At 43.6% G+C, this 72089-nt stretch overlaps 3 protein-coding genes and 2 non-coding genes across 5 annotated transcripts; 2 read left to right on the forward strand and 3 right to left on the reverse strand.

Annotated features, from left to right (window-relative positions):
* Positions 1-8695: 8695 nt before the first annotated feature.
* TRNAN-GUU (transfer RNA asparagine (anticodon GUU)) lies at positions 8696-8769 on the reverse strand. The gene has a single exon. It is a non-coding gene; the product is annotated as a tRNA-Asn (tRNA).
* Positions 8770-19589: 10820 nt separating this feature from the next.
* Positions 19590-21824, forward strand: LOC123050567 (lecithin-cholesterol acyltransferase-like 1). Its single transcript, XM_044473343.1, has 4 exons — positions 19590-19702; positions 19908-20765; positions 20949-20994; positions 21768-21824. The coding sequence occupies exons 1-4, from the start codon at positions 19590-19592 to the stop codon at positions 21822-21824; spliced, it is 1074 nt and encodes a 357-aa protein (XP_044329278.1).
* A 966-nt stretch (positions 21825-22790) lies between these two features.
* Positions 22791-24400, forward strand: LOC123055134 (lecithin-cholesterol acyltransferase-like 1). Its single transcript, XM_044479073.1, has 2 exons — positions 22791-23212; positions 23359-24400. Exons 1-2 carry the CDS (start codon positions 22824-22826, stop codon positions 24239-24241), a joined length of 1272 nt encoding a protein of 423 aa, XP_044335008.1. The 5' UTR covers positions 22791-22823; the 3' UTR covers positions 24242-24400.
* A 5-nt stretch (positions 24401-24405) lies between these two features.
* On the reverse strand, positions 24406-27895 carry LOC123055135 (CRS2-like protein, chloroplastic). The gene is made up of 9 exons (XM_044479074.1): positions 27596-27895; positions 26838-27044; positions 26667-26751; positions 26475-26542; positions 26265-26315; positions 26115-26188; positions 25486-25544; positions 25335-25411; positions 24406-24682 (listed from the first exon to the last, which is right to left on the reverse strand). Exons 2-9 carry the CDS (start codon positions 26988-26990, stop codon positions 24548-24550), a joined length of 702 nt encoding a protein of 233 aa, XP_044335009.1. The 5' UTR covers positions 26991-27044; positions 27596-27895; the 3' UTR covers positions 24406-24547.
* An 11727-nt stretch (positions 27896-39622) lies between these two features.
* TRNAN-GUU (transfer RNA asparagine (anticodon GUU)) lies at positions 39623-39696 on the reverse strand. The gene has a single exon. It is a non-coding gene; the product is annotated as a tRNA-Asn (tRNA).
* Positions 39697-72089: the final 32393 nt, after the last annotated feature.

Raw genomic sequence — 72089 nt, forward strand, 5'->3', positions numbered from 1 at the left:
TGTCGCTCGGTAAAAGGACGTCCCGGAGTTGTACCTTGACCTTATGACAGCTAGAACCGGATACATAATAAAACACACCCAGACAAGTTCCAGAGACAACCCGTTGATCGCTTTTCCACAGGGCGACGAGGGGAGGATCGCCGGGTAGGATTATGCTATGCGATGCTACTTGGAGGACTTCAATCTACTCTCTTCTACATGCTGCAAGATGGAGGCGGCCAGAAGCGTAGTCTTCGATAGGACTAGCTATCCCCCTCCTATTCTGGCATTCTGCAGTTCAGTCCACCGATATTGCCTCTTTACACATATACCCATACATATGTAGTGTAGATCCTTGCTTGCGAGTACTTTGGATGAGTACTCACGGTTGCTTTGCTCCCTCTTTTCCCCCTTTTTCCCTCTTCTTCTCGGATGCCACAACCAGACGTTGGAGCCCAGGAGCCAGACGCCACCGTCGACGACGACTCCTACTACACTGGAGGTGCCTACTACTACGTGCAGGCCGCTGACTACGACCAGGAGTAGTTTAGGAGGATCCCAGGCAGGAGCCCTGCGCCTCTTTCGATCTATATCCCAGTTTGTGCTAGCCATCTTATGGCACCTTGTTTAACTTATGTCTGTACTCAGATTTTGTTGCTTCCGCTGACTCGTTTATGTTCGAGCACTTGTATTCGTGCCCTTGAGGCCCCCTGGCTTGTAATATGATGCTTGTATGACTTCTTTTACTTTTAGAGTTGTGTTGTGATATCTTCCCTTGAATACCTGATCTTGATCGTACACATTTGCGTGCATGATTAGTGTACGGTTGAATCGGGGGCGTCACAGTGAGTGTTAGCAATCATAGAAGACTGAATGATGGTTGAGTATGTGGACTTGCCTAAAGGCTCCGATACGTGACCCTTCCTGAAAAGATGATGAATTGTAGTTGCAAAGTTGACTGAGAACATAGTTTGTTGGTTTCCAATAAAGTTTATGCTTTATACTTCGATGATGTGATGAATTGTCACTTGTTCATGAGAAGTCTATGATAAAAGTATTATGTTAAATTTTTGTTGCTGTTATAATAAGTCACATGATGCTGCTATGTCCGTACTTTTGTTTTTATCGACACCTCTCTCTCTCTAAGCATGTCGACATGTTTTTCGATTTCGGTTTTTACTTGAGGACAAGCGAGGTCTAAGCTTGGAGGAGTTGATACGTCCATTCTGCATCATGTTTTCCTACTGTTATTTATGTTGTTTTATTGTATAATAATGCTTTTTGGAGTAATTCTAATGCCTTTTCTCTCATAATATGCAAGGTATGCACAAAGGGGGAGAATTCTGGCAGCTGGAAATCTGGACCTGAAAAAGCTACGTCAAGCTACCTATTCTGCACAACTCCAAATGAGCTGACACTTCCCAAGGATTTTTTATGGAATACTTAAGAATTATTGGAGCAAATAAGTACCAGAGGAGGGCCACCAGGTGGGCACAACCCACCTGGGCGCGCCAGGAGGCCCAAGCGAGCCCTGGTGGGTGCTGCCATCCTTGGCCCACCTCCGGTGCCCCTCTTCTGGTATATAAGTCATTTTTGACCTAGAAAAAATGAGGGGAGGACTTTCGGGACAAAGCGCCGCAGCCTCGAGGTAGAACTTGGGCATGAGCACTTTTTCCTCCGGCGGAGCGATTCCGCCCGGGGAACTTCCCTCACGGGGGGGGTCATCATCGTCATCATCACCAACAACTCTCCCATCTTGGGGAGGGCTATCTTCACCAACATCTTCAACAGCACCAACTCCTCTCAAACCCTAGTTCATCTCTTGTGTTCAATCTTTGTACCGGAACTATAGATTGATGGTTGTGGGTGACTTGTACTGTTGATTACATCTTGTAGTTGATTACTATATGCTTTATTTGGTGGAAGATTATATGTTCAGATCTATTATGCTATTTAATACCCCTCTGATCTTGAGCATGATTATCATTTATGAGTAGTTACTTTCGTTCTTGAGGTCACGAGAGAAATCATGTTGCAAGTAATCATGTGAACTTGATATGTGTTCGATATTTTGATGATTTGTATGTTGTCATTCTCTTAGTGGTGTCATGTGAACGTCGACTACATGACACTTTACCATATTTTGGCCTAAGGGAATGGATTGTGGAGTAGTTATTAGATGGTGGGTTGCGAGAGTGACAGAAGCTTAAACCCCAGTTTATGCGCTATTCCGTAAGGGACCGATTGGATCCAAAAGTTTAATGCTATGGTTAGAATTTATTCTTAATACTTTTCTCGTAGTTGTGGATGCTTGCGAGAGGGTTAATCATAAGTAGGAGGTTTGTTCAAGTAAGAACAACACCTAAGCACCGGTCCACCCACATATCAAATCATGAAAGTAGTGAACACGAATTAAGCCAACATGATGAAAGTGACTAGATGAAATTCCCGTGTACCCTCAAGAACACTTTGCTTATCATAAGAGACCGTTTTGGCCTGTCCTTTGCCTCAAAAGGATTGGGCTACCTTGCTGCACTTTTTTTACTACTATCGTTACTTGCTCGTTACAAATTATCTTGCTATCAAACTACTCCGCTACTTACAATTTTAGCACTTGCTGACATTACCTTGCTGAAAACCACTTGTCATTTCCTTCTGCTCCTCGTTGGGTTTGACACTCTTAATTATCGAAAAGGCTACAATTGACCCCATATACTTGTGGGTCATGAGTGCTCCGACGTGCTGGAGGAGGAGCCGTAGTGCCCTCACACGCCGGAGGAGGTTGAGTGCTCATCGGAGGAGGCGAAGAAGGAGCCGGAGTGCCGTCACGCACCAGAGGAAGTGGGTGAGGAGGTGGAGTGCCCTGATCACTCGCCAGAGGAGGAGGCAGAGGAGGAGGCGGAGTGCCCTGACTCGCCGGAGGAGGAGGAGGAGGCGGAGGCGTCCAGTTTGGAAGCTTGATGTACTCCTTCCGCGATAGACATGGAGTCTTAAGAGCAAGACCCAGCTGAATCTCCCCTTCACCTGTAGAGTGGTCAAGCTCGAGCTCCTCAAATCCCTCCATTACTTCATCCGCCATCACAACAGCATAGCCATGTGGAATCGGACGGCAGTGAAAAGTTCCGTCAGGTTGAGGAGGTGCAATAGAGCCGACAGCCGCCTTCAAGGTGAGGTTTTGGCATTTCATCATAAGCTGGCAATGTTGAGCCTCCTTGATAGCATCCACGGGGTAGCTAGGAGCCGTAAAGTCAGGCTACTGAATGAGCTCCGTGGAAGCCATGCTGCTTCTCCGCTGAGATGGCGGGGTAGCTTCTCGGGTAGTTTCGTGCCGCTGAGATGGTTGGTCGGCAGCTCGCTGGCTCTCAACTTGTTCATCTAGCTTTAATACTCTTGCATTGAGCTTCTGCATACCGCTCAGCTCCTGTTTCCTCTTCCTCTCCCGGTTTTGTAACCGCCTGCACCGGGAAACCCAACCTTCCACGCGACGAAGCCTGGCGTGCCTCGTGTTCGTCCAGGGTGCTCAGGATTCCCGAGGGCCTTAGTCAGCTCGTCATTCTCTCTGTCGGGAATGAATGTCCCGTCCTGCGCTGCAGCGATATACTTCTGAAGCTTCTTGATGGGTATTGCAAGTTGCTCGTCCATCCAGCCGGCACTTCCCTATTTCAGGGTCCAAAGTTCCCCCAACCCCGAAGAACCAAGTCCTTGAACGGTCTGGCCAGTTCAATGTCTCTGGTTCGACACCTTTAGCAATCAGGTCATTCTCATCTTTATCCCACAACGGCCGGGCTTTGAGGTAGTCGCCTGGCCCCATGCAACGGTGAAACAGCTTCTTTGCAGCATTTACCTTGTTTATCTCTGATATTTTCTTACTCTTGTCCAATGTCTTGTAGGCCACAAATGCAGGCCAGTGATCTCTTATCTTCTCAAATCGGCCGGTGAATTCTGGAGTCTTCCCTTTGTCGACAAACGTTGATTTCAACCCGTTCTTCCACCTCTTGAATAGATCTGCCATCTTCTTAAGAGCACACGCCTTGACCAGTGGCTCTATAATTGGCTTATTCGGATCCTCCTCTGGCGGTAGGGTGAAATTTGCCTTCAGCGAGGTCCAAAGATCAGCTTTCTGTCTATCTGTGGCAAAAGAAACTTGAGGGTCTTCGTTCTTAGGCTTATTCCATAGCTGGATGCTGATCGGGATGTTGTCCCTAACAATAGCTCCGCACTGAGCAGAAAATGCTTCCTTGGTCCGCCTGGGTTCAATCGGTTGGCCATCGCCCGCGATTGCTGTGATCGTGAACCTTTCATCCTGGCGCAACCTTTTCTTTGGGCCTCGTCTCGTTACCGAAGTTTGGCTCGATACGGAGGGCTATAAAAGAAGAAAGAAGAGTTAATATATGTACATACCAAAACAATTAATGCATCAATTAGCTAGTCAGCACAAGCTTAATTTATATATAAACCTCGCCGGACTTTGCAACAGCTGATCCCGACTTCGTTTGGTCACCGGAGCCGTCATCACGGTCTCCTTCTTCCACCGGCATTCGGTCGCCGGAGCCATCATGATCATGACTTTCCTCCTCCATTGTTCGAACACCGGAGCCTACTTCATCCTCTCCTTCCAGACCATCGGTGTCGTTGAGAAACGACAAGACATCACCTCCGCCGAAGATTATATCCCCCAACAATTGTTCTTTTTCCAAGTCTCTTTGTTGATCCATAGTTTCTGCAAATATTACAACATGGCAATAAATATACGTAAATGAGAGATGGATATATTAGTGGAAAACATAGACCTAGCGATGGGGGCATTCTTGACAATTCTCGACCCTCGACCCTCGACCCCTCCGCGATCCTCGAACCTCGACCCTCGACTCCACGGCGATCCTCGACCCTCGACCCCTCGGCGATCCTCAAACCTCGACCCCTCGGCGACCCTCGACCCTCTACCCTAGTTCCCGACCCTCGACCGCTCGGCGATCCTCGACACCCTCGTTCCCGATAAAAATAAGAAGAGTAAGAAGAAGAAGAAGAAGAAGAAAAGAGGAGAAGAAGAAGGAATAGAGGAGAAGAAGAAAAAAATAGAAGAAAAAAAAGAGGAGAAGGAGAAGGAATAGAGGAGAAGAAGAAAAAATAGAATAATATTATTCTATTTTATCCTCTTCTCCTCTATTCCATCTTATTCTCCTCTATTCTATTCTCTTCTTCTTCTCCTAATCGCACTCTGGCTGGTTGGGTTTCTAATCGTATTCAGGCCATGGTGGCCCAGTAAGCGGCATTTTGCTATTTTTTTCTAGATTTTTTTTTGCATTATTTATTTTCTTTTGTTTTTTGCTTTATTTTTTAATTATTTTTGCTGTTAGGTCACAAAAATTATAAACTTTCTGTTAGTGCAATTAGTTATCAAATTTGAATAGTTTAAATTTGAATTCTTTGAAATTTTTGTGAATCACTTGTTAGTGAATAACTTTATTATTAAAATAGATTTTTGAGTGACTCTTTTTCCTGCTATTTAATATTACTATCTTTTATCATTATATTCAAAAACAGATTTTGTTATTTTAGTTTCTAACAAAAAATTCTTTATGACAATTCTTTTTGCTATTAAAGTTTCAAACAAAAAAATTCTTTATGATAATTCTTTTTCCTATTAATGTTTTGAACAAAAGGTACTTTGATAATAGTACTTGCATAATTTTTTTATAATTTTAGTTTCAAAAATACTAGAAGTTTATAAAATGTTTTTAGTTGAATCCTTTTGCTATTAGTTCATTCTTTAAGCTAAATGACCCTGAAATTGAAAAGCACTTCAAATGAACTGTGAAAAGGTTGAAAGTTGGCATATTATCAGCATTTCACCCACATAGCGTGTGCTAAAAAGTTGAGAGGGTTATGGCAAAAACTGGATGCACTTCGTACAAAATGGACAATCTCTTTCGAAGTATCAGAGTTCCGGACGAAAACGCATCTTTTACAAAGGAATTTCATTTTTTGAACTTATTTGAACTCCAGACTTTTTGTGTGTTCAAAATGCACCATTCAAAGCCACATCATCAATTTTCAACTCTTTCTGGCTTCATTTGGTATTTTTCATGCATTTACTGATTTTTTTAGCTAAACGGCCCTGAAATTGAAAAGCACTTCAAATGAATTGTGAAAAGGTTGAAAGTTGGCATGGTATCATCATTTCATCCACATAGCATGCACTAAAAAGTTGAGAGGGTTACGGCAAAAACTAAATGCACTTCGTGTACAAAACGGACAATCTCTTTAGAAGTATCAGGGTTTCGGACAGAAACTCATCTGTTACAAAAGGCATTTCATTTCTTCACATGTAACTGCAATGATATTCTAGATCAACGGCATCATCATAATAGTTGTGGAGAGAAAGTCATCACTTTTTCTTCGCTTGTGTCCTTTGCTTATTGCGCCGTAACCATGGATAATCTTCATCGTTTAACAGGGTGCTTGGGTCAGCCTTGACTTTGAAGGGAGGAATTTCATGAAACTTTTCATAATCTTCAGACATGTCTGTCTTGCCCTCCAATCCCACGATGTCTCTTTTTTCTGAAAGAACTATGTGGCGCTTTGGCTCATCGTATGATGTATTTGCTTTCTTATCTTTTCTTTTTCTCGGTTTGGTAGACATATCATTCACATAGAAAACCTGTGCAACATCATTGGCTAGGACAACTTGTTCGTCTGTGTACCCAAGATTGTTCAGATCCACTGTTGTCATTCCGTACTGTGGGTCTACCTGTACCCCGCCTCCCGACAGATTGACCCATTTGCACTTAAACAAAGGGACCTTAAAATCATGTCCATAGTCAAGTTCCCATATGTCCACAAAATAGGGCATGGACAACACATAAAACCATTCTGCTTGTTTGCCTCAACCACTGCGACAAAATTATGCACGCCCTTAATGTACTCGGGGGTGCGTCTGTTACCGTACATCCATTGTTGGTTCATCTACGTGCATTATATATAATTAAGTGTGTCGAAAACCTTTACAGAACATCATGAATAGATAAGTGACCAAATTAACAGAAGTTCATCATCACATTAAAACCAAAGTACATACATAGTTCTCATTGAACAACATATAGCTCTCCAGAGCATCTAATTAAACCATACATTGAAACTATGTAAAACATTTCAATGCAACAACAAATGCGATCATAATCACAACTAAGGTAACAATTGATCCAACGGCATAATGATACCAAGCCTCAGTATGAATGGCATATTTTCTAATCTTTCTAATCTTCAAGCGCATTGCATCCATCTTGATCTTGTGATCATCGATGACATCCGCAACATGCAACTCCAATATCATCTTCTCCTCCTCATTTTTTTCATTTTTTCCTTCAAGTAATTGTTTTCTTCTTCAACTAAATTTAACCTCTCGACAATAGGGTCAGTTGGAATTTCCGGTTCACATACCTCCTAGATAAAAAAATCTATGTAACGTTGGTCGGCATAATTGTCATAAACACTAAATGAACCAAATAGTTATAAAAGATAATATATACCACATCCGAATCATAGACAGGACGAGGGCCGATGGAGGCGGATACCAAAACCATCGCACTATATAATAATAAACAATAATAAAAGTAAGAAAATTACACAAGTATCTATCTAAATCATACAAGTAAGAACTTTTTCTTTTAGAAAGAAGATAAGATCAAGAGGCTCACCACGGTGGTGCCGGTGACGAGATCAGCGCGGGCGATCGACAGCGGTGAGGACGGAGACGGGACAGGATGGACCGCCAAACCTAAACAAATATTGAGGAAAATGGACCTTGGACAAGGAGCTTCGAGAGAAGGCTTAAGTGTGGCTCGGGCATTTGATCGAACACCTCATGTGCATAGGAGGTGAGCTAGAGCACCACAAAGCTCTCCCACGGCCGGCCAAAAACACAGAGCACTCCACTGCTCTGCTCGCAGGCAAGGGGTATATATAGGGATCTCATTGGTCCCAGTTCGTGGCTGGAACCGGGACTAAAGGACCACATTTGGTCCCGGTTCCAGCCACGAACCGGGACTAAAGGTTGTGGGCCAGGAGCGAGCCGCATTGGTCTCGGTTCTTGTCTGGAACCGGGACCAGAGGGGCCAGACGAACCGGGACCAATGCCCCACGAGGCCCGGCCAGCCCCCTGGCCTCACGAACCGGGATCTATGCCCCCATGGTCCCGGTTCGTGACTGAACCAGGATTAATGGGCTTATCTGACCTGGACCACAGCCCTATTTTCTACTAGTGATTACTTACATAGGCATCCAAATAGCCACAACTGCGAAACCCGATGGCAAAATCTGTAGAGGAACCCAATATCTTCTTTAAGTGGCCACTGGTAATGCTGCTAAAAAAACAAGAGGCCAAAACATACACTATCTTATTATATATCACTAAATGACTTTCAACTATTGATGTAAAAGCATATGGAAATGAGCAGTTGATGGAGTCTGAATATGGTGCATGCTCTATCACTAAAGTGATACACATTGGGTACAGTAGAACCTTGCTATCTCACCAAGCGAGTAAATGCAAGTATCCGCTGCAGTAAGCACGTCTGCTATCATCGCATCTAGCTTAAGCATTTCATCAAACAGTTGTAAGTCACATGACTGCAACACTCACATGCACTGGGCTCTATCGTGAACTCTAGATCATCGATTCGATCAGACAATCGACTCTGATTAATCCTTCCAGATGCGCTAGAAGGAGGGCTTGAACCTCCGACCTTGTGGTTAACAGCCACACGCTCTAGCCAACTGAGCTATTACAGCTGATTGGTTGTAAAAAGTCACACAGTCTATAAAAGTAGAAGGTTATCTCACACATAGTACATGCAACGAACGCCGAAGCTGTTTGTTATTGCTTGCACCTTCACACGAACCCACGTGACGGTTGGTAAGTTTAGCTTTGGTAATCATGGGAAGTTTATAGTCACATCCAGGTGCATGTGCAGTGCACGCGTGCACGCAAGAGCTGAGACGATCGAGAAGCGCCATCACAGCGAACCAACGGTGGTGTCCGGGTGATCTATTCATTTCCCCTTTGCGAGTCCTCGGCGGATCATAGTGGTTTGTAACTGGAGATGCATGAGATGAGAGGTGACAGCCAAGGTGCAACCGAAAAACCGATCAATCCTTCGTTGAGTGAGGTTTTTCTTGTTTTTCAAGTAGGATTTTAGTTCTAATCCATCCAATGGTCAGCACATTTTGACCGGGCCGAAATAGACCGCTCTTTCCTTCATGTAGCAAAGTAAATAATTTTTGCCTAAATTAACCCTTTACAGTTCAGGCCATAGACCTTATATGATGCGCTTCTGCAATAGAGAATATCCAACTAATCTTTGTCAATTTCAAATAAGTGGTGTTTAGTTAGGTTATACAAATAAAAAAATCACAATGTAACCGTTGGACAAAGTCTTTGGAAAACACATAATTGTTTTCTCATTTTTATAGCATTTAGTTTAATTAACATTAATTAAAAAATAAAAAGATATGTTGTATTGTGATGTAACCATCAAATGATATTAATGTAGAATAACCTACTTGATTTTGCAATATAATTCCACTAATGAGTAAACAATTGATATTAACCCAAAAAACTACATTTGTACGATTGAATAAACAAATGTAAAAACTTAATGGACTAAATTTTCAGTCTATAATAGTATAAATTTAAAATTATAATTATATAGAAGAATAATATACTTTCGCTGTTTCAGAATAACTGTCGTTCTAGCTTTGTGTTAAGTCAATATTCTCTAAGGAACCAAGTTTTATAAAAAAAGTATAATATCTAAGAGATTATATAAATACATTGTGAAGATATGTATTATGATGGAGAGGGTGAGTATCTTGGTTTTGTAGATGTTGGTAATAAAAAAATTGACTTGGACCAAGTTTAACATAGTACAAAGTTAGAATGACAACGAATTGAAAAACAGAGGGCGCGCGTTCGAATTGCAATTCAAAATTATTTGCATTTTTTTAAAGAGCCCTTCCTCATCTTTTTTGACAAACATTATGCATATGTAGACGCCCATAATATGCACACACAGTCATCCCTACACACACACACACACACACACACACACACACACAAACACCATATGTGAGAGAATGGGCCAGTAGGTCTTGAGATTGACGAAGTCACCACATGCACCTTGTAATCGACGGACGCGTCATACCACTGAAAAAAGATGCCCTGCTCTTGGATTTCTATCAATAGAAACCATTATGTTACAAACACTAACTAGAAGTAAAGATAAGCAAAGGAAAACATCGATCTATCATATTCACAGATTCAAAGAGACCACGGAAATGAACGTAGCTAAAGTATCACAAAGAAGATCAACAAAAAACCAATGCAATGGACATAGCAATATTTGCTCGCATTAATTATTTCTCCCTCTTGCTCATTTTTTAATTGTGTTCCTTCTTTACATTGTTCTTTAATATGTCAGCATTAATTTACTTCCTCATGTGGATGAAGCGATAAGTCCTAACTTTGAAGCACTACCTTTTATAGTATTACCTAACCACAGGTAATCCTAGGCACGTATTAAAAATATATTAAAAACTTCCCATGCATTAACGATCCTTACTAGTCTATATAAGGCCGAGCGTCCAACAGATAATGACACTCACCTCTGTAGCGCATCATCACATCGTTTGATGGCGATTGTCTCGCCATCTACTGATCTTCTAGCACTCCTCACCTTTCTCATCTGCCTCCTCCGTTGTTGCGACGCGGGATATGATGTCGGGGTCTACAGCCCAATAATTTTGATCCCATGTATCAGTTGCCCCAACCTGGAGGCGCGGCTGACCAATGTCTACGTGTCATCACTACCTCGCTGCAGTGCGCTCAAGGGGAAGGGGTGGTTCTCGTTCTGGAACAACACATCTGACCTGTGTTGGAAATATGCCCTAGAGGAAATAATAAATTGGTTATTATTATATTTCCTTGTTCGTGATAATCGTTTATTATCCATGCTAGAATTGTATTGATAGGAAACTCAGATACATGTGTGGATACATAGACAACACCATGTCCCTAGTAAGCCTCTAGTTGACTAGCTCGTTGATCAATGGATGGTTACGGTTTCCTGACCATGGACATTGGATGTCGTTGATAACGGGATCACATCATTAGGAGAATGATGTGATGGACAAGACCCAATCCTAAGCCTAACACAAGATCGTGTAGTTCGTTTGCTCAGAGCTTTTCTAATGTCAAGTATCATTTCCTTAGACCATGAGATTGTGCAACTCCCGGATACCGTAGGAATGCTTTGGGTGTACCAAACGTCACAACGTAACTGGGTGGCTATAAAGGTGCACTACAGGTATCTCCGAAAGTGTCTGTTGGGTTGGCACGAATCGAGACTGGGATTTGTCACTCCGTGTAAACGGAGAGGTATCTCTGGGCCCACTCGGTAGGACATCATCATAATGTGCACAATGTGACCAAGGAGTTGATCGCAGGATGATGTGAGTTACGGAACGAGTAAAGAGACTTGCCGGTAACGAGATTGAACAAGGTATAGGGATACCGACGATCGAATCTCGGGCAAGTAACATATCGATAGACAAAGAGAATTGCATACGGGATTGATTGAATCCCCGACGTCGTGGTTCATCCGATGAGATCATCGTGGAACATGTGGGAGCCAACATGGGTATCCAGATCCCGCTGTTGGTTATTGGCCGGAGAACGTCTCGGTCATGTCTGCATGGTTCCCAAACCCGTAGGGTCTACACACTTAAGGTTCGATGACGCTAGGGTTATAGGGAAAGTATGTACGTGGTTACCGAATGTTGTTCGGAGTCCCGGATGAGATCCCGAACGTCACGAGGAGTTCTGGAATGGTCCGGAGGTAAAGATTTATATATGGGAAGTCCTGTTTTGGTCACCGGAAAAGTTTCGGGTGTTATCGGTAATGTACCGGGACCACCGGGAGGGTCCCGGGGGTCCACCAAGTGGAGCCACCAGCCCCAGAAGGCTGCGTGGGCCAAGTGTGGGAGGGGACCAGCCCCAGGCGGGCTGGTGCGCCCCCCCACCAAGGCCCAAGGCGCATGGGAGAGTGGGAGGGGGCAAACCCTAGGACCAGATGGGCCTTAAGGCCCACCCTTGTGGCGCCCCCCCCCCCTCTCCTCCCCTTGGCCGCCCCACTAGATGGGATCTAGGGATGGCCGCCAGCCCTTGGGGTGGAAACCCTAGAGGGGGCGCAGCCCCCTCCCCCCCCCTATATATAGTTGAGGTTTGGGGCTGCCCAAGACATGAGAACGTCTCTCTTTCGGCGTAGCCCTACCCCTCTCTTCCTCCTCTCCCGTGGTGCTTAGCGAAGCCCTGCGGGATTGCCACGCTCCTCCACCACCACCACGCCGTCGTGCTGCTGCTGGGCAGAGTCTTCCTCAGCCTCTCCCTCTCTCCTTGCTGGATCAAGGTGTGGGAGACGTCACCGGGTTGCACGTGTGTTGAACGCGGAGGCACCGTTCTTCGGTGCTTAGATCGGAATCAACCGCGATCTGAATCGCTACGAGTACGACTCCTTCATCCGCGTTCTTGCAACGCTTCCGCATCGCGATCTACAATGGTATGTAGATGCACTCCCCTTCCCCTCGTTGCTAGATTACTCCATAGATTGATCTTGGTGATGCATAGAAAATTTTGAATTTCTGCTACGTTCCCCAACAGTGGTATCAGAGCTAGGTTTATGCGTAGTTTCTATGCACGAGTAGAACACAAAGTAGTTGTGGGCGTCGATGTTGCCAATTCTTCTTGCCGCTAGTAGTCTTATCTTGTTTCGGCGGCATTGTGGGATGAAGCGGCCCGGACCGACCTTACACGTACGCTTACGTGAGACAGGTTCCACCGACTGACATGCACTAGTTGCATAAGGTGGCTAGCGGGTGTCTGTCTCTCCCACTTTAGTCAGAACGGATTCGATGAAAAGGGTCCTTATGAAGGGTAAATAGAAATTGGCATATCACGTTGTGGTTTTACGTAGGTAAGAAACGTTCTTGCTAGAAACCTATACAAGCCACGTAAAAACTTGCAACAACAATTAGAGGACGTCTAACTTGTTTTTGCAGCATGTGCTATGTGATGTGATATGGCCAGAAGATGTGATGAATGATATATGTGATGTATGAGATTGATCATATTCTTGTAATAGGAATCACGACTTGCATGTCGATGAGTATGAAAACCGGCAGGAGCCATAGGAGTTGTCTTTATTTTTTGTATGACCTGCGTGTCATTGAATAACGCCATGTAAATTACTTTACTTTATTTCTAAGCGAATTAGCCATAGAAGTAGAAGTAATCGTTGGCGTGACAACTTCATGAAGACACAATGATGGAGATCATGATGATGGAGATCATGGTGTCATGCCGGTGACAAAGATGATCATGGTGCCCCGAAGATAGAGATCAAAGGAGCAAAATGATATTGGCCATATCATGTCACTATTTGATTGCATGTGATGTTTATCATGTTATGCATCTTATTTTCTTAGAACGACGGTAGCATAAATAAGATGATCCCTCACTAAAATTTCAAGAGACGTGTTCCCCCTAACTGTGCACCGTTGCGAAGGTTCGTTGTTTCGAAGCACCACATGATGATCGGGTGTGATAGATTCTAACGTTCGAATACAACGGGTGTTGACGAGCCTAGCATGTACAGACATGGCCTCGGAACACATTCAAAACACTTAGGTTGACTTGACGAGCCTAGCATGTACAGACATGGCCTCGGAACACAAGAGACCGAAAGGTCGAGCATGAGTCGTATAGAAGATACGATCAACATGGAGATGTTCACCGATGATGACTAGTCCGTCTCACGTGATGATCGGACACGGCCTAGTTTGACTCGGATCATGTATCACTTAGATGACTAGAGGGATGTCTATCTGAGTGGGAGTTCAATAATCAGATGAACTTCATTATCATGAACATAGTCAAAAGGTCTTTGCAAATTATGTCATAGCTTGCGCTTTAGTTCTACTGTTTAAGATATGTTCCTAGAGAAAATTTAGTTGAAAGTTAATAGTAGCCATTATGCGGACTGGGTCCGTAAACTGAGGAGTGTCCTCATTGCTGCACAGAAGGCTTATGTCCTAAATGCACCGCTCGGTGTGCTGAACCTCAGCGTCGTCTGTAGATGTTACGAAACATCTGACATACACGTTTTGATGACTACGTGATAGTTCAGTGCGTATTGCTAACGGTTTAGAATTGTGGCACCAAAGACGGTTTTGAAACGTCGCAGAACATATGAGATGTTCCGAAGACTGAAATTGGGATTTCAGACTAGTGCCCACGTCAAGAGGTATGAGACCTCTGACAAATTTCTTAAGCCTGCAAACTAAGGGAGAAAAGCTCAATCGTTGAGCATGTGCTCAGATTGTCTGAGTACTACAATCACTTGAATCGAGTGGGAGTTAATCTTCCAGATGAGATAGTGATGGTTCTCCATAATCACTGCCACCAAGCTATTAGAGCTTCGTGATGAACTATAAATATCAAGGATAGACGATGATCCTTGAGCAACTCACGATGTTTGACACCGCGAAAGTAGAAATCAAGAAGGAGCATCAATTGTTGATGGTTAGTAAAACCACTAGTTTCTAGAAGGGCAAGGGCAAAAGGGATACTTCATGAAACAGCAAATCATTTGCTGCTCTAGTGAAGAATCCCAAGGTTGAACTCAAACCCGAGACTAAGTGCTTCTGTAATGAGGGGAACGGTCACTGAAGCAGTACTACCCTAGATATTTGGTAGATGAGAAGGCAGGCAAGGTCGACAGAAGTATATTGGATATACGTTATATGAATGTGTACTTTACTAGTACTCCTAGCAGCACCAGGGTATTAGATACCGGTTCGGTTGTTAAGTGTTAGTAACACGAAATAAAAGCTGCGGAATAAACGGAGACTAGCTAAAGGTGAGATGACGATATGTGTTGGAAGTGTTTCCAAGGTTGATGTGATCAAGCATCGCATGCTCCCTCTACCATCGAGATTTGGTGTTTGCGTTGAGCACGATTGGATTATGTTTATCGCAATACGGTTATTCATTTAAGGAGAATAATGGTTACTCTGTTTATTTGAATAATACCTTCAATGGTCTTGCACCTAAAATGAATCTCGATCGTAGTGATACACATGTTCATGCCAAAAGATATAAAATAGTAATGATAGTTCCACATACTTGTGGCACTGCCATTTGAGTCATATTGGTATAGAACGCATGAAGAAGCTCCATGTAGATGGATCTTTGGACTCAGTCATTTTTGAAAAGATTGAGACATGCGAACCATGTCTATTGGTATATATGCATGAAGAAACTCCATGCAGATGGATCGTTTGGACTCACTTGATTTTGAATCACTTGAGACATGCAAATCATACCACATGGGCAAGATGACTGAAAGGCCTCGTTTTCAGTAAGATGGAACAAGAGAGCAACTTATTGGAAGTAATACATTTTGATGTATGCAGTCCAATGAGTGCTGAGGCATGCAGTGGATATCGTTATGTTCTTACTTCACAGATGATTTGAGTAGATGCTGAGTGTATTTACTTGATGAAACACAAGTCTGAATTATTGAAAGGTTCAAGTAATTTTAGAGTGAAGTTGAAGATCGTCGTGACAAGAGGATAAAATGTCTGTGATATGATCATAGAGATGAGTATCTGAGTTACGAGTTTGGCACACAATTAAGACATTGTGGAAAGTGTTTCACAATTAATACCGCCTGGAACACCATAGTGTGATGGTGTGTCCGAACATCATAACTACACCCTATTGGATATGGTGCATGCCATGATGTCTCTTATCGAATTACCACTATCGTTTATGGGATAGGCATTAGAGACAACCGCATTCACTTTAAATAGGGCACCACGCAATTCCGTTGAGACGACACCGTTTAGAGAAACCTAAGTTGTCGTTTCTTAAAAGTTTGGGGCTGCGATGCTTATGTGGAAAAGTTTCAGGCTGATAAGCTCGAACCCAAAGCGGATATATGCATCTTCATAGAATACCCAAATCAGTTGGGTGTACCTCCTATTTCAGATCTGGAAGCAAAAGTAATTGCTTCTAGAAACGAGTCCTTTCTCGAGGAAAAGTTTCTCTCGAAAGTATTGAGTGGGAGGATGGTGGAGACTTGATAAGGTTATTGAACCGTCACTTCAACTAGTGTGTAGCAGGGCACAGGAAGTTGTTCCTGTGGCACCTACACCAATTGAAGTGGAAGCTTATGATAGTGATCATGAAACTTCGGATCAAGTCACTACCAAACCTCGTAGGACGACGAGGATGCGTGCTACTTCAGAGTGGTACGTGATCCTGTCTGAGATATCATGTTGTTGGACAATACTGAACCTACGAGCTATGGAGAAGCGATGGTGGGCCCATATTCCGACAAATGGTTAGAAGCCATGAAATCCGAGATAAATGGATCTTTGAGAAGAAGACGGGCATGGACGGTAATGTTACCGTCTATGAAGCTCGACTTGTGTCAAAGAGTATTTCCACAAGTTCAAGGAGTTGACTACGATGAGATTTTCTCATCCGTAGCGATGCTTAAGTCCGTCGGAATCATGTTAGCATTAGCTGCATTTATGAAATCTGCCAGATGGATGTCAAAACAAGTTTCCTTACCAGTTTTAGTAAGGAAAGGTTGTATGTGATACAATCAGAAAGGTTTTGTCGATCCTAAGGATGCTAAAAGGTATGCTAGCTCCAGCGATCCTTCCATGGACTAGAGCAAGCATCTCGGAGTCAGAATATACGCTTTGATGGAGTGATCAAAGTTTTTCGGTTTATACAAAGTTTGTTAGAAACTTGTATTTACAATAAAGTGAGTGGGAGCGCTACAACATTTCTGATAAGTATATGTGAATGACATATTGTTGATCCGAAATGATGTAATATTTCTGGAAAGCATAAAGGGTTGTTTGAAAGGAGTTTTTCAAAGGAAGACCTGGATAAAAGCTGCTTACATATTGGGCATCAAGATCTATAGAGATAGATCAAGACGCCCGATGATACTTTCAAAGAACGCACACCTTGACATGATTTTGAAAGAGTTTAAAATAGATCAGCAAAGAAGGAGTTCTTGGCTGTGTTACAAGGTGTGAGTATTGAGTAAGACTCAAGACCTGACCACAGCAGAAGAGAGAGAAAGGACGAAGGTCGTCCCCTATGCTTTAGACGTAGGCTCTACAGTATGCTATGCTGTGTACCGCACATGAAGTGTGCCTTGCCATGAGTTGGTCAAGGGGTACAATAATGATCCGGGAATGGATCACATGACAGCGGTCGAACTTATCCTTAGTATCTAGTGGACTAAGGAATTTTCTCGATTATGGAGGTGAAAAGGAGTTCATCGTAAAGGGTTACATCGATGCGAACTTTGACACTAATCCGGATGACTCTGAGAAGTAAACCGGATTCGTATAGTAGAGCAATTATTTGAAATGGCTCCAAATAGCGCGTGGTAGCATCCACAAGATGACATAGATATTCGTAAAGCACACACGGATCTGAAAGGTTCAGACTCGTTGACTAATAACCTCTCTCACAAGCATAACATGATCAAACCAGAACACATTGAGTGTTAATCACATAGTGATGTGAACTAGATTGTTGACTCTAGTGAACTCTTTGGATGTTGGTCACATGGTGATGTGACCTATGAGTGTTAATCACATGGCGATGTGAACTAGATTATTGACTCTAGTGCAAGTGGGAGACTGTTGGAAATATGCCCTAGAGGAAATAATAAATTGGTTATTATTATATTTCCTTGTTCGTGATAATCGTTTATTATCCATGCTAGAATTGTATTGATAGGAAACTCAGATACATGTGTGGATACATAGACAACACCATGTCCCTAGTAAGCCTCTAGTTGACTAGCTCGTTGATCAATGGATGGTTACGGTTTCCTGACCATGGACATTGGATGTCGTTGATAACGGGATCACATCATTAGGAGAATGATGTGATGGACAAGACCCAATCCTAAGCCTAGCACAAGATCGTGTAGTTCGTTTGCTCAGAGCTTTTCTAATGTCAAGTATCATTTCCTTAGACCATGAGATTGTGCAACTTCCGGATACCGTAGGAATGCTTTGGGTGTACCAAACGTCACAACGTAACTGGGTGGCTATAAAGGTGCACTACAGGTATCTCCAAAAGTGTCTGTTGGGTTGGCACGAATCGAGACTGGGATTTGTCACTCCGTGTAAACGGAGAGGTATCTCTGGGCCCACTCGGTAGGACATCATCATAATGTGCACAATGTGACCAAGGAGTTGATCGCAGGATGATGTGAGTTACGGAACGAGTAAAGAGACTTGCCGGTCATGAGATTGAACAAGGTATAGGGATACCGACGATCGAATCTCGGGCAAGTAACATATCGATAGACAAAGGGAATTGCATACGGGATTGATTGAATCCCCGACATCGTGGTTCATCCGATGAGATCATCGTGGAACATGTGGGAGCCAACATGGGTATCCAGATCCCGCTGTTGGTTATTGGCCGGAGAACGTCTCAGTCATGTCTGCATGGTTCCCGAACCCGTAGGGTCTACACACTTAAGGTTCGATGACGCTAGGGTTATAGGGAAAGTATGTACGTGGTTACCGAATGTTGTTCGGAGTCCCGGATGAGATCCCGGACGTCACAAGGAGTTCCGGAATGGTCCAGTGGTAAAGATTTATATATGGGAAGTCCTGTTTTGGTCACCGGAAAAGTTTTGGGTGTTATCGGTAATGTACCGGGACCACCGGGAGGGTCCCGGGGGTCCACCAGGTGGGGCCACCAGCCCCAGAAGGCTGCCTGGGCCAAGTGTGGGAGGGGACCAGCCCCAGGTGGGCTGGTGCGCCCCCCCACCAAGGCCCAAGGCGCATGGGAGAGTGGGAGGGGGCAAACTCTAGGTCCAGATGGGCCTTAAGGCCCACCCTAGTGGCGCCCCCCCCCCCTCTCCTCCCCTTGGCCGCCCCCTAGATGGGATCTAGGGCTGGCCGCCAGCCCTTGGGGTGGAAACCCTAGAGGGGGCGCAGCCCCCTCCCCCCTATATATAGTTGAGGTTTGGGGCTGCCCAAGACATGAGAACGTCTCTCTTTCGGCGCAGCCCTACCCCTCTCTTCCTCCTCTCCCGCGGTGCTTGGCGAAGCCCTGCGGGATTGCCACGCTCCTCCACCACCACCACGCCGTCGTGCTGCTGCTGGACGGAGTCTTCCTCAACCTCTCCCTCTCTCCTTGCTGGATCAAGGTGTGGGAGACGTCACCGGGCTGCACGTGTGTTGAACGCGGAAGCACCGTTCTTCGGTGCTTAGATCGGAATCAACCGCGATCTGAATCGCTACGAGTACGACTCCTTCATCCGCGTTCTTGCAACGCTTCCGCATCGCGATCTACAATGGTATGTAGATGCACTCCCCTTCCCCTCGTTGCTAGATTACTTCATAGATTGATCTTGGTGATGCGTAGAAAATTTTGAATTTCTGCTACGTTCCCCAACAACCTGGTCCGCCACAACTACGTGTCATGCTTCGAGGAGCATATGCGCCTCGTCTATGACTCCGCCCTCAAAGACTACCGGAACCTATCTGGTGTCGAGACGCATGTGCCAGACTTCGGCTCCGCCCATGGATTCACCTCAAAGAACCTCGATTCGTAAGTACACACTATGTAACAAGTAATCCACCTGTTGGCTTCCTACTACCTGCTGATGTGTCTACTGATCTACGTTGCAAATTTGCACGCGGTGTATATATTTTGACCTTTTGGAAAAATCTCTAGTATGACGAATGCTTTTGTCCCCAACGTATGGAGTTGTGGATTTGGGAACTGATGTTTACATTGCATTTATGGTGTTTAGGAGCCATAAGGGATTTTGCATGACAAGGGTCCTCGAAGAGCTTGAGTTGCTTGGGTATCGTGATGGAGATACCCTTTTCGGAGCTCCCTATGACCCACAGCATGCTCCGCCACTGCCAGGCCAGCCATGTCCAGTGTTCTCGGACTACTTTGCCCGTTTCAAGGTTCTGGTGGAGCACGCAAGCGAGAAGAACCAGGACAAACTGGTCATCCTCATCGCACACAGCTTTGGTGGCATGGCCACCCTCAAGTTCATTAACTGGACTCCCATAACATGGAGGAAGAAACTCATCAAGCACCTGGTCCTCATATTGCCCGCACTTCCAGGAGGCTTTATGGAGGCGCTCACGAACCTCGCCTCAGGACCGAAACCCCTTGTTGTCCCGACAATTCCGCGCTTGAGTTTGCGGCCAATGTGGAGAACCTTCGCGAGTGCCCTTTTATTCCTCCCATCTTCCCCGGTTTTTGGTCACAGGCCGCTCGTGATCACCAAAAACAAGAACTACTCGGCGTATGACTACAAGGACTTCCTTACGGCAATCGGTTTGAACACCGAGGTCATGCAACGAGTGCTTTCGACGAAGCTGAGAGTTGATGCACCGATGGTGCTAATAACATACCTCAACGGCGTCGGCGTGCAAACGCCGGAGCAGGCAGTATACTGGGATGGTAACTTCGATGTGGCTTCCAAGAATGTATATGGCGATGGAGACGGGGTTATGAATTTGGTTAGTGTTCTTGCTCTCGTGAATGATTTGCATAGACAACAACATGCTAACATACACTGTAAGTTCATCAAGATTGTTAATGCTACACACTCTGACATTGTTGTTCAGGAGCATTCGCTCAAGAAGATCATGTATGAAATTCTAGAAGCAAATCACTGAGTCATCATATGTTATTTCTGTTTCTCTTCATATTAAAGACTTCCACCTCACTACGTAATTGTGAATTATTTTTTGATTCAAAATGCGGACCATACCGGTCTCTGCACCGATTGATGTAATTTGATACTATTGTAGAATATTATTCTTTGGGAAAGATGTCAATGTGGAATATTATCAACATATTGTAAAGATTTCCTAAAGGTAAGTGAAATTGGGCACAGCTGCCCGTTGTAAATTGCATACTGAGCGGAAACAATATCAGGAATTAAGGTGATTATATTATTCAGCAATCTTAGCTGGACTCGCGTCGTTGTATCAATGGATTGAAGTAGCTGTTCACAGCCGTGCACATGCACACCGGTACATGCCTTCTTTTTCCCGGTAATATTCAGCGAAAGTTCTCTGGGGTGCAATGAATGTTTTTGGCGGCAAAATTTGCTGGGAATGGCAATTCTTTCATGCGATGCGAACACAGCAAATTTTGCGGAAAAATCCTCTGGTCAGAAGTTTCCATGTGTATGCGAAGAATTGTCATAGAAAACGTTCACAATTGTCATGCACCACCGCAAACGTTCGGCGGCTATTGACGTCCTTTTTGTTGGCAGAAACCCAGCCAGAATATATGTCACCAAGCGTCTGCTGTTCCGTGGCAAATGTCTTTATAAGAAAATAAAACTCACACGCTCCCCAACGTGCCCATGCATGCTACTTGCAGGTAGTGTGGTATTTAAAAAAATATGCTCAAATATATACGCATGTACACTTACCTCATATGAACATATGCACGCATATTATATTCCTATAAGCACCACTCCTGCGTGTACTTTGTGTGTAGTTGAATGAATAATCAGGCATGGAGCAGGAGATCATAACCCACTTCAGGGGAGTCCATATTCCCAAGGGATTAAATTATCTCTCCAAATACTAATCGTCTAAACTGAGTGAATCCTCTACATAACTTTTCCTTTTTGCAGGAAGACTTTTCGGCTGTTATCGACAAGGTTGGGCCATCTCCGGTATGGGAGGGATGACAGTGGCCCGTCGACTGCTTGTTCTGGTAGCGGCAATGGTCGTTCGATGGTCCATAGACCTCGATGTAATTTTATGATGATTGAGGTGCTTTGTATTTTCGGTGAATCTTTATAATAGATCTACTCTTTTCGCAAAAAATAGATTTTTTGCAATTACAATAATTAGTAAACAATTGATATTAATTGAAATAAAAAGGCACATTGTATGGTCGAACTCACAAAGGTAAGATCTGAATTGATTAATTTTCTCAAATGATAAGTGCCACACGCGTGGCATGAAGCAATCTGGACCTGATGTTTTTTACAACTAAAATTGCCATAAAAAAAAACTTGCTATCCAGATAGAAAGTTGCCATGCTTGACAACTAAAGTTTCCATCCTCGCGTCACTAAACTTGCCATAAAAAACGTTGAGAGTTGCCATGTGTTCGTGCCACACGTGTAACACTTATCAGGGTCCTTAATTTTTCATCTATAATATTATACAGCTAACATAAAATGGAAATACATCATACTTATGGGAATCAATATCTACAAGACTAGATAAATACAATGTCAACATATATTTCATGATGGATCTTATGTGAGTAATTCGGTTTCATAGACGTTGGTGTATATTATTCTTATAAACTTGGACAAACTTATACAAAATTGACTTGGAACAAGTTTTACTTAGTACGTAAAAAATTGAAATAACAATTAATTCGAAATAGAGAGAGTGTGTTGTAACTGCAATTTACATTTGTTGGCATTAATTATTTTCCTTCTTTGTTGTTCTTTAGTACTCTTTAATTTACTTCCTCATTTGGATGAAGAGGCTAGTCTTAACGTTGAAGTACTGCCTTCTATAGTTTTACCTACCCAAAGGTAATTTTAGGCAAATATTAAAAACTTTCCAAACATTAAAGACGATTAATTACTACTAGTTGTCTATATAAAGCCGAGCATCCAATAGATCGATGTTGGCACTCGCTTGTGTAGCGCACCACCGTATTGTCTGATGGCGATTGTCTCGCCGTCTGCTGATCTTGTAGCGCTACTCACCTTCCTCATCTGCCTCATCCATCGTTGCGGCGCAGGAGGCTATGACGCCGAGCTCTACCACCCGGTAATCTTGGTCCCTGGTTTCACTTGCCCCAACCTGGAGGCGCGGCTGACCAACGCCTACGCGCCGTCGCTGCCCCGCTGCGGCGAGCTCAAGGGGAAGGGGTGGTTCCCGCTGTGGAAAAACACCACAGACCTGGTCCGGCAGGACTACGTGCCGTGCTTCGAGGAGCAGATGCGCCTCGTCTATGATCCCGTCCTCAACGACTACAGGAACTTTCCCGGCGTTGAGACGTGCGTGCCGGACTTCGGCTCCGCCCACGGGTTCACCTCCAAGAACGATTCGTAAGTACACACTATGTCCAAGCACTCCGTTTATTGGATTTGTTACAGGTAGTGCATACATATGCACGGATGACGTTTTCTTCCTCCACTGTTAGAGGTCTGGATCTGGAAACTGATGATCTTTGCGTTGAATTCGTGGTAATCAGGAGCCGTATCCCAACTTGTCTGGTAAGGGTCCGCGAAGAGCTTGAGTTGCTTGGGTATCGTGATGGTGATACCCTTTTCGGAGCTCCCTACGACCCACGGCACGCTCCGCCGCTGCCGGGCCAGCCATCTCAGGTGTACTCCGACTACTTTGCTCGTGTCAAGGACCTGGTGGAGCGTGCGAGCGAGAAGAATCAAAACAAGCCGGTCATCCTCGTTGCGCACAGCTTTGGTGGCAAGGTCATCCTCGGGTTTGTCAACTGGACTCCCATGGCATGGAGGAAGAAATTCATCAAGCACCTGGTCCTCGTATCGCCCACACCTCCGGAAGGTTTCCTGGGGGTACTCACGAGCCTCACCTCGGGACCGTCCTTCCTCGTCCCATCGGTTCCACCGCTGCTTCTGCGTCAAATGTGGAGAACCTTTGCGAGCACCCTTTTATCCCTCCCATCTCCCATGGCATTTGGTCACAGGCCAACCGTTATCACCAACCACAAGAACTACTCGGCATATGACTACAAGGACCTCCTCCCGGCACTCGGTTTGAACACCGAGGTCGTGAAACGAGTGCTTTCGATGCAGCTGAGAATTGACCCACCGATGGTGCCGACTACATACCTCAACGGCGTCGGCGTCAAAACGCCGGAGCAGGTGGTGTACCGGGAGGGTAACTTCGACGTGGCTCCCGAGAAGGTATACGGCGATGGAGACGGGACCATGAATTTCTTTAGCGTGCTTGCGTTTGTGAAGGAGCTGAGTAGGCAACAACAAGCTAACATACCCTTCAAGTTCGTGGCGATTGCTAATGCTACACACTCCGATATTGTTGTTCAGGAGCATTCGCTCAAGAAGGTCATGGATGTAATTCTAGAAGCAAATCACTGAAGAGTCGTCGTATGTTATTGTGTGTTTTCCTTCATATTTTAAGGACGTTGAAATCTGATCATGTAATTGGGCATTGCTTTTAAAAGGGGGGTCATTCCAGCCTGCACATCAATTGATGTAATTGGACATTGTTGTGGAATATGATTTTCTTTTTGGGAAGATACTGATGTGGAAAATTAATACTCCTGAAGTTGCTGTTCACAGCGGTGCCATACACATCAGGTCAATTCCGCATTCCGTCTAGATAATACTGGAAGAGCACATTATGCATGACCATTTCTCTAGAGGAGCAGTTCGTAGTCACCTTTACAACAGCTGCTGGTCATGTGATACCAGATGCTTGTACTTCTGATCCACGTTCGCCACTCTTGCTGCCTCTGTCAAACCCTTGCTGACCACCATCTTCAGGATGTCAGCACCCTCTTTTATGGCTGAATCAATCTAGGTTCAGAGCAAAAGATGCAAAAAAAGAAAAACATAAGTGCCCGGCTGTCGTCCGTGAGTTAAGACAGATTTTTAATTATTGCCCTTCTACCATGTGGAAGGAACACTTAAGTGGTCCTTCGGTTATCTTCAGGTTGTGGAATACAGCTCCAGTCAGTAAGACTGTTTTCAGTTTGACACACAATATCTTGATGTATATATAGTTTATCCACAACAAAATCATATAATGAAGTTGTTTTGTCGCAGAAAATACTCCCTCGTCATACTATCTATAGTAGAAATGCAGTCATAATGCAGCCTAGATTAATTTTGGTTTGCAGGGAGCATGCAGAAATATGCTAAAAATTAACTGAAATTATGAAATATATTGAAGTCATTAGAACACAGAGCTTGCTTATATATGGGTGTTGGAGTCCTTAAAAATTAACTGAAGTAGATTAAAGTCATTAAAACAGAGTTTCGTTGTATAGCCAAGGGTGTTGTTGTCCTTACTGTTTGGTCACACTTGTCCTAGTGAATGAACACAATCATACAACAATAGAACAAAAGAAGGTGTTTCGAAATTAATTTATTAAAAACTACACCAGAATTAAAATTGGGTAATAAGAATAAGCATAACATTAAACTAGAACGCAAAGGGTAATTATACCCGTTCACGACCAGTCTTGTTGAACTTCTGAAGCACAAAAGCTTTGGGATCCATCTGACCAGGCGGGCGTCCAATCCCTATATAAGACGAACTTTAAATTTTGGTACAGAAAAGGAAAAGGAAATCTGAATCCTGCAGTTGTCAAACCTACCAATCCTTAATCGGCCAAATTCTCGGTTCTTGCGAAAATGGTATATCACACTCTTCAACCTGATAAACTAACAAGGTAATTGTTTCCTGTCAAGATCAAATGAACACCTTGTCTACAGAAATCAGATAGATTTGAGAGACTAATGGTCTGCTCACACACATAAAATAATTTAAAGATGGAACATTCTATTCTATCATACTGATTAAAGAGTGTGCTCATGTTCAGAAGATTTTGTTTTTCAGTAATTGACTAGACATCACAGGCTATGTGAAACGGCAAGTAAAACAAGTAAGGATCATGTTGAGATGTAAAAAAAAAAATAGGTGCATGCAGGAATACAACAACATACAAGAAATGTAGTTGCTGGAGTAATTAGCTACAGAACGGAAGAAAAGCTGACATCTATGCTTTATCGAAGGTAAGCCAGGTACCCCCTAAGGGCACACTGGCAGGATAGATTCAAGTACGAATATCGCAATCTTGAAAACTTAACCTGATAAATTTCAGAGCTACCACTTTTCTATTTATGTATTTAAACACAACACAGAAATACAAGGTTTTCCCTTTGTAAACTTTTGACACGCAAATAGAACTCTTTCACAAAGCACATAAATGTAATTTTTACTGACCCATTGTGACGTCCATATCCCCCTTTAGGTTGTAAACGAAGAACTCCACATGGCAGGTCTGTGTCATCATATGCCTGAAACTCATACAGCAAAGAACTCAGTTAGCCAGTCTAAGGTGTCACCAAGGAAGATTGGATCATAAACACTTACCACTACGACACGGTGGAGTGGAAGCTTATAATAGGCAGCAAGTGCACCAGCCTGTAATAAGAAAGAAAGGTAGGAGTGTCAGGATCACAAGCATTTAACAAGTCATCACAGTTCACTGTCAGGCCAGTTATAATGAATTGTGTGCATGGGAAGGAAAATGTATAGCAAGGTAGAAATCATAAAGAAAAATCTTTCAAAAGTGTTCCTTACAGATTCACCGCTGAGATTTATATATGTTTGAGGCTTGGCAAGCAAAACAGGGACGCCATCAACCATCCCTGCATCAATAGAAATGAAAGCACCTTCAGTTCAGTTCAACTCTTTGTACTTGAAAACAGAGCATCAATTGCCCGAAAAGTAAAGAGGAACGTTATTTCTGGGAGCATGTGGATGGAGTGAAACCTTCACCAAATAGTGCTTTGAAGTGATTTTTGGTTAGGGATATGTTCTGAGAGTCTGCAAATGCATCTATCATATCAAACCCAACCTGCAAGGTGAAACAACACAAATGAATTATGTACAATAAATCTGAACCACCTGAATTTCAAACAGAAGATGAGAAGCATAACTTACGTTGTGTCTGGTGGATTGGTACTTCTCACCAGGGTTACCTAGGCCAACAAAGAGCCATGGTTGGATTGCCGAGCATGATGGTGATGATGAGGAAGAGACATAACGCTTAGAAAGAAAGGGAGCAAGTCTGACCCAAAGCTTTCCCCGCATCATTTACAGGATCATAGGAATGTAAACAGCCACAAGTGCAAAGCCTGATGGCAAAATCTGCAAAGGAAACCAATTTGTTCTTTGAGTGCTCACTGGACATGCTGCAACAAACAAGAGGCCGAAACATACTTATATGCGACACAAGCCCTGCACATCACATACTATCTTATTATACATCACTAAATGACTTCCACTATGATGTAACAGCATATCGAAATAAGCAGCTAATAGTAACTGAATATGGCTCATACTTTGGCACTGAAGCGATGCACACTGGCCACAGTAGAACCGAGGCACTGAAGTGTTTCACTAAGCCAGTAAATGCAAGTATCCGAGGCAGAAACAGCTCGAACAGTCAAAATTTGTAACCATCGCGTCTAGCTTAAGCATTTCATCAAACAGCTGTAGGTCACATGACTGCAACAGCAACACGCACTGGCCACACCCTAACGCCTGCGTTGCAAAACTATCCTGAAATCTAGATCATGGATTTGATCAGACCGTCGGCTTTGATAGCCACCACGAAATGCTAATCCCCCAAATGCAAGCCGCCGTTACACTCGACGATTCAAGTGCAAAGCGAGGAGGGGAAACCAGAGAATGCTTACAGGTCGGCTGCAGAGGGCGCGACCCCGAAGCCCCGCGGCGGCGACGGCACGGCCAATCAGCGAACTTCTCCCCCACCGCGCAGCAAGGCCCAGCGGCGGCGGACGCCGGGTTCGGAACCGGAGCTGCCTCGCGAGGACGGCAACGACGCCGAAAATAAGCCCTGCGCTGAAGCCCACTGATGCACCCAATCCTGGGCGTCGTGGGTTGGGAGCGGCCGCCGGCTCCAGCGCCGTCGCGTGGCCTTTCTTCTCCGGGAGGGTTTGGCGTCGCTAGACAGTGTGAGGGTAACTCATGGGCTCATGGCCCATTCTGTGTGGGCTTTTGGTTCATAGGAAAAGCAGCACAACATTTTTACTTTATAAAAATAGAAATATTTACTTTAGTATCACTATATTCATCCGTTTGCTTCAAAGGAATGAAGCAAAACAAAAGTGAAAAGATAAATCTTTAAACTCACTTTCAAAGGGAAAACTATCTAATTATACCGCTTCATGTGGTTGGAATTCAACTTACTATGTGTAGTAAAAAAAATTGGTCCCCAATTCTTGTGAACCAAAAACATCAATTTCAAAAATTGATGTGTTTTTATGCCCTCTGTTTTCACTTACATGCCTATCATATTGCCGCATTTTTCCTACTTTAAGGTGTCAAAATGCTACAAACCAAATAGACCCTAACACTTAGTGGATGTCACTTGGTATTTGAACTATATATTTGTTTTACAGCAAAAAGTCGTGATTGCTATTAAAAAATGTTTGCTAAAAAAGGTATGTACATTTTTTCGGACATATATACACTAAGGAAATATACATCGAATTTCTACAGTCAATTCTGGTAAGGTTCAAGAAATTTAGTGTATGCATCCTCTTTATTCAAGTTGTTCAACACCAAGACAGGCATATCAGGATAACGTGAAAAGTATACCCCATTTGGAATGTGAAAATTCAAAAAGTTGCTAATATAAAAGCAACAGCAATTGAATTTCACGTATCTTAAAAATCAATCAATATCTTAATGAAGAAAAACCATATGAAACCTTCAAAAATGGTGTTTGGATGTCATATAGGAAAAATACACGAAATTGTATACACATATATTAGAGAATTTAATTTCCTCCATCCGTATGAAATTCAATGGATTCTAGGATAGCTATTCCTTTTTGCTAATCAGCACAAGAAAGCATTTTTATTGGAAATCCTATCCTTCGAAGCTAATCATTTATTACAAAATGGGGTCCTAAAATAGTACATGAAACCGAATCAATGTTCATCGTTCGAAGATGTCTGTGTGCTTTGATGAAAACCGGTGAATAAAATAGATAGTGTGTGTCGTGTGGTTGTTGAAAACTAACGAATAAACATATATATACATTAAAAGTAAAATAAGAAAGTTGAGAAAAAATACAAAAATCAGGTGACAGATATATTAGGATAACGTGAAAAGTAGACCTCAATTGGAATGTGAAAACTCAAAAGAGTGCAAATAGGAAAAGAAAGACAATTGAATTTCACGTATCTTAAAAATCAATCAACATCTTTAGGAAGAAAAACCATATGAAACCTTTTTTCTTTGCAAATGTATTTGGATGTCACATAGGGAAAATACACGAAACTGTACACACATATATGAGAGATTTTAATTTCCTCCATCCGTATGAAATTCAGTGGATTCTAGGATAGCTATTTCTTTTTGCTATTAGCACAAGAAAGTATTTTTTATTGGAAATCCTATCCTTCGAAGTTTAAAGCTAATGATTTATACCAAAATGGAGTCCTAAAATAGTACATGAAACCCAACCAAATATTCATCCGTTCGAAGATGTGGCGTGGTTTGATGAACAAATAGGTACTGTGTGTCATGTGTTTGTTGAAAACTGATGAGTAAAAAATATATATATTAAAAATAAAATAATAAAGTTGAGAAAAAAATACAAAAATCAGGTGACAGATATATTAGGATAACGTGAAAAGTAGACCTCAATTGGAATGTGAAAACTCAAAAGAGTGCAAATAGAAAAAGAAAGACAATTGAATTTCACATATCTTAAAAATCAATCAATATCTTTAGGAAGAAAAACCATATGAAACCTTTTTTTTTCTTTGAAAATGTGTTTGGATGTCACATAGGGAAAATACACGAAACTGTACACACATATATGAGAGATTTTAATTTCCTCCATCCGTATGGAATTCAGTGGAATCTAGGATGGCTATTTCTTTTTGCTATCAACACAAGAAAGCATTTTTTAATTGGAAATCCTATCCTTCGAAGTTCAAAGCTAATGATTTATACCAAAATGGAGTCCTAAAATAGTACATCAGATATTCATCCGCTCGAAGATGTCGCATGGTTTGATGAACAAATAGATAGTGTGTGTCATGTGTTTGTTGAAAACTAATGAGTAAAAAATATATACATTAAAAATAAAATCAGAAAGTCAAGGAAAAAATATATAGAAATCACTAGGAGAGCTTGAACCTCATAGCTTGTGGTTAAGAGCCATATGGTCTACCCAGCCGCCGCCTCCAACGTAGCCAGCCGCCGCCTCCCCAAAACTAGGGTTCTTTGCCTCCCATCGGCGCGGGCGCCGGCGCCGGTCCGTCTCGTCTCCGGTGGCCTTAGGGCCATGGAGGCGGAGTGGATCTCGGCCTTTGCCAGTGGGAGGGCTCCGCTTTCATATCTTTTTTCGAGCTTTGTTAGGGTTTGTGTCCTGCTCAGGAAGGCGAGACGGCGGCGGCTCCCTGAAGATGGAATAAAGGTCTCCCCGTCTAGTCCCCGTTCCGGTGATGTGTGTAGCATCATCGGTGGGCGTGTGGAGGTGTGTCTCCGACGGATCTGTCTTTGGTGGATTTGCTCGGATCTGTTCGTCGTTCGTCTTCGTTCGTGTGTCTTCAGGTTGGATCCTTTTGATCTACGCTCTTCATCTGCGGCGGTTGCTGTTCTGGTGTGTTGGTTCCATGGGGCCTTAGCACGACGACTTCCTGACTGTCTACTACAACAATGTTTGCCCGGCTCTGGCGAGGGAGGGGCGATGACAGCTGTGCGCCTTCGGCTCACTTCAGTGCTTGTAGTCGTCGCTAGGTGGTCTACGGTTCTGGATGTAATTTTTATCATTTCTAGTGTCCGTTGTACTACCATGATTGAAGATGAATAGATTGAAAGTTTTTCCGCAAAAAAAAAGAGCCACATGGTCTGGCCAACTAAGTTATTCTAGCTCTTTTGCCAAAAATATTTTCAAATCATTATGATATCTTCAAGATCAAATGTCTTTTGATGAGAAAAAATAACATACACAAGTAACGTGACTGCAAAGAGTACCATGGTTGATGCTTTTTTTTTAAGGATTTTAGTACTAATACACAAAATGGTAAACTGATATGTTCTTTTTTTAGGACCAGGAATTGCAACCATACATGAGCACAAATTCTAGGGTTGGTGCTACTTGTATCTTATATGTTCTTAAAAACAAGGAAACTTGCATCTGCGTATGATATAATACATCCTAATACAGAAATAAGACTGCCACTTTGTAAGAGGTTTCAACACTTCATGATATATGATACTTCCCATGTCATAAACTCATAAAGTCATAAATACACGATGGATATTTTAAAGAGCAATTGAAAGACTAAATAAACCTCTTCTCAGAGCTCTTCTCTTTTTGCGAAGGATAAGATCTACTGTAAAAATTCATTGAAAGTACAAAGCAACTCACATATACTAAAATTTACATCGAGACTTCGACACCATCGAACGACCACTACAACCTCAACAACATATTCGATACAGCCAGGAGGTAGCGAAAAGCAGAAAAATCTTAGTCCATGTTCGAATGGCAAGGAATCCGCAACATGGATACCAAAGATGGTGCCCTTAACCGGTTGCTAAAGTTGCTGATGTGATATCTCTGTTTTGCAGAGGTGATTCTCAACTAGACTAAACGCAGATTATGTCCATACTCACAATCAAGGGAGAAAAACTAACTGATCGATGGCATGTAATAATCAAGCTTCTTTCCATGCTTTACTCTTAGTTGGATCTCAATCTTAATGGGTTCCTCAGACACAATTGCACATTGTCCGGTCAAGTGCAAAAAAGGATCTTGCAACTGTCATCATTATAGTTGCCACTAACAAATCGGTAGTGTTGTCATCGAAGCAATTTTTTTTTCGTAAAGGAACAACCACGTCAATGATTTGGCAGAAAGGGCCACCTTGGAAATCATTGACAAAACTACTACTCCCGTGGCACCAGCGCTAGGTGACTCATGGCACTTGCCACCATAGGGGATGGTGATAGGTATTATTCATGCATTGCTGATACGTCTCCGTCGTATCTATAATTTTTTATTGTTTCATGCCAATATTCTACAACTTTCATATACTTTTGGTAACTTTTTATACTATTTTTGGGACTAACATATTGATCCAGTGCCCAGTGCCAGTTCCTGTTTGTTGCATGTTTTTGTTTTGCAGAAAATCCATATCAAACGGAGTCCAAATGGAATAAAAACGGACGTAGAATTTTTTTGGAATATATGTGATTTTTGGGAAGAAGAATCAACGCGAGATGATGCCCGAGGGGGCCACGAGGCAGGGGCGCGCCCTGGGCCCTCGTGGCCACCCCGTAAGGCAGTTGGTGCCCTTCTTTAACCGCAAGAAAGATAATATCCGGATAGAGATCGTGTCCAAAATTCATCCCAATCGGAGTTACGGATCTCCGGAAATTTAATAAACGGTGAAAGGGCAGAATCAGGAGCGCAGAAACAGAGAGAGACAGAGAGACAGATCCAATATCGGAGGGGCTCTCGCCCCTCCCACGCCATGGAGACCATGGACCAGAGGGGAAACCCTTCTCCCATCTAGGGAGAAGGTCAAGGAAGAAGAAGGAGGGGGGGGGCTCTCTCCCCCTTGCTTCCGGTGGCGCCGGAACGCCGCCGGGGCCATCATCGTCACCGCAATCTACACCAACAACTTCACCGCCGTCATCACCAACTCTCCCCCCCCCCTCTATGCAGCGGTGTAACCTCTCTTTTACCCGCTGTAATCTCTACTTAAACATGGTGCTCAACGCTATATATTATTTCCCAATGATGTATGGCTATCCTATGATGTTTGAGTAGATCCGTTTTGTCCTATGGGTTAATTGATGATCGTGATTGGTTTGAGTTGCATGTTTTATTATTGGTGATGTCCTATGGTGCTCTCCGTGTCGCGCAAGCATGAGGGATCCCCGCTGTAGGGTTTGCAATATGTTCATGATTTGCTTATGGTGGGTGGCGTGAGTGACAGAAGCACAGACCCGAGTAAGTAGGTTGTTTGCGTATGGGAGTAAAGAGGACTTGATGCCTTATAATGCTATGGTTGGGTTTTACCTTAATGATTTTTAGTAGTTGCGGATTCTTGCTAGAGTTCCAATCAGAAGTGCATATGATCCAAGAAGAGAAAGTATGTTATCTTATGCCTCTCCCTCAAATAAAGTTGCAATAATGATTACCGGTCTAGTTATCGATTGCCTAGGGACAAATAACTTTCTTGTTGACAAAAGCTCTCTACTAAAACAAATTTAGTTGTGTCTTTACCTAAACAGCCCCTACTTTTTATTTACGCACTCTTTATTATCTTGAAAACCTATCCAAAAACACCTACAAAGTACTTCTAGTTTCATACTTGTTTCCGGTAAAGCGAACGTTAAGCGTGCGTAGAGTTGTATCGATGGTCGATAGAACTTGAGGGAATATTTGTTCTACCTTTAGCTCCTCGTTGGGTTCGACACTCTTACTTATCGAAAGAGGCTACAATTGATCCCCTATACTTGTGGGTTATCAAGACCTTTTTCTGGTGCCGTTGCCGGGGAGCAATAGCGTGGGGTGAATATTCTCGTGTGTGCTTGTTTGCTTTATCACTAAGTAGTTTTTATTCTTTGTTCTAAGTTGTTCTCTATCTTTAGTTATGGATATGGAACACGAAATACCAAAAATTTAGGTGTACTTGCTACTCAAGGAGATGGGGAACCTCCTAAAACCCTCGATGCTGGTTATGTGAAAAATATTATGCACTACTTTAATAATCCTAAGAAAACCCCATTCAATTATGTAATGGGAGACACGTTGGATCAACGTGAATACTTTAGGGATTATCGCTTGACTCAAAAAGGGAAACTATTATGGGATCAAATTCATATGTTGCATTGGTATGCTCGGGAACTATGCTTGAGATATGATTATACTTGTTGCTTTAGGATGAAGGCTCCACACCTTCCCTTTTCATGCAAATTTAATGATAATGAAACCTTGGCTTCTTATGCTAAAGGTATATATGATTACTATGATGTGGAACAAATGGAGGAATTCATTGCTTTTATGGGTGCTTATGAAATCGAATCTTTGTTTAAAGAGTGTGAAAATCTTTATGATGCTGTTTACAGAGCTGAAAATTTTGCTATACTTAAATATTGCTATGAGAATTATAAATTCAATTCCGATATTGATGATTTTATTGAGAGAGTCTCCGCTGTCCAAGAAGAGACTAATATTTTGCAGGAGTCTATGGAAGAAGAAATTGATGAAACTGTGAGCTCATTGGATGAAAAAGATGATGAGGAGAGCGAAGAACAAAAGGAGGAAGAGCGGATTAGCTACCCGTGCCCACCTTCTAATGAGAGTAACTCTTCAACTCATACATTGTTTAATTTCCCTTCGTGCTTACTGAAGGATGATTGCTATGATGACTGTTATGATCCCGTTGATTCTTTTGAAATATCCCTTTTTGGTGATGCTTGCTATGCTTGTGGCCAAGATGCCAATATGAATTATGCTTATGGATATGAACTTGCTATAGTTCCTTATGTTAAACATGAAATTGTTGCTATTGCACCCACGCATGATAGTCCTATTATCTTTTCGAATTCTCCCGACTACACTATATCGGAGAAGTTTGCCCTTATTAAGGATTATATTGATGGGTTGTGTTTTACTACTACACATGATGATTTTGATAGATATAATGTGCATGTGCTTGCTGCTCCTACTTGCAATTATTATGAGAGAGGAACTACATCTCCACCTCTCTATGTTTCCAACACGATAAAATTGCAAGAAACTGTTTATACTATGCATTGGCCTTTACTTTGTGTGCATGAATTGTTCTTTTATGACATGCCGATGCATAGGAAGAGAGTTAGACTTCGTTGTTGCATGATATATGTTACTTTGTGCTCACTACTAAATAACAAATCATTATTAATTAAAATTGGCTTTGATATACCTTGGGATCCGGGTGGATCCATTACTTGAGCACTGTATGCCTAGCTTAATGGCTTTAAAGAAAGCGCTGCCAGGGAGATAACCCGGAAGTTTTAGAGAGTCATTTATTTCTGTTGTGTGCTTTTATAAAGTTTAAAAATAAATAAATAATAAAGAGGGGAACCTAAAACTTTTTCAAAAAGAAAAGCGAAAGTGAGAAAGACGAGCATTGTTAAAATGGGAGCTAGCCTTGAACTTTGTTCATGCCCATGGAAACTTTGTGACCCTTGATTACAGAAAATTTTCAACAAAAATAATTATCCCCTTGTACAATTCCATTGTATTATAAAAATAATGTGCCAAGATTTGCCTTTAGGATGTTTACATTGCTTGTTGGTTTGTGCGGTGCAGAACAGAAACTTTGGCTGTAGTGCGCGATTTTAATTTTTTTACTAGAACGTCAAACGGTTCTGAAACTTTTTGCACTGTCTTTCTATACAATTTTTTTTCCTAATTTTGGAAGAATTTTTGGAGTACCAGAGGTATGGTGAATGTTCAGATTACTACAGACTCTCCTCCTTAAAACAGATTCTGTTTTTGATGCATTGTTTGCTTGTTTTGATGAAATTATCGATTTCTATCAGTGGATTAAGCCATGGAAACATTATATTACAGTAGCTACAGTGCAAAAACAAAATATGAATTGGTTTGCAACAGTATTAGAGTAGTGATTTGCTTTATTATACTAACGGATCTTACCGAGCTTTCTGTTGAGTTTTGTGTGGATGAAGTGTTCGAAGATCGAGGAGGTCTCGGTATGAGGAGAAGGAGGAGAGGCAAGAGCTCAAGCTTGGGGATGCCCAAGGCACCCCAAGTAAATATTCAAGGAGACTCAAGCGTCTAAGCTTGGGGATGCCCCGGAAGGCATCCCATCTTTCTTCAACAGGTATCAGTATGTTTTCGGATTCGTTTCATTGATGCGATATGTGCAAATCTTGGAGCATCTTTTGCATTCAGTTTTTTCATTTTCTTTTATGCACCATGCTGGTATGAGATAGTCCTTGGTTGATTTATAGAATGCTTCATGTGCTTCACTTATATCATTTGAAGTTTGGATTGCCTGTTTCTCTTCACATAGAAAACCGCCATTTATAGAATGCTCTTTTGCTTCACTTATATTTGTTAGAGCGTGGGCATATCTTTTGTAGAAAGAATTAAACTCTCTTGCTTCACTTATATCTATTTAGAGAGATGATAGGAATTGGTCATTCACATGGTTAGTCATAAAATCCTACATAAAACTTGTAGATCACTGAATATGATATGTTTGATTCCTTGCAATAGTTTTGCGATATAAAGGTGGTGATATTAGAGTCGTGCTAGTTGAGTAATTGTGAAATTGAGAAATACTTGTGTTGAGGTTTGCAAGTCCCATAGCATGCACGTATGGTAAACGTTGTGTGACAAATTTGAAGCATGGGGTGTTCTTTGATTGCTTTCCTTATGAGTTGTGGTCGGGGATGAGCGATGGTCTTTTCCTACCAATCTATCCCCCTAGGGGCATGCGTAGTAGTACTTTGCTTCGAGGGCTAATAAACTTTTGCAATAAGTATATGAGTTCTTTATGACTAATGTGAGTCCATGGATTATACGCACTCTCACCCTTCCATCATTGCTAGCCTCTTCGGTACCGTGCATTGCCCTTTCTCACCTCGAGAGTTGGTGCAAACTTCGCCGGTGCATCCAAACCCCATGATACGATACACTCTATCACACATAAACCTCCTTATATCTTCCTCAAAACAGCCACCATACCTATCATGGCATTTCCATAGCCATTCCGAGATATATTGCCATGCAACTTCCACCATCATCATATACATGACTTGAGCACTTATTGTCATATTGCTTTGCATGATCGTAAGATAGCTAGCATGATGTTTTCATGGCTTGTCCGTTTTTCGATGTCATTGCTACGCTAGATCATTGCACATCCCGGTACACCGCCGGAGGCATTCATATAGAGTCATATCTTTGTTCTAGTATCGAGTTGTAATATTGAGTTGTAAGTAAATAAAAGTGTGATGATCATCATTATTAGAGCATTGCCCCATGGGAAAAAGAGGCCAAAGAAGCCTAAATAAGAAAAGGGGGCCAAAGAAGCCCGCCAAAAAAAGAGAAAAAGAAGAAGAAAAAAGGGGCAATGTTACTATCCTTTTATCACACTTGTGCTTCAAAGTAGCACCATGTTCTTCATATAGAGAGTCTCTTGAGTTATCACTCTTATACTCTAGTGGGAATTTTCATTATAGAACTTGGCTTGTATATTCCGATGATGGGCTTCCTCAAATGCCCGAGGTCTTCATGAGCAAGCAAGTTGGATGCACACCCACTTAGTTTCCAATTTGAGCTTTCATACACTTATAGCTCTTAGTGCATCCGTTGCATGGCAATCCCTACTCCTCACATTGACATCAATTGATGGGCATATCCATAGCCCGTTGATTAGCCGCGTCGATGTGAGACTTTATCCTTTTTTGTCTTCTCACACAACCTCCATCATCTATTCTATTTCACCCATAGTGCTATATCCATGTCTTGCGCTCCTGTATTGCGTGAGGGTTGAAAAGGCTGAAGCGCGTTAAAAAGTATGAACCAATTGCTCGGCTTGTCATCGAGGTTGTGCATGATGGGAGCATTTTGTGTGACGAAAATGAAGCATGGCCAAACTATATGATTTTGTAGGGATGAGCTTTCTTTGGCTATGTTATTTTGAGAGGACATAATTGCTTGGTTAGTATGCTTGAAGTATTATTGTCTTAATGTCAATAGACTATTGCTTTGAATCACTCGTGTCTTAATATTCATGCCATGATTAGATTACATGATCAAGATTATGTTAGGTAGCATTCTACATCAAAAATTATCTTTTTTATCATTTACCTACTCGAGGGCGAGTAGGAATTAAGCTTGGGGATTCTGATACGTCTCCGTCGTATCTATAATTTTTGATTCTTTCATGCCAATATTCTACAACTTTCATATACTTTTGGCAACTTTTTATACTATTTTTGGGACTAACATATTGATCCAGTGCCCAGTGCCAGTTCCTGTTTGTTGCATGTTTTTTGTTTCGCAGAAAATCCATATCAAACAGAGTCCAAACGGGATAAAACTGACAGAGATTTTTTTTGGAATATATGTGATTTTTGGGAAGAAGAATCAACGCGAGACGATGCCCGAGGGGGCCACGAGGCAGGGGGGCGCCCCCAGGGGGTCAGGCGCACCCTGGGCCCTCGTGGCCACCCCATAAGGCGGTTGGTGCCCTTCTTTCGCCGCAAGAAAGCTAATATCCAGATAGAGATCGTGTCCAAAATTCAGCCCAATCGGAGTTACGGTTCTCCGGGAATTTAAGAAACGGTGAAAGAGCAGAATCAGGAGCGCTGAAACAGAGAGAGACAGAGAGACAGATCCAATACCAGAGGGGCTCTCGCCCCTCCCACGCCATGGAGACCATGGACCAGAGGGGAAACCCTTCTCCCATCTAGGGAGAAGGTCAAGGAAGAAGAAGAAGAAGGAGGGGGAGGGGGCTCTCTCGTTGGATTCGAGACTCTTACTTATTGAAAGAGGCTACAATTGATTTCCTATACTTGTGGGTTATCAACTGCTTATCCATGCGACGATTTTCACGAGCCGAAATGAAAACGGGGATGGTAAACAATACATGCTGCTGCCCCCTACGGCGGCATGTAATGTTCATGTGGTTGAATAGTAATTAAAAAGAAGTTGGTAGAAAAATTCAAAAAAACTGAATGTTTTGGCAACAAAGATGATCGAGGGTTAATTGTGTGTCCAACCAGGACATGCACTTTCAGTGGCGGCAGCTCCATGTGATGACCTCGCAGATCTCTTCCATAATGAATTCCATCTCAAGTGATTGCAAATGGACGTCGTGAAGGTATCGATTTTTTAAACGTTGATGTCTGCCCACGAGATTGGAGATGTGGTAAAAAAAACCAAAAGCTTTCATCATTCCAACCCTATGCTTCGTCGATGCATACAACCGAACAATTTATTACTAAATTTATACAAACTAAGAAACACAGTGATACCATAAAAGTGTGACGGGTGGCACAAAAAATACTAAGAACTAAAGAAGCCTAGTAGTAGCACACAATCCAATATGGAACATCAATTCACTGGTAATCCACTCTTGGGGCCAAGCTCCATATGATCATTTTTGTCTATGAACGGAGACATGAATTATCCTAAACTCAAACAGACTTGGCGTAACTACAGAAAATACTTAGTAGTTTTGGGGGGACTGGTTGGGATAGAGAAGGGTACTTGCATTAGGTCTGGGAGAGTTGTTGGCCTCCTGAAGAGAAACATGCTCTGTTAATGCAAGGGTCTTGTAAAAAATACAAATCTAGTTACCTCGGGATGAAAGGAAATATCTTTTAAAACCCTAGTCTTGCCAAGAGGTAGTTTCTGTAAACATACAAGATCTGCAATGGTTTTTTTGTGTGAGGCAAAGTTTGATGCATATATGATGTTGGTCACCAGAAGTTAAAAAAAAACACAAAAAAGTATAGGTCCTTTCTGTGACCATACATGATACTGCAATGTTTTTTTGGGGGGCATAATTTCATGCATATATGATGTTGGTCACCAAGAGCTTAAAATAACAAAAAAGGTATATATTATTGTTTTTCTTTTTTGGGGCAAAATTTGATGCATATATGATGTTGGTTGACAGAAATTAAAAAAAAAAATCAAAAATCGCTAGAAGGAGGGCTCGAACCTCCGACCTTGTGGTTAACAGCCACACGCTCTAACCAACTGAGCTACTCCAGCTATTTTGCTATCAAAATTATTTAAACTTATATAAACACCGGTGCAAGGTGTAACAGGACAATACCTAGGTTGATTGTTACTGGTTGCAGGTTCACACGTGACATATTCTGGTAAGTTAAGCATTGTTGGGGGCAAGTTTATTCCCGGACCAGCGCGTAGGTGCGGTGCACGCATGTACCGGACCCGTCACTCTAAAGTCTGAACCAACAACCACGTCGTCGTCGTGTATGAGGGCGGCCTCCTCAGTTTCAGTTCGTGGAGGTGCATTTTTTCGGTGATGACTTGTTCATCTCTACTTTTCGGCTTGAAGGGGCAGGGGCTTTTGAAATGATGCAACGCTAATCCTATTCTAGGTGATGCCATGCTATTATGCTGAACCGCCTGCAAATGATGCTTGTAGATCATGGTCACACAACTAGAGCATGAAGATCATCCTCATCCTTACGCCAACAAACATGACACGTTAGGAAGAAGCATCCTTTTTTTTTGCGGGGAAAGAAACATCCATATTACTTGCGCCAGCCTCATCCTGCTATGTTTTTCTTTGTTCTTTTTATAAAAAAAGGTTGAAACCTCGGATGCATCAAAAGATGCACAGAGTCATCTTTATTAAATTATCCAATAAAAGTCTATCAAAAATATACATGAAACATCTTGAAGCCACCACTTCACACCTACAAACTCGACAATGAGGATGTCATCACTACGCCCCATCATCTAAAACTGTGGTCATCACCGAGCCACCTGCATGGCGTACCGGAGCACAATTCCGTTCCAGTAGACCATAAGCGCGCACAACATGCACACACTTCAGAAGCTGCCACCATCATCGAACAGTCGACTCATCTTCAAGCTAGAGATTCGCATTATCCTTGCCAAGCCAGCCGTCGACACCGCTATGGCGCCAAATGGCGCCTCCACTGTGTTCATCCATCAAGATGCATCCGTAGCCGAGACTCCACTGCGCCATGTCGCCGAGACCCGTCGTTGAAGGCGGTGTATAGGACACCGCTCCACTTCCTGACCCCTCTAGCGGCTGCTCCAAAACGATGCTCCCATGAGGGAAAACTATGCTAAGCGTCGCCATCGTTCGATCCGGGAGACCCGGGTCTAGGGTTTCCTCCAGAGTAGCCCGAGCGAGGAGACGAAACCTGCAATGATGATACCTTCATCAAGGTAATAGCGTGTAGACGCCGCCGTCGCTCGCCATGACCGAAGTCGGCTTAGTTTTCATTGGTAGTCACGCCTACCCTTCCTCGTCGTCGGCAGTACCTGGCGTGCTAGTTCTTCCCCTAACTAACTACTGGTTATCGTGCTGCCATGCAGCAGCAGCCGCCGGTAGACACTAGACATCACCTCCCAGCCTCAAGCCACAGCAGATCCCACTCAATCGGCATGTCGACCCGAAGAATGAGGGCACTGAAGGAAATATGCCCTAGAGGCAATAATAAAGTTATTATTTATTTCCTTATATCATGATAAATATTTATTATTCATGCTAGAATTGTATTAACCGGAAACATGATACATGTGTGAATACATAGACAAACAGAGTGTCACTAGTATGCCTCTACTTGACTAGCTCGTTGATCAAAGATGGTTATGTTTCCTAGCCATAGACATGAGTTGTCATTTGATTAACGAGATCACATCATTAGGAGAATGATGTGATTGACTTGACCCATTCCGTTAGCTTAGCACTCGATCGTTTAGTATGTTGCTATTGCTTTCTTCATGACTTATACATGTTCCTATGACTATGAGATTATGCAACTCCCGTTTACCGGAGGAACACTTTGTGTGCTACCAAACGTCACAACGTAACTGGGATACCGATGATCGAATCTCGGGCAAGTAACATACCGATGACAAAGGGAACAACGTATGTTGTTATGCGGTTTGACCGATAAAGATCTTCGTAGAATATGTGGGAGTCAATATGGGCATCCAGGTCCCGCTATTGGTTATTGACCAGAGACGTGTCTCGGTCATGTCTACATAGTTCTCGAACCCGTAGGGTTCGCACGCTTAACGTTACGACGACAGTTTTATTATGAGTTTATGAGTTTTGATGTACCGAAGGAGTTCGGAGTCCCGGATGAGATCGGGGACATGACGAGGAGTCTCGAAATGGTCGAGACGTAAAGATCGATATATTGGACGACTATATTCGGACATCGGAAAGGTTCCGAGTGATTCGGGTATTTTTCGGAGTACCGGAGAGTTACGGGAATTCGTATTGGGCCTTAATGGGCCATACGGGAAAGGAGAGAAAGGCCCCAAAGGGTGGCCGCACCCCTCCCCATGGACTAGTCCGAATTGGACTAGGGGGGGGGGGGGCGCCCCCTTCCTTCCTTCTCCTTCTCCCTTCCCTTCTCCTACTCCAACAAGGAAAGGAGGAGTCCTACTCCCGGTGGGAGTAGGACTCCCCCCTTGGCGCGCCCTCCTCCTAGGCCGGCCGCCTCCCCCTTGCTCCTTTATATACGGGGGCAGGGGGGCACCCCATAGACACAACAATTGATCTATTGATCTCTTAGCCGTGTGCGGTGCCACCCTCCACCATATTACACCTCGATAATATCGTAGCGGTGCTTAGGCGAAGCCCTGCGTCGGTAGAACATCATCATCGTCACCACGCCGTCGTGCTGACGAAACTCTCCCTCAACACTCGGCTGGTTCGGAGTTCGAGGGACATCATCGAGCTGAACGTGTGCTGAACTCGGAGGTGCCGTGCGTTCGGTACTTGATCGGTCGGATCGTGAAGACGTACGACTACATCAACCGCGTTGTGTTAATGCTTCCGCTTTCGGTCTACGAGGGTACGTGTACAACACTCTCCCCTCTTGTTGCTATGCATCACCATGATCTTGCGTGTGCGTAGGAAATTTTTGAAATTACTACGTTCCCCAACAGTGGCATCCGAGCCTGGTTTTATGCGTAGATGTCATATGCACGAGTAGAACACAAGTGAGTTGTGGGCGATATAAGTCATACTGCTTACCAGCATGTCATACTTTGGTTCGGCGGTATTGTTGGATGAAGCGGCCCGGACCGACATTACGCGTACGCTTACGCGAGACTGGTTTTACCGCCGTGCTTTGCACACAGGTGGTTGGCGGGTGTCAGTTTCTCCAACTTTAGTTGAACCGAGTGTGGCTACGCCCGGTCCTTGCGAAGGTTAAAACAGCACCAACTTGACAAACTATCGTTCTGGTTTTGATGCGTAGGTAAGAACGGTTCTTGCTAAGCCCGTAGCAGCCACGTAAAACTTGCAACAACAAAGTAGAGGACGTCTAACTTGTTTTTGCAGGGCATGTTGTGATGTGATATGGTCAAAGCATGATGCTAAATTTATTGTATGAGATGATCATGTTTTGTAACCGAGTTATCGGCAACTGGTAGGAGCCATATGGTTGTCGCTTTATTGTATGCAATGCAATCGCCCTGTAATGCTTTACTTTATCACTAAGCGGTAGCGATAGTCGTAGAAGCATAAGATTGGCGAGACGACAATGATGCTACGATGGAGATCAAGGTGTCGCGCCGGTGACGATGGTGATCATGACGGTGCTTCGGAGATGGAGATCACAAGCACAAGATGATGGTGGCCATATCATATCACTTATATTGATTGCATGTGATGTTTATCTTTTATGCATCTTATCTTGCTTTGATTGACGGTAGCATTATAAGATGATCCCTCACTAAATTATCAAAGTATAAGTGTTCTCCCTGAGTATGCACCGTTGCGAAAGTTCTTCGTGCTGAGACACCACGTGATGATCGGGTGTGATAGGCTCTACGTTCAAATACAACGGGTGCAAAACAGTTGCACACGCGGAATACTCAGGTTCAACTTGACGAGCCTAGCATATAACAGATATGGCCTCGGAACACGGAGACCGAAAGGTCGAGCGTGAATCATATAGTAGATATGATCAACATAGTGATGTTCACTGTTGAAACTACTCCATCTCACGTGATGATCGGACATGGTTTAATTGATATGGATCACGTGATCACTTAGAGGATTAGAGGGATGTCTATCTAAGTGGGAGTTCTTAAGTAATATGATTAATTGAACTTGAATTTATCATGAACTTAGTACCTGATAGTATCTTGCTTGTCTATGTTAATTGTAGATAGATGGCCCGTGCTGTTGTTCCGTTGAATTTTAATGCGTTCCTTGAGAAAGCAAAGTTGAAAGATGATGGTAGCAATTACACGGACTGGGTCCGTAACTTGAGGATTATCCTCATTGCTGCACAGAAGAATTACATCCTGGAAGCACCGCTGGGTGCCAGGCCTGCTGCAGGAGCAACACCAGATGTTATGAACGTCTGGCAGAGCAAAGCTGATGACTACTCGATAGTTCAGTGTGCCATGCTTTACGGCTTAGAACCGGGTCTTCAACGACATTTTGAACGTCATGGAGCATATGAGATGTTCCAGGAGTTGAAGTTAATATTTCAAGCAAATGCCCGGATTGAGAGATATGAAGTCTCCAATAAGTTCTATAGCTGCAAGATGGAAGAGAATAGTTCTGTCAGTGAGCATATACTCAAAATGTCTGGGTATAATAATCACTTGATTCAACTGGGAGTTAATCTTCCGGATGATAGCGTCATTGACAGAATTCTTCAATCACTGCCACCAAGCTACAAGAGCTTCGTGATGAACTATAACATGCAAGGGATGGATAAGATGATTCCCGAGCTCTTCGCAATGCTAAAGGCTGCGGAGGTAGAAATCAAAAAGGAGCATCAAGTGTTGATGGTCAATAATACCACTAGTTTCAAGAAAAAGGGCAAAGGGAAGAAGAAGGGAACTTCAAGAAAAACAGCAAGCAAGTTGTTGTTCAGGAGAAGAAACCCAAGTCTGGACCTAAGCCTGAGATTGAGTGCTTCTACTGCAAGCAGACTGGTCACTGGAAGCAGAACTGCCCCAAGTATTTGGCGGATAAGAAGGATGGCAAGGTGAACAAAGGTATATGTGATATACATGTTATTGATGTGTACCTTACTAATGCTCGCAGTAGCACCTGGGTATTTGATACTGGTTCTGTTGCTAATATTTGCAACTCGAAACAGGGGCTACGGATTAAGCGAAGATTGGCTAAGGACGAGGTGACGATGCGCGTGGGAAATGGTTCCAAAGTCGATGTGATCGCGGTCGGCATGCTACCTCTACATCTACCTTCGGGATTAGTTTTAGACCTAAATAATTGTTATTTGGTGCCAGTGTTAAGCATGAACATTATATCTGGATCTTGTTTGATGCGAGACGGTTATTCATTTAAATCAGAGAATAATGGTTGTTCTATTTATATGAGTAATATCTTTATGGTCATGCACCCTTGAAGAGTGGTCTATTTTTGTTGAATCTCGATAGTAGTGATACACATATTCATAATATTGAAGCCAAAAGATGCAGAGTTGATAATGATAGTGCAACTTATTTGTGGCACTGCCGTTTAGGTCATATCGGTGTAAAGCGCATGAAGAAACTCCATACTGATGGACTTTTGGAACCACTTGATTATGAATCACTTGGTACTTGCGAACCGTGCCTCATGGGCAAGATGACTAAAACACCGTTCTCCGGAACTATGGAGAGAGCAACAGATTTGTTGGAAATCATACATACAGATGTATGTGGTCTGATGAATATTGAGGCTCGTGGCGGATATCGTTATTTTCTCACCTTCACAGATGATTTGAGCAGATATGGGTATATCTACTTAATGAAACATAAGTCTGAAACATTTGAAAAGTTCAAAGAATTTCAGAGTGAAGTTGAAAATCATCGTAACAAGAAAATAAAATTTCTACGATCTGATCGTGGAGGAGAATATTTGAGTTATGAGTTTGGTCTTCATTTAAAACAATGCGGAATAGTTTCGCAACTCACGCCACCTGGAACACCACAGCGTAATGGTGTGTCCGAACTCGTAATCGTACTTTACTAGATATGGTGCGATCTATGATGTCTCTTACTGATTTACCGCTATCGTTTTGGGGTTATGCTTTAGAGACGACTGCATTCACGTTAAATAGGGCACCATCAAAATCCGCTGAGACGACGCCTTATGAACTGTGGTTTGGCAAGAAACCAAAGTTGTCGTTTCTTAAAGTTTGGGGCTGCGATTCTTATGTGAAAAAACTTCAACCTGATAAGCTCAAACCCAAATCGAAGAAATGTGTCTTCATAGGATACCCAAAGGAAACTGTTCGGTACACCTTCTATCACAGATCCGAAGGAAAAACTTTTGTTGCTAAATTCAGAATTTTTCTGGAGAAGGAGTTTCTCTCGAAAGAAGTGAGTGGAAGGAAAGTAGAACTTGATGAGGTAACTGTAGCTGCTCCCTTATTGGAAAGTAGTTCATCACAGAAACCGGTTTCTGCGACGCCTACACCAATTAGTGAGGAAGTTAATGATGATGATCATGAAACTTCAGATCAAGTTATTACTGAACCTCGTAGGTCAACCAGAGTAAGATCCGCACCAGAGTGGTACGGTAATCCTGTTCTGGAGGTTATGTTACTAGACCATGACGAACCTACAAACTATGAAGAAGCGATGGTGAGCCCAGATTCCGCAAAATGGCTTGAGGCCATGAAATCCGAGATGGGATCCATGTATGAGAACAAAGTATGGACTTTGGTTGACTTGCCTGATGATCGGCAAGCAATTGAGAATAAATGGATCTTCAAGAAGAAGACTGACGCTGACGGTAATGTTACTGTCTATAAAGCTCGACTTGTTGCGAAAGGTTTTCGACAAGTTCAAGGGATTGACTACGATGAGACCTTCTCACCCGTAGCGATGCTTAAGTCTGTCCGAATCATGTTAGCAATTGCCGCATTTTATGATTATGAAATTTGGCAAATGGATGTCAAAACTGCATTCCTGAATGGATTTCTGGAAGAAGAGTTGTATATGATGCAACCGGAAGGTTTTGTCGATCCAAAGGGAGCTAACAAAGTGTGCAAGCTCCAGCGATCCATTTATGGACTGGTGCAAGCCTCTCGGAGTTGGAATAAACGCTTTGATAGTGTGATCAAAGCATTTGGTTTTGTACAGACTTTTGGAGAAGCCTGTATTTACAAGAAAGTGAGTGGGAGCTCTGTAGCATTTCTGATATTATATGTGGATGACATATTGCTGATTGGAAATGATATAGAATTTCTGGATAGCATAAAGGGATACTTGAATAAGAGTTTTCAATGAAAGACCTCGGTGAAGCTGCGTATATATTGGGCATCAAGATCTATAGAGATAGATCAAGACGCTTAATTGGACTTTCACAAAGCACATACCTTGACAAAGTTTTGAAGAAGTTCAAAATGGATCAAGCAAAGAAAGGGTTCTTGCCTGTGTTACAAGGTGTGAAGTTGAGTAAGACTCAATGCCCGACCACTGCAGAAGATAGAGAGAAGATGAAAGATGTCCCCTATGCTTCAGCCATAGGCTCTATCATGTATGCAATGCTGTGTACCAGACCTGATGTATGCCTTGCTATAAGTCTAGCAGGAAGGTACCAAAGTAATCCAGGAGTGGATCACTGGACAGCGGTCAAGAACATCCTGAAATACCTGAAAAGGACTAAGGATATGTTTCTCGTTTATGGAGGTGACAAAGAGCTCATCGTAAATGGTTACGTCGATGCAAGCTTTGACACTGATCCGGACGATTCTAAATCGCAAACCGGATACGTGTTTACATTGAACGGTGGAGCTGTCAGTTGGTGCAGTTCTAAACAAAGCGTCGTGGCGGGATCTACATGTGAAGCGGAGTACATAGCTGCTTCGGAAGCAGCAAATGAAGGAGTCTGGATGAAGGAGTTCATATCCGATCTAGGTGTCATACCTAGTGCATCGGGTCCAATGAAAATCTTTTGTGACAATACTGGTGCAATTGCATTAGCAAAGGAATCCAGATTTCACAAGAGAACCAAGCACATCAAAAGACGCTTTAATTCCATCCGGGATTTAGTCCAGGTGGGAGACATAGAAATTTGCAAGATACATACGGATCTGAATGTTGCAGACCCGTTGACTAAGCCTCTTCCACGAGCAAAACATGATCAGCACCAAGGCTCCATGGGTGTAAGAATCATTACTGTGTAATCTAGATTATTGACTCTAGTGCAAGTGGGAGACTGAAGGAAATATGCCCTAGAGGCAATAATAAAGTTATTATTTATTTCCTTATATCATGATAAATGTTTATTATTCATGCTAGAATTGTATTAACCGGAAACATGATACATGTGTGAATACATAGACAAACAGAGTGTCACTAGTATGCCTCTACTTGACTAGCTCGTTGATCAAAGATGGTTATGTTTCCTAGCCATAGACATGAGTTGTCATTTGATTAACGGGATCACATCATTAGGAGAATGATGTGATTGACTTGACCCATTCCGTTAGCTTAGCACTCGATCGTTTAGTATGTTGCTATTGCTTTCTTCATGACTTATACATGTTCCTATGACTATGAGATTATGCAACTCCCGTTTACCGGAGGAACACTTTGTGTGCTACCAAACGTCACAACGTAACTGGGTGATTATAAAGGTGCTCTACAGGTGTCTCCGAAGGTACTTGTTGGGTTGGCGTATTTCGAGATTAGGATTTGTCACTCCGATTGAGGGAGAGGTATCTCTAGGCCCTCTTGGTAATGCACATCACTTAAGCCTTGCAAGCATTGCAACTAATGAGTTTGTTGCGAGATGATGTATTACTGAACGAGTAAAGACACTTGCCGGTAACGAGATTGAACTAGGTATTAAGATACCGACGATCGAATCTCGGGCAAGTAACATACCGATGACAAAGGGAACAACGTATGTTGTTATGCGGTTTGACCGATAAAGATCTTCGTAGAATATGTGGGAGCCAATATGGGTATCCAGGTCCCGCTATTGGTTATTGACCAGAGACGTGTCTCGGTCATGTCTACATAGTTCTCGAACCCGTAGGGTCCGCACGCTTAACGTTACGATGACAGTTTTATTATGAGTTTATGAGTTTTGATGTACCGAAGGAGTTCGGAGTCCCGGATGAGATCGGGAACATGACGAGGAGTCTCGAAATGGTCGAGACGTAAAGATCGATATATTGGACGACTATATTCGGACATTGGAAAGGTTCCGAGTGATTCGGGTATTTTTCGGAGTACCGGAGAGTTACGGGAATTCGTATTGGACCTTAATGGGCCATACGGAAAAGGAGAGAAAGGCCCCAAAGGGTGGCCGCACCCCTCCCCATGGACTAGTCCGAATTGGACTAGGGAGGTGGGGGGGGGGGCGCCCCCTTCCTTCCTTCTCCTTCTCCCTTCCCTTCTCCTACTCCAACAAGGAAAGGAGGAGTCCTACTCCCGGTGGGAGTAGGACTCCCCCCTTGGCGCGCCCTCCTCCTAGGCCGGCCGCCTCCCCCTTGCTCCTTTATATACGGGGGAAGGGGGGCACCCCATAGACACAACAATTGATCTATTGATCTCTTAGCCGTGTGCGGTGCCCCCCTCCACCATATTACACCTCGATAATATCGTAGCGGTGCTTAGGCGAAGCCCTGCGTCGGTAGAACATCATCATCGTCACCACGCCGTCGTGCTGACGAAACTCTCCCTCAACACTCGGCTGGATCGGAGTTCGAGGGACGTCATCGAGCTGAACGTGTGCTGAACTCGGAGGTGCCGTGCGTTCGGTACTTGATCGGTCGGATCGTGAAGACGTACGACTACATCAACCGCGTTGTGTTAATGCTTCCGCTTTCGGTCTACGAGGGTACGTGGACAACACTCTCCCCTCTCGTTGCTATGCATCACCATGATCTTGCGTGTGCGTAGGAAATTTTTGAAATTACTACGTTCCCCAACAGGCACCGTGACCATATATAGCACCGTCGTCGGGCCATCGTCGGCTGCCCTCACAGCCACCACCACCCCGACCACCACCGCTCCGAGGCCGCTGCCCCAGGATCAAGCTCCGCCTCACTCAAGGCCAACGTTTAGGGTCGCAACCACGCTACAGGCCGGAGATCTCCCACGAGGACGAGGAGACGAGGGCCAATTGATTGCCCTCCGCCGGGCAGGGCTTTTGCCTGCCAGCCTCGTCCGACGGCGACGGGTGATTGAAGGGGAGGAGTGCGGGCGGCGGCTAGGGTTCGCTCGAGCCGCCCCGCGGGGAGTGGCACAAATGCGGGCGGTAACCCTATGAGGTGGACGTGGGATGCTGATACCATGCTATGTTGGACTAGTAGAAAAAACACCTTTTTTTGTGTGGAATGTATGATAGCAAGATGTCCAAAATTTCCTACAAACCATATGTTGAGTGACCCAATAGACGGTCACTCCATAACCCGCTGCATGCATAGCCATGAAGTATGCGCTGAGCAAAAAACAAAGCTAGACTTTTCACCGTACCAAACCACAAAATCTTCACTATAAATTACTAGACCATGATGACGCGTGTTGCTGCGCCCGCCCATGTTACGATAGAATGATAAAATATCGTGTAAACTTTTGAAAATGTAAAAGATATGAATTAAATTTGCATGACCTAACATGCATATTTTATATGACAAAGTAATGACATCACCGGGAATAGAATTAGCCAGGTGACTACTCAGGTTTTTTAAATAAATAGAGCATATGAAAGATGTGACGAAACAAATACAAGAATAGATTTTTTTAGCACCGAATACAAGAATAGCTGGGTGGCGCTGCTATGCGGGCATACGCATCTACGTATTTTAGGCTACACACGCAGCTAGTATGTTTTACGCTTCGTTCGCTAAAACCAGTTCGCAGGCCCAATAAACAATCAAGGCCCAATTAACCACAGGTGGCGTAGATGGTTCTGCGGAGCAGCAGCCCAAACAAACGTACAGACGACGTGATCGCGATCCTACGGCTAGCAACGCCAAAGCGCTGTGGAGCCTCGTAGGTCTCTCAGTTTTACTGTTTTGTAATAGGAAGACGCATCCACGTCATGAGGACAGAATGTGTGTCGAATAAGATCTTCATTCACTCTCAGCGGATTATGGACCAAAAGGCCAAAACCCTACTTTAGGCGAGTCCTGAAGTGCTTTGCCACAAAATTTTGAGCCCATATTCCCAAGGAATCCACGTGCAATAATCCTACACATACGAATGGTTTACACAAGTTTTACGTAATCTTCCAACTAATAATCCCCCCCCCCTAATTTCACCAGGGTGGGCCCTTCTCTCTCCCTATGTCCAATCATAACCCCCCATGTTGATCTGTCTGTTAAACATGTAACTAATCTCCTGTAGGTCTAGCATTGCGCATCCATTAATCCTCCAACCTAAGTGAAACTCCCCAAATTACTACTTCCTCCGTTTCTAAATATAAGTCTTTTAGAGATTCCAACAAGTGACTACATACGGAGCAAAATAAGTGAATCTACACTCTAAAATATGTGTACATACATTCGTATGTTGTAGTCCATTTGAAATGTCTAAAAAGACTTATATTTAGGAACGGAGGGAGTATAACTTTTGCAATTATAATAATGAGTAAACAATTAGTACTAATAAAAAAATATCTACCATATCACTAAGCTCCATAGGGAGAGAAGGCATCTCTCAACTAAGGACATTGGTTTTGGATTGGATTCTTAATTTTGACTTGGTCAACAATTTTCCAAGGAACTCTCTCATTCAAGTGAGGTGTTCAATTTTAAATTTTGTTCATGATTTTGACTGGTCAATGATTTCTCAAATCAATCGGCAGCAGCCAACTTATAAAATATATCAGTCTCGCGCATGCTCTCATAACCTGACAAAAAGAACACCAACATGTAGTACTATAGAACCAATATGATTTTGGATTGAGTTTATAATTTTTGAGTTTGTCAATCTCATGTAACTCTCGCATTCAATTGAGGTGTTTAATTTTGAATTTGATTCATGATTTTGACTGGTCAATGATTTCTCAAATCCCTACAACAACCAGCTTATAAAAATACACCAGTCTCGCAGCCTCTCACCACCTGACAAAACATAACTGCAAACATGCGACACTGTAACACCAATACAATACATGTGGTCACGGCTGCAAGAAACTTACCTGCATACGTGCGGGTTAGTTTGCAAATAACATATTATTATACCCCAGAAAGAACCATCAAAATATCGCATTATAAAAAAAGGGAACACACTTCATTATCTCCCCTCACAGTCACACTAAACCTTTTTTATGAGATCCCAACAACACCGACCGCGCAGCATAGCGCGCCAAATATTTGTAGTATATTATATAGCTAAACTCATAGATGCAAATGCTGAACTGATTTTTTTGCATCTGTAACCGTAGAAAATAAATAGCAATTGGGAGAATAAGATACTTTGCCTTCCCAAAATAATTGCAATTCTACTTTTGTCCCAAATCAAACTTCTCTAAGTGACCAAGCTTATAAAATTGGCTTGGTTCATAAAGGATCTTATGTGGTTTTTTTTTGAAATTTTGGTGTATAGCTTTTATGAACTTGGTCAAACGTATTCTTTTTTTTCTAAGAAGAAGTTTTACCTAGTACATGAAGGAAATATGCCCTAGAGTAAATAATAAAGTTATTATTTATTTCCTTATATCATGATAAATGTTTATTATTCATGCTAGAATTGTATTAACCGGAAACATAATACTTGTGTCAAAACATAGACAAACAAAGTGTCACTAGTATGCCTCTACTTGACTAGCTCGTTGATCAAAGATGGTTATGTTTCCTAGCCATAGACATGAGTTGTCATTTGATTAACGGGATCACATCATTAGGAGAATGATGTGATTGACTTGACCCATTCCGTTAGCTTAGCACTCGATCGTTTAGTATGTTGCTATTGCTTTCTTCATGACTTATACATGTTCCTATGACTATGAGATTATGCAACTCCCGTTTACCGGAGGAACACTTTGTGTGCTACCAAACGTCACAACATAACTGGGTGATTATAAAGGTGCTCTACAGGTGTCTCCGAAGGTACTTGTTGGGTTGGCGTATTCCGAGATTAGGATTTGTCACTCCGATTGTCGGAGAGGTGTCTCTGGGCCCACTCGATAATACACGTCACTATAAGCCTTGCAAGCATTGTAACTAATGAGTTAGTTGCGAGATGATGTATTACGGAACGAGTAAAGAGACTTGCCGGTAACGAGATTGAACTAGGTATTGAGATACCGACGATCGAATCTCGGGCAAGTAACACACCGATGACAAAGGGAACAACGTATGTTGTTATGCGGTTTGACCGATAAAGATCTTCGTAGAATATGTAGGAGCCAATATGAGCATCCAGGTTCCGCTATTGGTTATTGACCGGAGACATGTCTCGGTCATGTCTACACAGTTCTCGAACCCGTAGGGTGCGCACGCTTAAAGTTTCGGTGACGATTGTATTATGAGTTTATGTGTTTTGATGTACCGAAGGTAGTTCGGAGTCCCGGATGTGATCACGGACATGACGAGGAGTCTCGAAATGGTCGAGACGTAAAGATCGATATATTGGACGACTATGTTCAGACACCGGAATGGTTTCGGGGAGTTTCGGACATATACCGGAGTATCGGGGGGTTACCGGAACCCCCCGGGGAGACTAATGGGCCTATTGGGCCCTAGTGGAGAAGAGGAGGGGCGGCCAAGGGCAGCCGTGCGCCCCCTTCCCCCCTGTCCGAATTGGACAAGGAGGGGGGCGGCGCCCCCCTTTCCTTTCCCCCTCTCTCTCCTTCCCTCTCCTCTCCTACTCCCACTTGGAAGGGGGGAGTCCTACTCCCGGTGGGAGTAGGACTCCTCATGGGGCGCGCCTAGGGAGGCCGGCCCCCTCCCCCTCCTCCACTCCTTTATATACGGGGAGGGGGGCACCCCTTGGAGACACAACAATTGATCTCTGATCTCTTAGCCGTGTGTGGTGCCCCCTCCACCATATTCCACCTCGATCATATCGTAGCGATGCTTAGGCGAAGCCCTGCGTCGGTAGCAACATCATCACCGTCATCACGCTGTCGTGCTAACGAAACTCACCCGTGAAGCTCTGCTGGATCGGAGTTCACGAGACGTCATCGAGCTGAACGTGTGCTGAACTCGGAGGTGCCACGTTCAGTACTTGGATCGGTCGGATCGTGAAGACGTACGACTACATCAACCGCGTTGTGCTAACGCCTCCGCTTTCGGTCTACAAGGGTACGTGGACACACTCTCCCCCTCTCGTTGCTATGCATCACCATGATCCTGTGTGTGCGTAGGAATTTTTTTGAAATTACTACGTTCCCCAACAGTGGCATCCGAGCCAGGTTTTATGCGTAGATGTTATATGCACGAGTAGAACACAAGTGAGTTGTGGGCGATACAAGTCATATTGCTTACCAGCATGTCACACTTTGGTTCGGCGGTATTGTTGGATGAAGCGGCCCGGACCGACATTACGAGTACGCTTACGCGAGACTGGTTTTACCGCCGTACTTTGCACACAGGTGACTAGCGGGTGTCAGTTTCTCCAACTTTAGTTGAACCGATTGTGGCTACGCCCGGTCCTTGAGAAGGTTAAAACATCACTAACTTGACGAACTATCGTTGTGGTTTTGATGCGTAGGTAAGAACGGTTCTTGCTCAGCCCGTAGCAGCCACGTAAAACTTGCAACAACAAAGTAGAGGACGTCTAACTTGTTTTTGCAGGGCATGTTGTGATGTGATATGGTCAAGACATGATGCTATATTTTATTGTATGAGATGATCATGTTTTGTAACCGAGTTATCGGCAACTGGCAGGAGCCATATGGTTGTCGCTTTATTGTATGCAATGAAATCGCCCTATAATTGCTTTAGTTTATCACTAAGCGGTAGCGATAGTCATAGAAGCAATAGTTGGCGAGACGACAACGATGCTACGATGGAGATCAAGGTGTCGTGCCGGTGACGATGGTGATCATGACGGTGCTTCGAAGATGGAGATCACAAGCACAAGATGATGATGGCCATATCATATCACTTATATTGATTGCATGTGATGTTTATCTTTTATGCATCTTATTTTTCTTAGATCGACAGTAGCATTATAAGATGATCTCTCACTAAATTTCAAGGTAAAAGTGTTCTCCCTGAGTATGCACCGTTGCGAAAGTTCTTCGTGCTGAGACACCACGTGATGATCGGGTGTGATAGGCTCTACGTTCAAATACAACGGGTGCAAAACAGCTGCACACGCGGAATACTCAGGTTGAACTTGACGAGCATATGCAGATATGGCCTCGGAACACTAAGACCGAAAGGTCGAGCGTGAATCATATAGTAGATATGATCAACATAGTGATGTTCACCATTGAAACTACTCCATCTCACGTAATGATCGGACATGGTTTAGTTGATATGGATCACGTGATCACTTAGAGGATTAGAGGGATGTCTATCTAAGTGGGAGTTCTTTAATAATTTGATTAACTGAACTTTAATTTATCATGAACTTAGTACCTGATAGTATTTTGCATGTCTATGTTGTTGTAGATAGATGGCCCGTGCTGTTGTTCCGTTAAATTTTATTGCGTTCCTTGAGAAAGCAAAGTTGAAAGATGATGGTAGCAATTACACGGACTGGGTCCATAACTTGAGGATTATCCTCATTGCTGCACAGAAGAATTACGTCTTGGAAGCACCGCTAGGTGCCAAACCTGCTGCAGGAGCAACACCAGATGTTATGAACGTCTGGCAGAGCAAAGCTAATGACTACTCAATAGTTCAGTGTGCCATGCTTTACGGCTTAGAACCGGGACTTCAACGACGTTTTGAACGTCATGGAACATATGAGATGTTCCAGGAGTTGAAGTTAATATTTCAAGCAAATGCCCGGATTGAGAGATATGAAGTCTCCAATATGTTCTACAGCTGTAAGATGGAGGAGAATAGTTCTGTCAGTGAGCATATACTCAGAATGTCTGGATATAACAATCACTTGATTCAACTGGGAGTTCATCTTCCGGATGATAGTGTCATTGACAGAATTCTTCAATCACTGCCACGAAGCTACAAGAGCTTTGTGATGAACTATAACATGCAAGGGATGGATAAGACAATTCCCGAGCTCTTCGCAATGCTAAAGGCTGCGGAGGTAGAAATCAAAAAGGAGCATCAAGTGTGGATGGTCAACAAGACCACCAGTTTCAAGAAAAAGGGCAAAGGGAAGAAGAAGGGAAACTTCAAGAAGAACAACAAACAAGTTGCTGCTCAAGAGAAGAAACCCAAGTCTGGACCTAAGCCTGAGACTGAGTGCTTCTACTTCAAGCAGACTGGTTACTTGAAGCGGAACTGCCCCAAGTATTTGGCGGATAAGAAGGATGGCAAGGTGAACAAAGGTATATGTGATATACATGTTATTGATGTGTACCTTACTAATGCTCGCAGTAGCACCTGGGTATTTGATACTGGTTCTGTTCCTAATATTTGCAACTCGAAATAGGGACTACGGATTAAGCGAAGATTGGCTAAGGATGAGGTGACGATGCGCGTGGGAAATGGTTCAAGTGTCAATGTGATCGCGGTCGGCACGCTACCTCTACATCTACCTGCGGGATTAGTTTTAGACCTAAATAATTGTTATTTGGTGCCAGCGTTGAGCATGAACATTATATCTGGATCTTGTTTGATGCGAGACAGTTATTCACTTAAATCAGAGAATAATGGTTGTTCTATTTATATGAGTAATATCTTTTATGGTCATGCACCCTTGAAGAGTGGTCTATTTTTGTTGAATCTCGATAGTAGTGATACACATATTCATAATGTTGAAGCCAAACGAAGAGTTGATAATGATAGTGCAACTTATTTGTGGCACTGCCGTTTGGGTCATATTGGTGTAAAGCTCATGAAGAAACTCCATACTGATGGACTTTTGGAATCACTTGATCATGAATCACTTGGTACTTGCGAACCGTGCCTCATGGGCAAAATGACCAAAACGCCGTTCCCCGGAACTATGGAGCGAGCAACTGATTTGTTGGAGATCATACATACTGATGTATGTGGTGCAATGAATGTTGAGGCTCGCGGCGGGTATCGTTATTTTCTCACCTTCACAGATGATTTCAGTAGATATGGGTATATCTACTTAATGAAACATAAGTTTGAAACATTTGAAAAGTTCAAAGAATTTCAGAATGAAGTGGAAAATCATCGTAACAAGAAAATAAAGTTTCTACGATCTGATCGTGGAGGAGAATATTTGAGTTACGAGTTTGGTCTACATTTGAAACAATGCGGAATAGTTTCGCAACTCACGCCACCCGGAACACCACAGCGTAATGGTGTATCCGAACGTCGTAATCGTACTTTACTAGATATGGTACGATTTATGATGTCTTTTACTGATTTACCGCTATCGTTTTGGGGTTATGCTTTAGAGACGGTTGCATTCACGTTAAATAGGGCACCATCGAAATCCGTTGAGACGACGCCTTATGAACTGTGGTTTGGCAAGAAACCAAAGTTGTCATTTCTTAAAGTTTGGGGCTGCGATGCTTATGTGAAAAAGCTTCAACCTGATAAGCTCGAACCTAAATAGGAGAAATGTGTGTTCATAGGATACCCAAAGGAAACTGTTGGGTACACCTTCTATCACAGATCTGAAGGCAAGACTTTTGTTGCTAAATTTGGATCCTTTATAGAGAAGGAGTTTCTCTCGAAAGAAGTGAGTAGGAGGAAAGTAGAACTTGATGAGGTAACTGTACCTGCTCCCTTATTGGAAAGTAGTTCATCACAGAATCCGGTTCCTGTGACACCTACACCAATTAGTGAGGAAGCTAATGATGATGATCATGAAGTTTCAGATCAAGTTATTACTGAACCTCGTAGGTCAACCAGAGTGAGATCCGCACCAGAGTGGTACGGTAATCCTGTTCTGGAGGTCATGTTACTAGACCATGACGAACCTACGAACTATGAAGAAGCAATGATGAGCCCGATTCCGCAAAATGGCTAGAGGCCATGAAATCTGAGATGGGATCCATGTATGAGAACAAAGTGTGGACTTTGGTTGACTTGCCCGATGATCGGCAAGCAATTGAGAATAAATGGATCTTCAAGAAAAAGACTGACGCTGACGGTAATGTTACTGTCTATAAAGCTCGACTTGTTGCGAAAGGTTTTCGACAAGTTCAAGGGATTGACTACGATGAGACCTTCTCACCCGTAGCGATGCTTAAGTCCGTCCGAATCATGTTACCAATTGCCGCATTTTATGATTATGAAATTTGGCAAATGGATGTAAAGACTGCATTCCTGAATGGATTTCTGGAAGAAGAGTTGTATATGATGCAACCTGAAGGTTTTATCAATCCAAAGGGAGCTAACAAAGTGTGCAAGCTCCAGCGATCCATTTATGGCTGGTGCAAGCCTCTCGGAGTTGGAATAAACGTTTTGATAGTGTGATCAAAGCATATGGTTTTATACAGACTTTTGGAGAAGCCTGTATTTACAAGAAAGTGAGTGGGAGCTCTGTAGCATTTCTAATCTTATATGTGGATGACATATTATTGATTGGAAATGATATAGAATTTTTGGATAGCATAAAAGGATACTTGAATAAGAGTTTTTCAATGAAAGACCTCGGTGAAGCTGCTTATATATTGGGCATCAAGATCTATAGAGATAGATCAAGTCGCTTAATTGGACTTTCACAAAGCACATACCTTGACAAATTTTTGAAGAAGTTCAAAATGGATCAAGCAAAGAAAGGGTTCTTGCCTGTGTTACAAGGTGTGAAGTTGAGTAAGACTCAATGCCCGACCACTGCAGAAGATAGAGAGTGTAAGTGCATCTAGTGCCACCCCTCGTTGGTTTTGGAGTATTGACGACAAACCTGGTTGAGGGACTAATGTGTTTGTGAGAATTGCAGGATAACACAGGTAGTAGTCCCTCATTGATTCGGTTTACCTACCGGAGATGACCCCTAAAAATGTATGAAGACATTGAAGACAAAGGTGGTATGTGAAGATATTCACATGGAAGACTATGAGATGAGAAGACATCGCGTGCAGATTATGGAACGTGAAGACTTAGTTGTTTCGTTGTTTCCTTTTCTTCTTTGTTGAGTCATAGGAACCACCATACTGTTAAGTGGGGTCCCAGTGAACAAATTCAGAGTGACTGAAGTGATGCTCAACCAAATCCTATGTCTTCGAGCGAAGACAATGAGAGCAAATCTTATCCAGAGTCGGATAAGTCAGCTTTGCTTGTAGCCCAAGTCAAGCTGCCGCGTGTGTTTGAAATCTGACCGTTGGAACACGTGTCAGTTCCTTAGTGACCCAGGGTCATTTTGGACAAATCAGGTTGGGTTGCCTAGTGGCTATAAATAGCCCACCCCCTACACCATAAATTGGTGGCTGCTCAGAGTTAGTGCACGACTTTTGTCGTTTGAGAGCAACCCACCTCCGAAGCATTTGAGAGAGAGATCCTTGCGAAGCCAAAGCCCAAACACCCAGAGCCAAAGACTGTTAGGCATCACTGAAGTATTTCTGTCCACGTGATCTGAAGACTTGTTACACTTGAGGACTATGAATCCTCCAGCCGGTTAGGCGTCGCGTTTTGAGCATCGAAGAGTCATTGTGGATTGCCGGTGAACGAAGTCTGTGAAGGTTTGGAAGTCTACCTTGAAGACTTACCAGAGTGATTGGGCGAGGATTGGGTGTCCTTAGCTCAAGGGGAATAAGGTGAAGACGCGATCTTCTAATTTAAATCTCAGCCTCCCTAACTAGACGTATAGTTGTCACAGCAACTGGAACAGGTCGAACAAATCACTGTCTTCTCCAAGCTACTGGTTCTATCTCTTCCTTCTCTTTACTTACTGTTTGTCTTCGTGAAGTCATTGCCTGCTTGCATTATCTGTTTGACTTCATTGTGTGACTACTTGTTCTGATTGGCTTCATACTATCTTCCATCCTCATTCCATACTGCCTAGCTGCTATTAGTCTTCGTGCTTTCACTTCATTGAATACTAGACTATGGCTTGTCTAGTGTAGTCTACCTTCCGCTGCATATTAATAGGATCGGTTCTATCGTTTGTCTTCGAAACTCCTATGTTTTGAAGACTTTCATAAAAATCGCCTATTCACCCCCCCTCTAGTCGATATACAGCTCTTTCAATTGGTATCAGAGCAAGGTACTCCCTTGTTCTGTGTGATTCGATTTAACCACCTGGAGTTTTAGCTATGTCGACTGCAGGGATAATCAAAGTCTCCGCTGCGTGCCCCATATTTGATGGCACTGAATACCCCTACTAGAAGAACAAGATGCGCATGCACCTTGAAGCCATTGATGTCGACCTCTGGTATGTCATCAAGAACGGCGTTCCCAAGACTGGTGAAGGTGTCACCCCTGCTGATGTCAAGAAGTTCGTTCAACTGGATTCTACTGCCAAGAACATCATCTGTGGTCATCTGACCAAAGGACAGTATGGCCGTGTGAGTGCTCTGGAAACGTCGAAGCTAGTCTGGGACTGGCTCTCCAAGGTCAACGAAGGCGTCTCAACCCAGAGAGATCAAAGGATTAGTGTCCTTCGCAACCTCTTCAACCGCTTCAAGAGACACGACAATGAGAATGTCCAGCTCACATTTGATCGCCTCACTGACATCACAAATGAGCTTCAGGCACTTGGCACCACTGAGATCACCAAGCATGAAATCTTCAAGACACTCCTGAGATCACTTGACAGCTCGTTTGACACCCTAGCCCTGATGATTCAAGAGCGCCCTGACTTCAAGACTCTCGATCCGTCTAACATACTTGAGAGGCTCAACACACATGAGTTTCAGCTATCTGAGAAACGAGATATCTATGGTCCCAACTATGGCCGAACTCGCGCTTTGAAGGCAAAGGCTGTTTCCTCATCTGAAGAAGAATCTGACTGCAGTTCTGGTGATCCTGAAGACATTGGAAAGGAGCTTGCTATGCTTGTGAAGAAGTTCCAGAAATTCACTAAGAAGAAAGGCTTCAGAAAGTCTTCACGATCCAGCTCAAGAAATGATGAAGCTTCCACCCATGACCACAAGAAGAGAACATGCCACAAGTGCAAGAAACCTGGTCACTACATATCTGAGTGTCCACAGTGGGGCAATGAGAACAAGAAGAAGAAGAGCAAGGAATATGATTCTGATGACAAGAAAAAGAAGAAATCCTCAAAGTCTTCTTCCAAGTCCTCATCGAAGTCTTCATCACACAAGAAGAGTTCATCTAGCAAGGCTCGTGCGTTTGTTGGCAAGGAGATGGATTCAGAGGAGGAGTCTGCTTCTGAGGAGGCGGAGGTGGAGTCTGAGGAGGAGTCCGACTCTGGCGTTGCAAGTTTGGCTCTAGCTACTGCCTACGTTGCCAAGTCCATCTTCAACACTGAAGACAATGGCTCCGTCACCAACGCTGATGCTAATGACAAGGACGACTCTGCTCCCACCTACTGCTTCATGGCACGCGGTGCCAAGGTAAAATCACGCGATGCTTACTTTCACACATCCAGTGAATATGACTCTGATTGTGAATCCAAACCTAGCTACAAAACACTTGCTAAAATTGCAACTGAACAACAGAAAGCTATGGAACATATTCAAAAGCTGTTAGACAAAAGCGATGACCTGTTGGACGCGGAAATGACCCAATCTCAGTCCTTAATTGAAGACATAAAAAATCTTCATGTTAAGTACGAGGAACTTGAAAGTCGTCATGAAACGCTCTCAACAACTCATGAAAAGCTTTCCTATGATTATCTTCAAAGGAAGCAAGAACTTGAGAAATTGAGAGCGGCTCATGAAGATCTTCAAAAAGAGAACGAGTCACTCCTCGCTCAACAGATCAATTCTGCTCAGGAAGGATTTGAACCACCATGTCTAAAATGCATTGAGCGTGATAACGCTACATCTGTTGCTGAATGTTCCACTGCTGCTACTGTTGCTATATCTTCAACTGCTGATGTGGTAACTAACCCCTCTGCTGAGGATACCAATACTATTGCTGATGAAAATGCTAGGTTGAAGACATTGCTTGAGACCGGGATGTACAAAAGTCTCAAAGGGCATCAGACATTATGTGATGTCCTCAAAAAGCAGATTTTGAACCGAAACCCTAGGAAAGAGGGTGTTGGGTTCGAGAGGAAAATGAATGTTGATGGCTCTTACTGGAAGCCTGAGCAGTACCCCAAAACCACATGGGTTGCTGCTAAGGAACCTTCAGTGGATCCATCTACCTTATCTGGTTTCACTTGTGCTAACCCTATTACCATTGATGAATCCTTTGATGCAAACTACAAACTGTTTAAGAATCAGAATGGTGAAGTGTTTGCCAGGTATATTGGTACTAACTGCAGGAATGGGCCACCTATGAAGAAGATCTGGGTACCCAAAAGCTGTCTTGAGAACCTTCCGGTGAATGTCATCATGACACCACCTGGGAAGAAGACAAACCCCAGACCAAAGGCTTCATATGGTCCTAAGGCTTCATACAGACAAAGGACTCACCTGAGTCACCCTAACACCAATGTTTTGCAGGGAAATCATACTCAGACCCATGAATATGAGCGCGTTTCCTCAAACCGCTATGTTCATAGAACAAAGAACTTTTCTGCTTATTCTTATGAGTATTATTCTCCACCTGCAAGGCTATTTGCTAGGGCTCCAAAGCCAAAGTTCTCAGATGCTGCACTTAGACTCATTGCTTCGAAGTCACCCCTGAAAATGTGGGTGGTTAAGAAGAATTAACTTTCTTTTGCAGGGAAAGGTCTGCAGCCGAAAATCAAAGGCGTCTGATGCTATTGCTGGGGACCTAAAACATCTTGTAGGGCGCAAGATCAAATGCCCAAATGGTCTTACTATGTATTTTGTTCCTGAATCGCTTGCCAAACATCCTATCAGTCCTAACTTGGATCAAAGCTTTCATAATCCGCTTGCTCGTCAAATGTTTATGCTTCACAATACTCTTTGTGAAGCCTATCCCCCTAACTGCACTGTAGGGTATGACACCAAAGTCTTCAGAATGGATTATGGACAGCGGATGCACTAATCATATGACTGGTGATCGAAGTCTTCTCATGGACTCAACCTTACGTCCATCTGACAAGAGTCACATCACATTTGCTGATACTGGTAAAAGCAAGGTATTGGGTCTAGGTAGAGTTGCAATCTCAAAGGATCAGCACATGGATAAAGTCATGCTTGTTGAGTCCCTTGGTTTCAACTTAATGTCTGTCTCAATGCTTTATGACTTAAACATGATTGTGATATTTGGAAAATATTGTTGCCTTGTACTAATGGAATCTAACAAGTCTCTAGTCTTTGAAGGATATAGGAAAGATGATCTGTATATGGTAGATTTCTCAGCAGGACCACAGATGGCTGTATGTCTTCTAGCAAAAGCTTCAGAGTGCTGGCTTTGGCATCGGAGGCTAGGGCATGCTGGCATGAGGAACTTGCACACTCTCGCAAAGAAGAAGCACATCATAGGCATCGATGGCGTCAAGTTCAATAAAGATCATCTGTGTGGTGCCTGCGAAGCTGGGAAGATGACTAGGGCCAAGCATCCCTCGAAGACAATCATGACGACATCCCAACCCTTCGAGCTGCTACACATGGACTTATTTGGCCCTACTCACTACTCTACTCTTACTACCACTGCTTGCCTCTATGGTTTCGTCATTGTTGATGATTACTCAAGATATACGTGGGTGCATATAATCCTCTACAAGAATGAAGTGCAGGATGTCTTCAGACGCTTTGCCAATCGTGCCATGACGAACTATGGCGTCAAGATCAAGCATATCAGAAGTGACAACGGCACAGAGTTCAAGAACACCGACCTCGACCTTTACCTGGATACATTGGGCATCACTCATGAGTTGTCTTCTCCATACACACCTCAGCAGAACGGCATCGTGGAGCGCAAGAACAGAATTCTCATCGAGATGGCTCGAACGATGCTTGATGAGTACAAGACTCCAAGAAAGTTCTGGCCCGAAGCTATTGATACTGCATGCCATGTCATCAACCGTGTTTATCTTCACAAGCTTCTGAAGAATGCATCCTATGAACTCCTAACTAGTAAGAAGCCAAACGTCAGTTACTTCAGAGTATTTGGTGCTAGGTGCTGGATTAAGGATCCACATCACACTTCAAAATTTGCACCGAAAGCACATGAAGGTTTCATGCTTGGTTACGGAAAGGATTCGCACTCCTACAGAGTCTTCAACCTCTTTCACTATAAAGTGGTTGAAACTGTGGATGTGCGGTTCGATGAGACTAACGGCTCGCAAAGAGAGCACCTGCCAAATGTGCTAGATGAAGTTCCACCTAGTGAATCCATCAAGCTAATGGGTACTGGAGAAATCATACCGTCTAAAGCACAGCCTGAAGAGGAACTTATCATTTCTGCACCTAATCAACCTGAAGAAAATGCTCAGCCTGAAGACAATCATCCAAATGATGACAATGATCAGCAAGAGCAAAATCTTCATCCAGTTCATCCTCGTGTTGCAAATGAAGTACAGATTGAGAAGATAATTGATAGCATCAATGCACCTGGTCCACTCACTCGTTCAAGAGCAACACAGCTAGCAAATTTCTGTGGGCACTTTGCATTTGTCTCAATCTCTGAACCCAAGAAAGTTGCTGAAGCCTTCATGGAACCTGAATGGATTCAAGCTATGCAAGAAGAGCTTCAACAGTTTGAGCTGAACAATGTGTGGGAACTGGTCAAGCGTCCTGATCCTCGCAAGCACAACATAATAGGCACAAAATGGATATATCGCAACAAGCAAGAGGAGCATGGTCAAGTTGTCAGAAACAAGGCTCGTCTCGTTGCTCAAGGATACACCCAAGTTGAAGGGATTGACTTCGATGAAACATTTGCCCCGGTGGCTAGGCTTGAAGCCATTCTCATACTGCTAGCCTACGCAAATCATCACAACATCCTTCTGTATCAAATGGATGTTAAGAGTGCCTTTCTCAATGGCAAGATTGAAGAAGAAGTGTATGTTGCACAACCACCTGGCTTTGAAGACCCAAAACATCCTGATATGGTATACAAGCTCAACAAGGCACTGTATGGCCTCAAACAAGCCCCTCGCGCTTGGTATGACACACTCAAGCTTCAAACCTGGTTCCCTGGATCCCACACTCTTCACGAAGACATATGATGGTGAACTGTTTGTGTGCCAAATCTATGTTGATGACATTATCTTCGGCTGCACTGACAAAAGATATAGTGATGAGTTTGGTCACATGATGCAAGAGCAATATCAGATGTCCATGATGGGTGAGCTGAAGTTCTTCCTTGGTCTTCAAATTCGTCAGCAATGCAATGGCATCTTCATATCTCAAGAGAAATACCTCAAAGATTGCCTGAAGAAGTTTAGAATGCAAGACTTCAAAGGATACACGACGCCAATGCCAACCAAAAGTCATCCGAGTCCCGACGCCAATGGTAAAGATTTCGATCAAAAGGTATACCGCTCCATGATTGGTTCTTTACTTTATCTATGTGCATCTAGGCCAGATATAATGCTTAGTGTTTGCATGTGTGCCCGATTCCAAGCGGCACCAAAGGAATCGCATCACTTAGCTGTGAAGCGAATTCTTCGATATTTGGCTTACACCCCAACACTAGGATTATGGTATCCAAAGGGCTCAGAGTTTGATCTAGTTGGATTCTTAGATGCTGATTATGCTGGTGACAAAGTTGATCGCAAGTCCACATCAGGCACATGTCACTTTCTGGGACGATCACTTGTCTGTTGGTCTTCAAAGAAGCAGAACTGTGTATCACTCTCCACTGCTGAATCCGAATACATTGCTGCTGGATCTTGCTGCGCTCAGCTTCTATGGATGAGGCAAACTCTCAAGGACTATGGTGTCCATCTAAAGCATGTGCCACTCTACTGCGACAATGAAAGCACCATCAAGATTGCCAACAACCCAGTTCAACACTCGAAGACAAAGCACATTGAAATTCGTCATCACTTTCTCAGAGATCATGTCATGAAGGAAGATATTGATATCATTCACGTCAACACAGAAGAGCAGCTGGCAGATATCTTCACAAAGCCCTTGGATGAGAAAAGGTTTTGCAAGTTGCGGTGTGAGCTAAATATCTTGGAATCCTTGAATGTCCTGTGATTAGGCACACATCCTAACACTTATGCATGTTGATGACTTAGATGTGCAACACACGAAGTAATGTATATCTTCAATCAATGAAGACTTACACTCCGAGTGTGAATACATTAATGCGGAATTTGACTTCGGAGCGCCACGATAATTGTGCACAGTGTCTGGGTCTAATACTTCCTATACGGTGGGTAACGCCACCACCAAACCTTTGTTTGAAGTGTTTCTATTGGCGTTACATTCGCAAAGTCTTCGCGTTTGATTTATCTTCACCTTTGATTTGACTTCATGTTTGTCTTCACAATGTTGATTTGGTCTTACTCAGATATATATATATAGACTTGTGTTCTATCCTCTACAGCATTCACTTATAGCTATGTCTTCTTGTTTGAATCTTTTGGACTAAGTGAATGTGATCGGACCCTAACCTCTCTATGCTTCTACCTCAAACTCTATCTGTCCAAATCATATGCATTCTGTTGAAACTGCCGAATGTCTTCTCTGCGTCCTTGTTAGCAGAAGATACAGAGACAAACATTAAATCTGTTTTTAAAAATGCTCAATCCTTATTGCCTGAAACCCGGAGAAGTCGGAACGACCACCCGACAGTCCAGGCGTGCGTGGGAACATGGAACAACTCCCTATGTGTTGCATGTCCGCCACGTGTCCCTCAGATGTGAACCGCCAGGGGCACCTGCGTAATTGCGTTGTGCTGTCCCTCTCCCTATAAATGCACATCCATCACGGTCAAAATCTTTCTTCCACTTCTCCACCTCGACAAACCCTAGCGCCACTGCTAGCTCGCGACGACGCCGGCGACGAAGCGCTTAGCTGCCGCGACCTCGTCGACGCCGTCCTCACGCCGGCCGCGGACATCTTCTCCGCCGCCGCCGTAGGTGTCCTCCGTCACCAAGTTAGGGCACCAAAGATCGAACTGCTCGGCCTCATCTTCTACTCCATCTAGCAGTTCATCGTGTGATAAATTAAAACCCTCTACTGTCTTTTTGATCCGATAGATTCATCCTTCCTACCAAAAGTGGTTTCTGTCTCCACAAATTTGATCTATCCTATTCTGCATCTCATATGATGCCTAGTATATTCACTTATGCTTCACACGTAGTTAGATTCCTCACTTGTACTTATTCTTGGATTTGTACAAATCTAGAACCGACTCTCAATATATAAGTGAATGTCTTCGCGCTATGAGGTCAATGTCTTCTAAACTGATTTATCTTCAAAATCTTCTGAGAATGCATATGACCTCTTCCCCTTCCCTCGCATCTCTAATGCTGTCATAGGTACATGTCCGTGGGAGAATCCCTTGGTTCTCATAGTCTGCATTCATTTGCAGAATTCTTACAGCGTCACATCAATTCTCCCGAAGCCAGTTCTTGTCTGACAAGCAGACGGAAGCCTTTGACAGCTTTGAAGCCATTCAGTTTGAACTATATGGCAACAGAAAAGTCAGCAAGAAAGGGCGGCAGACAGCACCGTGGAAACACATCCAGAGATTTGCCGCCTGATCTCTATGAGTTATACAAGACAGATCCAGAGGAGGACTACAACCAGCGAAAAACTCGAATCCAATGGATTCAAAGATATTGGGCAGAACAATGGTACAAGTACAGGTTCGTGACCCAGGAATATGCTGAGAAGAATGCCATCAAGCAACCCTGGGGAGACATCTTGTACAAAAATCTTCCACCCAGGTCCAGAGCAGAAGCCATTGAACAAGGCTTCTACCCTTGCATGGTCCGTGGACCACAGCCTGCTGATGCCGACCCATCTTCATTGCTATGGTGTCGTCATGACAATCTGTTCAAACGCAACTTTCAGTTTGCCAAGAACTCGGCCAAAGAGAACAAGAAGTTGCGGGGATTAGACTTCAACCCAGGTCCCTCTACTCCTCGTGCCGATGGCACACGCGATGCTGAACCTAATCTTGTTGGGCCCTTCTACAATCTTGAAGGTCTCATCACTCACATCAGGGTTCAAGGGACAGCCGTGGGTCACTCTGTAGATGACGCTGATTCTGACGAAGCGCCTGCACCACCGAAGCCTAAGAAGCTGAAAAAACCCAAGGCTTCGAAGCCTTCCACTGCACCAAAAGCTTCGGAGCGAAGCCTCTGGCCACTGCTCCTCCTGCACCAAGCGTGCAGTCTGAAGATCACTCACGCATCTCCAGATCTGAGAAGAAGAAGAAGAAGCCCATGCAAACTACTAGTCAAGCACTGACCCCTGCTGCTGTTCTAAGAAATGAGAACGACGCCACTGATCTGTTGAGTGACGATGATCTTGCTGATGATGCTCTTGAAATGCTGATAAAGAGCAAGTAAGAGGCGGAAATATTCAATGATCTTCCCCTCTTCGATGTGAACATCCTGAACAAGTTCATTGACGAGTGGTTTGACAGCCCCAATCTCAGTTTTGATGATCTGCAACTCCCCATCGGCCTAAGCGTCTCCTTCCATGGAGCCATTGCTCCTGAGCTGGCTCTAGCTCAGAAAATTGTTGAACTAAAGCACAAGATCGACTATGAAAAGGCGCAGTTCAAGAAGCACATGGCCAAGCTCAGTGTGACCGACGTCCAGAACTTCAAGACAATGATGCATGAGCTCAAGGAGGCGTTTCACAAGAAACGTGATGAAGCCAAAGGTTCTCGAGAGCGAATGAAGCTTTTGGCTGCCAAGTGTGTTCAAGCTTACAATGAAGCTGAGAAGCGCAAGGCACTTGGGCGTCCTGGCATCGACCCCAAGATGGCTGCCAAGCAGAAGAAGCCTGCTGTGGACCAAGCTGATACATCCAGGCGGGAAGAGCCTCGCATTGTCTTCCCCGCTAGTATGACAAGCGTGAAGCCTAAGGTGCCCACAGTGGCTTCAGAGCTTCAGAAGACAAGGGCAGCTAAAGCCGAAGCCAGAAAGCACAAGACCAAGAACACCACTGACGATGCTCCACCTACCAAGAAGCGTAAAACCAAGAAGAAAGATCGGGCTGCTCCCACAGAGCCCCTTGTCGTCGAGCCAATTTCTGTTGCTCGTCCTGCATCTGCACAACAAGAGCCCCGTTTGATAGTTCATAAGCCTGCTTCCCCAGAGGCTCCTGAAGCTGAAGACATTCCAGCTGTTGACCCCGCCGCAGCTGAAGACATTGGTCATCAAGACAATGTTGAAGATGATGAAGTCCTTCCTTAGATCGAGCATAATGTGGTATCATCGCCTGTTCTCATGAACAGTGAACTCATCAGCATTGGTCGTCCTCTGACGCCAATTGCTCAGGATGACTCATGGGCTGATCACCCTCAAGAATCCCCCCGAGAAGAAGAATCCCCAAGTACTCCCCCAACTCAAGTCACCACTCCGGTGATTGAAGATGAAGACTTTGTGGCCCAACCAACTCCATCTCCACAAGCATCGCCAACATTCTGCAGGCTTCGCAAAGGACCAAGGCCACAGGTCGCTCTGTCAAGTGTTCCAGAAGGAGAAGAGCACCAATCAGTCTCTCGTCAAGTATTTCCTGAAGCCTCTCCAACTGTGAACAACTCCGAGTCTGAAGCCAAATCGGCTGAAGATATTCCGGCCGCATCAGCCGATGATCAAGAAGAGCCAAGATTGGAAGAAGAACGTGTCCGACCCTCCAGCTACTCAAGTGGAGGTTAACAACATTGAGGCAACCACCAACACCAAAATTGAAGCCAATGACGTTGTCATGGCTGACGCTAATGTGGCGCCTAAAGTTAATGTGGTGCCTGAAGTGATTGCTCTTGAAGCCAATGCTACACCTGATGCAAATCTGCAGCCTGACGTCAATGCCGCTGCTCCTGTACCGCCTCCAAGGCCACACACAATCGAGCAAGCATATGATCATGGTCAGCTAGTCACTGTTAGATGGCCCATTCTGGTTCCTCCGCCTGCTGCTGGTCCTCAATTTGACTATCATGTCGAGCACAGGCCTCAGGTCCAGAAGCCGAAGCCAAGGTTGCCCAGGTTTCCAGGTACTGCCACTTCACCAGGGTCCTTCAATGAAAATGGCTTCATTGCGCACAACACTTTCTTTGATAGCGCCAAGAACCCCTACTCCAAGCCAAGAATATCATCTGATCGGTTCTGGAGCTATCAGCAGCGCAGTTACTATTCCCGTGTTCTCTATGATCAAGGTCGCATCTTCCATCATATGCGTCTTGACTGTGAAGCCATTGCTGGATTGCCATGCCTTGAAGAAGCCCTTGACTGCTTCCGTGATGCTGGACTGCTAAACTTTGTGACTGATAAGGAGCATTGGAATGAAGAGCTTCTGTTGCAATTCTATGCCACCCTTCACATTCGCGGCTACAACAGGGATCCGAAGACATGGATCCTTGAGTGGATGACAGGCAACATACACCATGAAGCTAAAGATCTTGACATTATTGAGCTCACTGGTCTGCCCACTCCAGGTGAACTCTATGAACCTGGTTGTCAGCTTCACCGCAATGCATTGGAGAGCATCTTCCAGAAGCCAGAGCCCAACATGAGCCAAATGCTAAGCATGATGAAGCCTTTGCCTCGCGACGCTGAATACCCAAGAGAATTCTTTGTTGAAGACCTAGAGTATCTGCCCCGCACGATCTATCATATCATAAGGCGAACTCTATGGCCCGTCAAAGGACATTCTTCTGCAGCGAAGATTGAAGGAGCGATGAAGACATTGGTATTTTATATCTTCAATGGCATCAGCTTCAATGCTCAAGACTTCTTTATCAGGCAATTGGCTGCATCAGGCTCTGATCTCTTTGGACTGAAATTCTACGATCCATGGGTCATGCGTCTTATCAAGCTTCATTCTGCTGTCAACTATCAGCCTTCTGCTCGCAACCATCTGATATTTTTGCCAGAGGTTGATATGTCAGTTGAAGCCATATACCCAGGGCCTGCCAAAGAGCCTGTTTATCTTCACAACGTTGATCGCCAAAGTTTCACTCAGCCCATTGAAGGAGTTCAGGCCGTCACCCGTGTTTATCCCTTGGCTGGCAATACTCGTGCACCTCACCGTGCCCATACTGAAGCCACTGATAGCACTATTTCTCAAAGGCCTCGGAAGCGATCTCGTGTTCTCAATGACCGAGAGCTTCTCGTTGCCCTGCATCAGAAACAGGATAAGCATCACTACTGGCTGAAGCGGCAGATGCAAAGCCTCTTGGTGGACGTCAATCGCATTCGCAATCTTGCCACCAAGAATGCCTTTGTTACACATGAAACCTGTCGGAGGTCATGGAAGAGTTTGACATTGCTTAGTGCTGAAGCAGATCTTCAAGACGATGGCTTCACTGAAAGATTCAAGTTTGACTCCACTCCTCCCAGGAATGCTGTCTTGCGTCGAACTCCGTCTCTTGAACACTCTGACTATTCCTCCTTAGCTGCAACGGTGAATGCCAGAGTTATTGATGATCAAGATGATGCTACCTCACCACCTCCAACTTCACTGCGTATCGACACTGCACCAAGTTCTTCTGCACCGCCAAACCCCGACGCCGACCCTGCAGCTTCTCCTACTCCTTCTGGGAACGAGTAGAGGCTCTATGTCTTCAAACCTTTTTGGTCATTACTGACAAAAGGGGGAGAAGCATATGAGTTGATAGTCTTCAAGCGGGTCCATATGGGCGGTTGCTCTACATTTTGCCTAGTGTTTACAACTCTCGCCTTTGATACATTTGGTTCTTTGAGTTGTAACACTTAAACTTGATGGTCGTCTGCTACTTTTTCTGCCACTCTGTGATGCGATGATAAATTCCGCATGTGTGATGATAAATCCCACACGAAGTCATATTGCAGACGTCCATTTTTCATTATGCATATCATTATCGTCATTACACCTTTTATGCATGATGAATTGTCTTCATAAGTTGAAGAGGATCTCCACAAGTACAACCTGCCATGTGCATTTGCATTCCAAAAGCAAATTACTTATATGCACATCTTCAGGGGGAGCCTTTTGCCACTTATGAAGACAATACCCTAATCCTTTACAATTTCACATACTTTTATCCCCGTTGAAAACCTCAACCAGTTTGTCATCAATCACCAAAAAGGGGGAGATTGTAAGTGCATCTAGTGCCACCCCTAGTTGGTTTTGGAGTATTGACGACAAACCTGTTTGAGCGACTAATGTGTTTGTGAGAATTGCAGGATAACACAGGTAGTAGCCCCTCATTGATTCGGTTTACCTACCGGAGATGACCCCTAAAAATGTATGAAGACATTGAAGACAA

This window comes from Triticum aestivum, chromosome 2D (genome assembly GCF_018294505.1).
Source record: "Triticum aestivum cultivar Chinese Spring chromosome 2D, IWGSC CS RefSeq v2.1, whole genome shotgun sequence".
Lineage (NCBI taxonomy): Eukaryota > Viridiplantae > Streptophyta > Magnoliopsida > Poales > Poaceae > Triticum > Triticum aestivum.

What these genes read in the sequence shown, in the direction of transcription:
- LOC123050567 (XM_044473343.1), top strand. Translation starts at nt 19,590, where the DNA reads ATGCGCCTCGTCTATGACTCCGCCCTCAAAGACTACCGGAACCTATCT. An exon ending in ACCTCAAAGAACCTCGATTC is followed by an intron (nt 19,703 to 19,907) that starts GTAAGTACACAC and finishes TATGGTGTTTAG; the next exon opens with GAGCCATAAGGGATTTTGCA. An exon ending in ATTGTAAAGATTTCCTAAAG is followed by an intron (nt 20,995 to 21,767) that starts GTAAGTGAAATT and finishes TCCTTTTTGCAG; the next exon opens with GAAGACTTTTCGGCTGTTAT.
- LOC123055134 (XM_044479073.1), top strand. Translation starts at nt 22,824, where the DNA reads ATGGCGATTGTCTCGCCGTCTGCTGATCTTGTAGCGCTACTCACCTTC. An exon ending in TTCACCTCCAAGAACGATTC is followed by an intron (nt 23,213 to 23,358) that starts GTAAGTACACAC and finishes CGTGGTAATCAG; the next exon opens with GAGCCGTATCCCAACTTGTC.
- LOC123055135 (XM_044479074.1), bottom strand. Translation starts at nt 26,990, where the DNA reads ATGATGCGGGGAAAGCTTTGGGTCAGACTTGCTCCCTTTCTTTCTAAG. An exon ending in GGATATGGACGTCACAATGG is followed by an intron (nt 25,545 to 26,114) that starts GTCAGTAAAAAT and finishes TTAGTTTATCAG; the next exon opens with GTTGAAGAGTGTGATATACC. An exon ending in ATTTGGCCGATTAAGGATTG is followed by an intron (nt 25,412 to 25,485) that starts GTAGGTTTGACA and finishes CGTCTTATATAG; the next exon opens with GGATTGGACGCCCGCCTGGT.